Raw genomic sequence first — 72,089 nt, forward strand, 5'->3', positions numbered from 1 at the left:
TGAATCCCAGTGTCTGATTATTTACTTCACTTGCCCCGGCTTGGGTAGCTGGGGTAGTGTTCGTAAAGTTTGTGTACTCGGTATTCCCCCTTATAGCTGGGGTCATAATTACCGGAGTCTCTTGGTTACTCGGTTTTGGGACCGGAGTATCCTTAACCATCTTTCCAGAGGTTTTGAAAAAAAACTGGAGAAAAATAAAGTTCTAGCTTTATGCACGGATGGCGCCAATGAAGAAACACCAGTCGAACCCCGACAGATTACGAGTAACCTGAGGGTTAGATAGACGTTTCCCACGAGGGGTTAATTCCGGCAAGATGGTTCTTCCGATAACCTGCAAAACAGACACCGTGAGCTCGTCACTAAGAAAGGGGGGGGGGGTTCCTCCTTGTGACCACCCTCCGGCGTGAGAATCAGTCTATATTACTCTTTGAATATAAAGTATGTTATTAATACTAGAGCAGTTATCAGGTAAATTATACAAGATATTAGATGATGAAATGATATTACCATTTGATGTCTTTTATAGCCGAAGGTGGGTTTCCAAGGAGGTTTAGCCGGCCTACTACTCTGCCAACTGTGGCCTACGCACGTGCTCTGCTGGTAATTGGTGGATAGGCAGCGGCTGACAGTGACCAGGCGTGCTGTTCACTTTTCCTTTTCCACCAACTACAGGCTAGGCACGTGGTATGGCAGGAGTTGGTGAGCAGGCGGCGGCTTTTGGTCACAGTGCTGTGGCGTGTTGTCTGCCATGCTGCTGTCAGTGAGCTGTCGTATCGTTGGTCAGATCTTTTGTCCATACCTCGTCAGGTATCACATAAAAGATCCTCCATTATTATACGGACTGGCTCATTTAGGCGGGAGTTTTCCCCCTCCCGCCTTTATGCGGGAATGTTCCCGGCTTTGCTCATTCCTTCTTCAGGTGACTACTGAATTATTACGAGTCTGAGCCTTATGCGTGTAGCCATGCTGCGCGGGTGGCCAGTCCCAAATGGCGGGTATCCGCACCTGCGGGAACAGGGGATACTTGGAAACCATAGGGAGGCATTTCCTGCGAGACCAGCTTGCGTACCGCATGTGAGGTCGTCACAACTCTGAGCGTGGTGGGTCCTGCGAGTTTGGTAGGTCGCGGCGCAGACGTCCCTATGGTGAAGTCTGCGGGTTCAACTGCGCAGACGTCCGTTTAAGGAGTCTTGCGTGTTCAACTGCGCAGACGTCTCCTTTTAAGGAAGTCTTGCGGGTCCTAACCACCTCTGCTGGGACCTACCTCTTCAGACAAGAACCGTCACTTTATTCTAGATACGAGAGTCTGACTACTTGTAAGTGAAGCAATGCTCGGTAACAACCGTCACTTTATATGTCCGTCTATGCATATATTATGGATGTATAACGTTTAAAAATAAAGAATGCCACTTCATTTACATATATTTTGTAAATACATTGAGATTAATCAATTATTTATACTATTTGGTGTAACGCTTACAGTAAGTGAATCAACAAACACTATCACAACAAATACAAAACATACCAGATTTGATACAAATTCACATACTTATGACCTTAACTCAATTTACCTTATAATATAACTACATGATGAATGTATAAATGTGTTTATCTTCGTGTTCATATCTTAGACATTAACAAGTTGTTCTACATTCATAGGGAACGTAGTTTGTTGTGGTCCACTATAGATCGAGTCAGCAAAGAGACTAGATGTGTGTTCAGTAGGATGGTAAAGATCCCAAAAAAGATGGTTTTTCCGATTCGAGCAATAAGTTGAAATCGGGGTGCAAGGGAACTCGGCTTTTAGGGTGCCACGTCCGCAACAAGCTTCTTTTATCTCCGTAAATTCTGTAAACCAAAATAAATATGTTTAAACTCTTGTAATTCATGTCACATATGCATGACTGAACTCAAAAATCCATACATTACTATGGAGTAAGATATAAGATAGTAAAGAATTAAGTACCGTAAGTTTCAGGATGTTGGATAAGGTTATTCATAACATCGTACGTCTCACAATAAGAATAATGGATATCAGATGATTCTGTCATAAATTCTTGTAGCAAAGATTTTAGACCATCATTGTACTTCATTGACCAAGTATTTATTTCCTCGTTGCAATCACCGGTGGCACTATGTTTTCTTTGTACTGGACAACAACCAATCACTCCAACTCCACTTATCACAAATTTATGCGCTCCCAACTCGTACAATCTCTGTAGTTAAACTAAATCAATGATCTTTTAATCGCAAATTAATATTTCCAGAAACATACTACGCGCCGGTTAAAAGTTAGGATCTAGGAAGTTAATTACCTTCAAAAGCCCTTTGAGGGTTGAGACCATGAGATCAACAAATTGTTGTGGGGTGTATTCTTTAGAGGCTTTGGAGTTTTTGTTGAAGTAGTTGAATAGATCATTGCTTCCAATGACAACTACAAATAGGGACTTGGATAAATGGGCTTGGGCTTCATCTGAGTCCAATTGTTGAACTAGCTGTTCATGGACTAGAGAGTAGTAGCCCACCTGCTTTGTCAATGGAATTGATTGCCTCTGCATTATAAACAAACAAGAAAAGAAACTAATGTAAGCTTGTTAAATAAAATGCGGGGATGGCTCAGTTGGGAGAGCGTCAGACTGAAGATCTGAAGGTCACGTGTTTGATCCACGTTCACCGCATCTTCGCAAGATTTATTTTTTATTTTTTATTTTCTTTTTTATATTTGGACGTGACTAAGCATAAGCAAGCTTCTTGTTTTTCCTTCTCTTTAACCAAAAAGTTGCTTTCTTCTTTACAAAATACATGCTTCCAGATCTCTAAAAGTTAATCTACAGTTCATATAATTATAGATCTAGCTTTTTTTTTTTATCAAATTTGAATAAAAACATATCTAATAAGAAGAACTTAATTATATGAGAAAAGATAAAAATACCATGCTTGTATAAGTCATTTAAAATCAAATATTTGATTTGAAAAATACCGTATATCTTTTTCAATATTTGAATATTTCAAAATATTTTTAGGGCCTTACTATTGTCAACGCATTGATGTATATTTTGGTTTATGACAAGTTGAATTGATGAACCTAAACATAATCCATATTTGTTTGTATAAGATGTATCAACCTTAAATGATTCTAACATAACTGGATTGATCGGATTCAATAAATAGGTTAAATAGGTCGTTAACGGATTGACAAACACACCCACTTAATCAGGGGAAGCTCGGAGAGTGTGCGAGCCGCACTATCGGCCTGGGCACATAAGGTTTGGGGGCACAAACTTTTTGATGCATATTACATAAGGGTGGCAAACCCAACCCAAATTGATTGTTTTGGGTCAAGATGGATAAACTTTAAAAGTAAAATGGGTTAAGATGGATAATAAAAATTCTTCAAGTGGGTCAGGATGGGTTGGAAATATGCAAGTAAGTTTCATTTATAGGTTAAAATGGGTCAAAACAAAATATCCAAGTTATCCAAAATTTATCTAATTCAAAATACCCAAACTATCACGTGCGAAACAAAACTCATCCGAAACCCAAAAAACGATCAAAATGAACAAAAACCCCGAACTGACTAAAACGAAACAAGAACGAAACTGAACCGAAATAGAAAAACGACCAAAACGAAACAAAAAATCGGGAATGAAACCGAAAAATTGAACAAAACGAAAAAAAAGTGAAATGCAACTGAAAAGCTAACCAAAACTAAACAAAAACACCGAATCGACCAAACTGAATCGAAATAGAAAACGACCAAAACGAAACAAAAAAACCGAAATGAAACCGAAAAGTTGACCAAAACGAAACAAAAAAAAAGCGAAATGCAACTGAAAAGCGGACCAAAACAAAACAAAAACACCGAACCAACCAAAACGAAGCAAAAACACCGAATCGACTGAAACAAAACAAAAAAAAACCAAAACGAAACTGAACCGAAACGAAACAAAAAAAAACGAAATGCAACTGAAACCTGACCAAAACAAAAACACTGAACCGACCAAAGCGAAACAAAAAAACCGAAATAGAAAAACGACCGAAACGAAACAAAAAAACCGAATTGAAACTGAAAAACTGACCAAAAGGAAACATAAAAAAAACTAAATGCAATTTAAAAGCCGGACCAAAACAAAATAAAAACACCGAACCGACCAAACGAAACAAAAAAACTGAAACAAAACTAAACCGAAATAGAAAAACAACCAAAACGATACAAAAAAAACGATATGAAACCGAAAAAGTGACCAAAACGAAACAAAAAAAAGCGAAATGCAATAAAAAAACTTACCAAAACGAAACAAAAAACTGAAACGTAGCCGACCAAAATAAACAAATGTTACGAAACAAAACAAAAAAAAACGAAACGAAACCGAAAAAATTAACTAAAACAAAACAACACTGAAACCGAAAAAACCGAGAATTCGAAATCGAAATCATTTAAACCGAGCAGATACTGAAACTGACCGAAATGAAAAAAAAAAACAAAACTGAACCGAAAAACCCCCGAGAACTCGAACCTAAACCGGTACAAAAAGTTTTTTTTTTATGAACGAGGATGATGGGGGAAACATTTTAGTTATTTTACATTTTGCGTTTTTTATTTATATTTTCAGTTATTATATTTTTAATAGTTTTTTTGAATATTTTTTGAGGGGTTTTTAAAACCCTTTGTATGTCAGCCTTCATTTGGGTCAAGATGGATTAGTTTTACCCATCTTAACCCATATACATCCTAACCTCTATTTTAAAAATCCATCCTGACCCATACCCATCCTGACCCATCACCCAAATCCAACCCAACCCACTCCCATTGCCACCTCTAATATTACATATACATTTTTTTTGTTAAAAAAAGGTTATTTGCAATGGTTTATCATAATGGTTTTTGCTTATATAGACCGGTAGATAAAAGTTTTATCCATGTACACTAGCGAATAAAAAGTTTTCGTTAAGATATACGAGCCTTTTTATTTTTTCTTTGTCGAGATATTTAAATTCTCAGAGGCACTGCTGCCCTTAATTAATTACTTCTTTATTCACGTATATTTGAGTGAATAATGAGTTGATAAACTATTTAATTTAATTTATTATCACTTAAAAAAGAAAAGAATATAATTCCATGCAAAGGTGAATCTCAGTGGTTTGGGCCTTTCTGGACTTCACTAGCTCATGAGGTGCTTGCTTTTCCCTTTTCTTCTTTAAATTTTTATTATTCAACTTATTTACTTATTTTATCATATGAAAGAATTTTATGAGCTTTTTAGATGTATGCATCCTTACATAGAGTTCATCCGTTCCGTCTAATATTCCGGCACCTCCAGATGCAAAACTAACTCCGGTAACCGTCGCATTACTGCTACTCAACTTTTTAAATCTCGAAACCAGAGACAGAAACGGTGGTGCCGATGGTAATCCCACCTTTTCCGCTGTTAAATCATACATAAGTAAATTACAAATCAACACAAAATGAAACTCAAAGATATATAAATGTAAACGACTTTTGTTTTGCTATCTGAAAAGGGCTAGCGGGCATTTATTGTCCGTTTGTAAAAACTACTTTTTAATGAATGAAACATTTATTTTAGCAAAAAAGAATATTGAAAAAATAAAAGAAAAAACTCAATTTTTAAATCAAAACCTCAAAACTATTGAAAAACTATCAAAAGGCATTTGGTCAAATTGTGTTATAAGAATAGTACTAGTGTAGTATTATTAGGAGTATATTAGATTGTCATTAATAAAGACTACATGGGAATAACGTACCTAGAAAATCGGCTGCATTTCTTCCGTTACTGAAGCGGCCGGTGGCTTTTCCTGTAGGAAAGTCGACGCCGTTGTGAGGAAGGTTTGCTTTGGCGAGGGACAGAGGCAAGTAATTGTTGTTTCCGACGTCGACTAAAGAGTCGCCGAATACATACATTCCTGGAACCGGTTCGCACAAACCACGAGCTCCGAACAGTAAAACGCAGAGAAAGGACGACGTAATGAAGCTAAGTGGAGGTATGTTCATGGATGTGGCCATGGCGAGTGTGTGTTGATGGATGAAAAGAGGATGATGGGGTTTATATATATAGTGGTTTAACACCGGGGTGTGAACGAGAGTGTAGAAAAAAACTTAAAGTTAGATTCTGATTCTAGAGTTGTACGGTTAGCGCGTCTTCTTTTTATAGTTGCAAACTAAGATTCGGGTTAACTAGTGTCCGGGTTTTTCCAAGTATAAGAGCATTCCCAGTTCATTCCCTATCATATATTTATACTGGACGAGTGCCCGCGCGATACAGCAGGAAACACTGACATTGATAATCACGTAGATTTATAGGTGTTTGTTGTTTCGTTTGTAACCGTGAAACCATTTATTGTTATAAGTAGATTCATAGTTCTTATTTTAAACTCAATTTAATATCGAAGTACAAACGAAAACGGAACCTAACCATTGTTAATGGTTTGGTTTTGTTGGCTGCAATTTTCAACGATCTAGTTTCAATTTTCGGTGACAAAAAACTGTTGGCTTGACTCATAGTTTAACTATCAAAATCGGACGGCAAATGCCTATACGTAAAATTTTATTTTTTTAACTGAAAAGAAACGATGACAATATCATATTCAAATTAAAAAGAATTAAATGCTCGTTTTTATGATGCAATTTTTTTAAAACAATATTAACGTACGAAAAAGTTATGACCGTTTAAAAATCGTTGAGGTATTTGGGTTAAAAATGAAAATATAAAATATAGATGGTTAAAAGATGAGGACCAAATTTATAACTATTCTTCATATTTACAAAAGTTTATTAAAGTTGAGGGGGAGGTTATAACTATTGAAAAGCACGTGAGATTTAATGCTTCAATTATCATTTTACCATCATTTTAGGTTGTACCTTGTGTTTAAATAATTGTAAATTTCTTAAAATATACCTTTCTAATTTGCCCATCTTTCCCTCATTATATATAGTATAGATATAGATATATATTATATAATTACAATAAAAATCACTCTCTCTCTCTTATTTAATTAAATAATATTTTTTGTATCTTTATTATTATATGTTTTTTCCCTTTACTCACAACCACATTTAGAAAATATTAAAATATTATACAGTATTAATAGTGAAACCTTAAATTTATCTTTCCCATATAACATTTTCTCTCTCCTCTATTTACAACTACTCATAACCATATCATCTAATTTACAAAACCCCTCACACAAATACAAGGAATGGACTGAGAATGCTCTAAGTATAAGTTAGAATGCATACTTTACAATTTGAACTTAACATGATATTCATTTGATTTTAAGTGTCAAATAAAAAAACGGATCCCAATACTGACTGTTTGCCTACTTGGTCGATTATCCCTAACTCGTTTCGGCCGTTGACCCAACCCATTGATTATACATAAGGCTTATGGTCAGTTTTACCCGAACCTCTAATTTTAAATTCACTTTAAATCCGACTTGCAATATTAATTTCAAACTAAGGTGACAAGACCAATGCCATAATCATCAATTAATGACAGTTACCATATATTCCATCAACAACTTTCTATATTCGTTTTTTGTATCATACAAACAAAAGACCAAATTAATCATCAACAAAATTAGCAACGACCACATAGAGTTTTGGTACTTTCGAAAGTTCTTTATCATAGTTAAAGTTGGGTACGAAGGAAATCGACTCCCGAGCTTACATTTCATGACCTAATAAATTAAATACACTCCGTTAATTACTTTAATAGATTTCTCATATGATATGAACTTAACGCTAAATTTAAGGATTTAAGCTTAATAAAAAATGGTGAGGGTTACTTCTGGTTCGAATCCACAAACAACAAGTTTATTAAAACGGGTCAGTCACACTACAAATATATCGGTTTACAGGTTGACCTTTAATAGAAATTCTAACATATAATTTGGTCATATAAGATTTGATTATCAACATACCAACCAAAAAACAAACCATAAATCAATAACGACAACAACCATACCTAATAAAATCGCATTCCAACATGTTTCAAATTATTACCTAATTAACGTGGCCCACTGACAAACTTTTGAAAATACTGATTAAATGAAAACGTTAAACGTGTATTAAAAGTGGTTGGGTAAATCAATTGAAACAAATATTGACCTTGTAATGTGACCGAGTAAACACGATCTAATAATAGTGGAGAGTTTATCTCATAGCAATATTAAGAAATGGTGTAAAGTAACATAACAAATCTTGAGCCACGTGGTTATTTCATTGTTTACTTTTTTCTTTCTTTTTCTTTTTAACTGCGAATTTCTTTCATTTTTTATATCTTTGAAAGCAGAACTTAATATCTTTCAAACCCTTTCGAACCGAAATTTTTAAAGGCATTATTTTTGTTGATGGACCGCCAACCCATTGGTATTTCATTATTAGTTACATTTCGTGTTATTTTCGTTCTTCGATTTATTCGGAAAAGAAAACAAAACAAAAAAACTATTTATTCGGCTAGGCTAATTTGATTGTTGACAGGATCCTTAATCCTATATAAAACAAACACGCGGTGACATAAGTGTAAATACGTTCAACTTGATTTGTGCATTTATAATTATGCAAAAAAATTACATAATGACGCACTTATGTAAATAATCACACAACATATGCTAATAAGCACACAGCTTATATGATAATTGCGCGGTGTCATATTTATCGACGCTTTAAAGATGTGGACGAACTTAAAAAAAAACAATTGTATGCTATATCAAAACATGAGTTCATCGATTTTTTATGCCGAAAATCCTTTGTACTCATAAGAGGACTTTGTATCAAATATTATTTTCCTACTTGCAATTGGGTTGTGTTAAATTAATTAAGACTGGGTTTAAGTTGTGACTGAATTAGAATTAGGGTAAGTGACAATAATAAACACGGCATACACTCAAAACATATTTGTCGATGAAAAATATTTAACTACCTTCTATTATTATTACTTTTTTTAGTATCAATTCATGTTATTATATTAATTTGTAACAACGTAGACAAATCTTACATAGTCCGTAGCTAGGAGAGATTCGTGTTTTATAAGGAACTAAACGGGTTCTTGCGCGATGCAGCGGGGAAGACATAGGTAATTACATTATAGATTTATGGGTGTTCGTCGTTTCGTTTGTAACTGTGAAACCATTTATTGGATATGTAGATTCGTAGTTCTTATTTTAAACTTATTTTAATATCGAAGTACAAACGAAAGGAACCTAATCATTGTCAATGGATTTTGTTGGGTAATTTTCAACGGTTTAGTTTCAGTTTTTGGCAACCAAAAGCTGTTAATAATGGCTTGGCTCATGGTTTAATTTAAGACCATTAAAACCGGACGACAAACGGCTATATGTAAAAAAAAATTTAAACTGAAAGGAAACTATGACAATATCATACTCAAACTAAAGGGAATTAAATGCTCGTTTTTATGGTGCAAATTTTAAAAAATAATATTAACGTATGAAAAAGTTATAACCGTTTAAAAATCGTCGGGGTATTTGGGTTATAAATGAAATTAAGAAGAATAAATAGTTAAAAGATAAAGGACGAAAGTTATAACTATTTCTTAAATTTTCAAAATATGATTATAGTTAAAGGGGAATTCTTGTAACTATTTTGGAGAATAACGAAACACACATGAGATTTAATGTTAGAATGACAAATTTGTCCTCATTTTAGTTTGTACAATATGCTTGAAAGTTTATAAATCCCTTAAAATCCACCGTCTTAATTTGCTCATCTTTCCCTCATTATATATAGTATAGATGTCTCGCCTCAATATCGTCAGCGCTTTTGGATTTAGTTGGTTGTAAAATAGATAAAACTCAATAAGGATGTCCACAAAATGAGACTCACTCCACAATTGTTGAAAATGAGTTCGGTTGGTATCGGGTTACGACACTGAAACTAAAGTAAAAAAGTTAATTCGTCCACACTCATAATACAACAAATTAACGTATTTATATTAAAAAGACCGCAGCGAAAACCAAAAATATATGCATGTTGTGGGCGTGAACTGACGCGAATTCATCCGGACTCGACGGACAAAAAAAGTTGCGCTGAAAAACACCACGTGTTGCGAGCGCAAGCTGACACGAATTCGGTATAAAAAACCCGCGTTTTACAAATTAGAAACAATTAATAAATAAAAATAAAAAACCCGACCAACCACCTGAGGCTACATGGACCAATCATGTGGTTGTGTCGGCAAGCTTCTCAATTATTATTATAAGGCTATCCTCTATGGTGAGGGCTTCGAAGCCCCTCCCCAGTGCCACGTCAACGCCATGTGGGCACTTGTAACAACTCGGGTTTTCGTTTACCTTATTAACCTCAAAATACTCGACCCGTTTTCGTTTGCGGGAAAAAATCTAATCTATAAAATACCACATTTATCGAATTATTATTATTATCTTATTTATTCAATTATCCACAATATCTTTAGTTTATATTCAAAATACACCCTAAACTTATGTTTTAACCGGTAATGTATCCACACTTAAAGACTAAGGACCAAAATGCAAATCTGGCCCATATTATATCATTACATTCAAATCCATAACCCCAAACCCGTATTTGTGATCCAAACCTGTTTTGTTCAACCCGTATACCCGATTTCCTTTCTTGCTCAATAATCTCCGTTGTATATTGGGAATTGATTCGTTTAGATTGTTTATACGCGTAATACGAACCTCACCGACATTCTAATTAAGAAAACTCAATCAATTCGATAGGTGTTAACTTATTTATCAAACCCGTCGCATATCATATCATAATCATACCCTTAACAGTCATGGTAATGCAATTAAACCCTACAGCTCAATCCTTATTATGTCGCCGTGCAGACCCCCATAATCAATTGTGTTAGCTTCGTTGTTTGATGCTCAGTTCGTCAATCTTTAAAGGCGGCCCCTAGTCTTCAAATTAACCCATCGTGTATCGTGTTTAGAGGTAATTGTTTGTTGTATTGTGTTCGTTTATAATCAAAGAACGTTAACCCTAACTTGATTTAATCTATCAATCGTAAGCGGGTTTGGGCAATTGTAGAATCTTGGGTTTATAGCAAATTGGGGAAAATGATTGGCATCTGTGTATAATAAACTGTTTTCGTATATTAATCATTAAAGCAGCTAGCTCAGTTGGTAACGTCTCCGTGTTAGGACCTGGTGGTCGCGGGTTTGAATCCGGCCAACAGAGGTTCTTAGTTTTTATTTCTTTTAGCTATTTTTGTTAATTAATATAACTTATTTTAATTGATGATAATTTAATAAATAACTGTAAATAAATAATAACTTATGAAAAACCGATATCATTAAGTTATGTCTTTTGTCAAAATCTCGTTAAAAGTTCTCGTTTACGTGTGTGTGTATACATATGCGTTATAAGTATATTTTAATAATAATAGTAAATCTAATTCTTTGTATCTAAAACTCGACACTTTGATTCACGTTTCGTCATCTTTGAACGTCTTTATAAACTTGTTTATATAACTTATTTTAATTGATGATAATTTAATAAATAACTGTAAATAAATAATAACTTATAAAAACCGATATCATTAAGTTATGTCTTTTGTCAAAATCTCGTTAAAAGTTCTCGTTTACGTGTGTGTGTATACATATGCGTTATAAGTATATTTTAATAATAATAGTAAATCTAATTCTTTGTATCTAAAACTCGACACTTTGATTCACGTTTCGTCATCTTTGAACGTCTTTATAAACTTGTTTATATATATATATATAATAAGCGTATCAAATAGATTTTCTTTAAAAAATTTAAACAAAATATTTATTTATATCTTAGTACTAATTATATTTAATTATCTACGCATTATTATAATTATCTATTTATATATTAGTAAGTTATTTATTTAAATAATTAAAGGTATATTTCAATTAAATTATTTTATTTAGTTGGTATATTTAATTATTTATTTATATTTTGTTATTACAACCATATTTTATATCTTAATTATCTAAATTATTTAAGTATTTAATTTTATATCATGGGTAATTATTGGGGAATTTATAATTAACAAGACTAATAATAACAATGACCGTAGAGATTAATCGATCAATTAATAAACATCTTAATCCCAATCATAACACAAATCACATCAAAATCTTAATTTATTAAATTATGTTATATCTTTATAATTAATCTTATTATCATTAATAACTAGGAACACTTGTCATCGCATCCCGAGAAGCTCGGACGCATTTAACTTAGTTTCTATCACCGTTTCATTTTCGCTTGTTCTAATTTATCAGGTGAGTAATCACTCCCCTATTTGACTTGTTTTCAAATGCTTTGGGGACACTTGCGTACAATCTATCAAATTATTTATCTTATTATTTCTCAAACGCAAACTGTGATCTTTGTGTTGTGTATCAATTGAATGATTGTTTGTTACTTGCTATTTGTTTACTTGCTTACTTGAATCGCATTCGGAGAGGTCCAACATAATCTCATTATAGTATGATCATACGACCGTCGTAGTGGCCGGAGCCCGATCGCATTGGCAATGGTTTCACCGACACTCATTACTTGCTTAACACTTTCATTTCTTATACTCACATATAACAGTTTTGCTTATATTTACTCTATTATTTATAGCATTATATATTATCATTTTGTTTGTGTCAAATCTGGTGAATCTACTCACTCAACATGTGTTGTTGACAAATATATATATATTGTACGCATTTACAGGTTATAGATTGGATTGCTTATCGAACTGAAGCTCACGTAGAGATGACCTTAGGATGTTAAACATAAACAAGAATAGTTGGTTTTGTATTGTAATTTTCTCTATTTTTGTTGTACTTAAATGTTCGTTGACAATTAATAAATTAATTAGATATTGTCGCTTTAAAATTGTATGATAGTACCTTGCGAGCTGTGACAATCAGTTCACGCCCCGGCATTTCCGCCGTAGGTTGGGGTGTGACAGCACTGGGGGCTTCATAGCCCCACCCTAAATATGCCACTCTATGATGAGGGCGCTTCGAAGCCCCTTAAGTTTTTTTTATTTTTTCTTTTTCATAAATTTAATAAACCAACAAACTTAATATAATTTAACAATAGTATACAAACTAAATTAAACTAAATAATAAAAATTAAACTTAATTAAACTAAAAAACATAAAATAAAACATACAAAAAGAAAAAAATATATACAACTAATTTTCGGCGTCCGAGTCCTCGTTTGCGTATTTTGCCATTATCCTTTCTTTCTTTTTCTTCAAAAACGCCCGCGCGATATCATCTAGATGCGAGAGATCATTTGAGAGGAGTTTGAAGTCCTCTCGTTTCCACTCCAATTTAGCCTTCTTTTTTCTTCATGCATGGCTTTGTATTCCGCATGCATCACTTTTCTTTCTTCGTGTATTATCTTGAGTTTCTCTTTCGAGTGTTTTTTGTCCTCGCGAAACTCTTTAAGTGCAAACTCCAAGTTGTCAAACCGCGCGCTCGCGTCGGAACTCATCGAGGATGTCGTTCTAGACGAAGACCCCCCCCCCCCCGCCTTGGCCCTTTCTCTTCCTACCGGACGTGGCAACTCATCCGGTTAATCAAAAAGAAAATCGGGATCAATCTCGTTTAAGTTAAATTGAGAACGAGCATCCGACCCCGCTTGAGACGGCGATTGATCGGCCGAAGTAGACGTTGTTTTTGACCGTTTGGACGATCACGGTGAAGATGTCGGGATCGGATGCCACTTTGGCGAGCTCGTGCATTTCTTCCAAATTTCAAACATCCCCACGCTGAAGTGGTGACCATGAAGGCCCTTGTATTGTTTCAACATAGCCTTAAGAAGGTCGGCGTCGTTCGTGCCGCTTGGTTTGTTGTTCGTAAGGCGAGTGTGAATTGTGGAGAAGTGGTTCATTTTTAAAGCCATTGCCTTCCATTTGTTGTAGACGGAAACATCCCCGCGGTAGCGACCTCGACCCATTATCTCAAAAAATTTATCACGTATTTCTGCCCAAAATATCACGGTGCGTTTACCGTCACTTAAGACCGAGTCTTCAGATGAGTCGATCCACGCTTGCGCCAACTCCGCTTCCTCATCGTCTTCCCACTTTTTCCTGTCTTGCATTTCGGTTGGTGTTTGATATGCAACAACCTTCTTTTTATGGCTTCGTTTGCGACGAACTTGGGGTTCGGGAACTTCGGTTTCGGGAACTTGGGTTTCGAGAACTTGGGTTTGGGGTGGCGGAGGCATAAACGGCATTGACATTCGATAAAACATATCGTTGGGAAACGATTGTACGTTTGGAGGCATGGCGGGTACATGCTGGTTGGCTAAGAAAGGGTTGGTAGAGTCATTGTTTGCGAGTAAACTAGCCCACCATCTTTGAGCCGAATCCCACGGGTTTGGGTTGGATGGTAATTTGGTATTTGTTTGAGTAAAAAATGATAAAATAAGTTAGTATTTATAAATAAAATAATTAGTTTTTTTTTATAAACTAGCCGTTTATGAACGTTGGAGGGGGGGGGGGACCAAATTTTTAAAACCGCGCCGGCCGTTTGAACCACCAAACCATCCGCGCCCTTGGTTGGACCGCGCCCCACCGCGGTGTTCCGCGCCCACCGCGCCCCAAAAACCGACCCAACCCCGCCCCATAGCGACCAGCCTAATGTGTGTGCTTGCTTTAAAGGCCACTCGGACTTGACAAAACATGTACAATATGTTATAAATCTCTAAAGAGAACTTCCCATGGATGAAAATTTACATGAACAAGTAGTAACAACAGAAGTGTTTCCACTATTGATGTGGAAGTCGCTTTCAATGAAGTGGGCATTCTACCAATAACACTACGATTCAATAGACACTGAATGGGTGTTTGGGATGCTTATTTTCTCTCCTTATAACTATACTTATAACTTATAAGGTATTTGGGAAAGTTTAACTTAAACTTAAACTTTGTGAGTGTATAAGTCATAAGTTACAACTTTGTAATTTATGACTTACATAAGTCATAAAAAACACCCCCTAAGTGACGACAGCTACAACCATGAAGAATTTGATATCTAAAAGTAAAATGCCATCGCAGTTCTCATGGTTTTATAAACGAAATTAGGTTTCGTTAATTCAAAAATATCAAAATAAATAAAAATTTTTACCGAGTTTATATTAGATTCTAGTATTCTATTCAGGTTACTTATTATAACTGGTTTTTCAGTTTACCCAAATTGAATCAGTTTCATAAGTCAGGTTATTACACATGTTAAAACCGGTGGCCTATAACCAAATATTCCCAATTTCACAATATCCTGTTAAACAAGAGTTCCAAAAAAAGATCCAAGACAAAAATCTCTTTTCATTTCGGGCTCAGATTTATCGACACAGTGAATAAAATCTAAAAGCTCGATAACATGGCCTCACACATGCAAGCGACGAGTTGAACTCAATTATCCACCCTCACACACATGCAAGCTAAGATCAGCTATCTATGAACCAAGCTATAGAATCAACTAGTACGGTTTACACTTTACACACTCCTAATCAAACCATACAAATATCAACCAACTTGTTACTTTTGTCAATAAGATACCAAAGTGAAATACATACCGCAAAAACTATAATACGATAAGCAAAGGCAAACTTTAAATTTGCATACTGTCAAAGCGTCACACAAGTACGTGAAACCAAACAAAGTGAGCATCATGATCGATAAAGAATGTACAAATGCATAAACCATATACACGTAATAGATTATCCTGTATTCCAAACAGCTTCAGAGCAATCCAAATGTGTTCTCACCACTGTATGTCATGTATAAGAAACCATCTTCATCTTTGTTTTCCTCGTAAATTGCAGACATCATTGCAGCTGACAACAACATTAAAATGCCAATTAGTTTATCACAAACCCGACCCGCTCCAACCCACCCATTTTGCAACCTCTAATTACCCTAAAAATTTCATTACATACCAGTAGGTGGAAGAATGTTCTTAACAAAGATAAAGATAGCCTTTTCAGCACTGAGCTTAATCCTCTTTCGGACCACATAAACAAACTGTCCAACAGTGAGATCAGCAGGTACCAGATATCTGCAACCACCATTTAAAAAATACAGATGTTACAACTCTAAAATCAATATCATCAACAAGAAAATGGCAAGTACATAAAGAAAGTTACAAACTTTTTCTTGTCAATGTCTGGTACGTCACTTCTTTCAGCTTTCTCAACAATAACCTGTAAAAAAAAATAAAGAAAAACATGATACAATTGTATGAATTAAAATAGGTAAAAACATAAATAATAAAACTTTCAAGTTTAATACCGGAATTCTATCAGGATATTTCTCCCTGATGCGAGCAGCTTCAGCTTGGCGCCTCTCTGAATGATTTAAGTTAAAACAAATATAAGCTGTAACATTGAATCCAATAGTCTAGTGTAGAATACTATCAACATAAATGTATTCAAACTAAAAAAATTTATGTTACCACCATAAAAATACCAAGTCAAATTGAGTAAAAAGAAATGACATAGTGTTTAATAATTAATATTACCCCTACTGTATATTTGTTCAATGATTGTTAGTGCGGCGCACAATATATTTGTTACACAGAGATATTAGAGCAAGTTTAATACAGAAACAATTTTAATAAGCAACCGAAACACCCGAAAGATTTAGATTTGAGCTAAAACAATCACCAATGTGAAGACTGAAACCAAATTTGAATACGAATGCACAAAACAGCATAATAAAAAACTAAAAAGTAAATAAAAACCCCTAATCAAGTAAGTGATGAAAAGCTTATAAGCTGTCACATGATTTAAAAATAGGGTTTACCAAGAGGATGTTCCAGTTTGAAGGAGCTTTTGGCCATGGCGATCCAATCAACTGCAAAACAACTATCGCTTATTAGCAATTTGGATTAGGGTTTTTGATCAAAAACATCAAATCGGAAAAGTAAAGGAAGATCATACCAAATACTTAAGAGAATTGAATTGAAGTGATTGAGACGGTGCGTCTAATTTGTTGTTTATATATATATATATATATATATATATATATATATTGTTGATTAGGGCAAGGGGTGAAAGAGAGAGGAAACTGCATAATATGCCGACGTTTCCTATCTCACTATGTCTGCCTTCATGGGCTCAAACTTGTAGCGTAAGTCATTATTATTCATGGGCTCTTCTGGTCCAATAGGCCTTACATTTGCAACTTGCAGGTACATGTGCACAAATCAGGTTTTTTAAGTACCCGGTTTCGGATATAGAACCGGGTTCGGTATTATCGGGTAATGAAAAATCTGATATTGACAATGCCCGAGTCAGGTTTGGGTCAGGGTATTGTCTCTAACAACCATACCCTAATCATGTTCGGGGTCGGGAATATAACAAGATATTTTAATACCCTATTTTTGAGTATTGAAAAAACCTAATTTTCGGGGGTTTTTTCGGGTATTTTTGGTATAAATTGGATTTTTTTTAAGGGGTAGCATGTTTTAGAGGTATTTTTCGGGTATAGATCGGTTATTGGGAAAACCCTGGTTTGGGGTATGGAACCGGTTCTGGGTTTCAGGTATTACTTGGTATAAATCAAGTCTGGTTCCGGGTACGGTTTTGGTACTGAAATGCATACCCTATCTGTACCATATGGGTAGGATCGGGTACGGGTTCGGATATTAAAAACATGGGTATAAAAAAACCCGGTTTCGGGTTTTTTTTCGGGTTTGGGTTTTTGGTGCACCTCTACTTGCAAGATTTTGAAATTTGGACCGTATAGACAAAATGTTCAAACTAGTTTCATTATTTCAAATGATGTAATGACAACAAAACTTTCATGTCATCTAACAAGAGCTGAGAACACATATACAACTTTTAGGATCTGAGTTTAATTGATGGATCACCTACAAACCAAAATCATTAAATCTCTCTCCAACAAACCATTTACCTCTTTTAAAAATCAAACGTATAGCTTTTCCTCTTCTTTATAATCAACTTTTATTATTGAATACAGGGCCGGCTTCGAAAAGACGAAAAAATTGTTAGGCCAAAGGCGATTTTTTTTGGGCCTTAAGTAAAAGAAATATTTTATTGGGTTTAAACAGTTTAATTATAACTGGGTTTATTTGATTATGATTTAAGTTGTGTAAAAACTTTTGTATAAAAATAAGCTTAATATTGTCTCAAATAAGACTAGAACCACAACATTTTGGTTAGATGTCATACCTTTTACCATTAGACCAAGCTAGTGGTTATGTAATTGTGTTGAAACATTGATTATACACATGTTTTTGATAAAAATACATATAACTTTTTTTTGAAAAAAAAAATATTGGGTCTCGCGGGGTGTTGGGCCTGTGGCCGTCGACTACCCTACCATGCCTCAAAGATGGCCCTGATTGAATACATTATATCTTACTACTCAAATGGGAATTTTGGTTGTTTCATACAAGTTTAGTAAAAAAAAGTTAATAAAGGCAGATTTAAATTCCAAACTTATTACAAAATCTAAAATTGCAACTTTTAGAACTTGGTAGTCAACTAGTCATAATGGCGTGACTTGGGCCAAATCAAAAGACCATTTGTGTAGTTGACTGATGTTTTTTTCTTTTTCGTTCTAAAAATATCCATGAAGAATGAACTAAAATTTATCAGTTAATTTAATTTAATTTATCTTTAATTTAATCAAAATGAATAGGACTTAAAATGCCAAAAAAAAGGTTATTCACTTTTTATTATTTGAGAAATAAAAAAATGTACTTAAAATACTATTTATAGGGTTTTTTATGGAATTTTGGGATTTTGATGTTCCCCTTCTTGAGGTTAGATCCAAAAACAAAAACAAATTAAGACTTTGAATAGAATGGGAATCGAACAATGGTCACTAAGCGAGAGCAAATTACCACTTCACTAGAGTTAGATTTTGTTTAAATAATCAAAGTAAAACATATATATGCTATACATATATAATTTTTTTAAAAGACGGCCTCAAATATTTGGGGGCATAAAGCTAGGGCTTTGGTTTGTTATTCACTTGAGCCGGCCCTGTTCTAACACATTTTAAATCTCTATGCTACAAGAATTAATAACCGCACGTACAATAAGTTTAATTAGCATTAGAAATTATAGTTGTAGTAGTAGTATCTTATATGATTAATATTGGCATGCTCGAACCATGCACACGCCTTTAATTTGTTTTGTTATTACCAGTTTATTTCTCATGAGTATCTTGACTAGTCTTGGGATAGACACCATTTCAAAATGAAAGTTTTAACGTGTTAGGTTCCTAATTAAGGAAGTGAGGCACAAAATGACTTCAATATGCAAACCTTAACTATAGTTTCTAAAATTCAAATTCCTGAAAATGATAATACTAAAATTTTGTGCACGTGGCAGAATTTTTGTTAACTATAAAAAGGAGAATAAAGAAAGTGAGGGACCATATATCGAACTTCCAAATGAATCCGATGTCTCGAAAATAATATAGACACGATATATCTATGGGGCATAGCATATTATTATTTGATATATAAAGATGTAATAAGAATGAATTGATTGATGGAAAAAGTTGTGTTTACATCGAAACAGAAGGTAAACGGATAACAAGTTGCGTCATTATTGTTTTTTGAATTGTAAAAACAAATATTTTAAAACTAAATTGATAGATTTTGGAATCATGACATTATTATGCATGACCCATTTGACTCATCTAAGTAGCTACACAGCTTTAGATGCAAGAAACCAAATATGTCAAATGCAAAAGGTATAAATGCATACTCGTTGTCAAGACACGTCTTCTCATAAGGTTTTGAAGCAGTATGGTTGACCATAAAACCACTACTCCCCAAGCTCACAAGAGGGAAAACCCATATTAAATCCACACACACACATGTTCCATTCCCATCCATCCAAAGACCAAAATGCCAGCCGATCGAAGAGTTAGTCTTGCATTCAACGGGTCAAATTAAAATAGCATATTATTAACTTAATAAATTAATTTCGAATTATTGAAGTTGTAACAGTGGAAGTAACCAAAGAAGGGATTCTAAAAAAGTTTATAGTGAATTTTAGAGAAACTTTACAAGTGAATGAAATGCTGAAAATAAGTAGATAATCAATTAAAACAATGATAAACCAACAAAATAAAAAATAAATAAATAAAGCAAATAAAAAGGGAAAGCGAAAACAATCATTTTGAGCAAAAATTCCAGAAGTGTTATAATATTAGCTCTAATTATAACAAGATTATTGAAGTAATAAATGAACTTAGTAACAAAGAAACAATAAAGTAAAATGAAATGTGAGAATTGCAATTTTACTGGATACATATCTTCTTTACTAACACATGGTATTTATAATACCAAATAACTATTCAAAAACACTATGTAGGGGACAAACATCTATAATTGGTTTGAAAATTTCATCCACCACTTGCAAGTGTCTTACCGACACTCTTATAACACTCCCCCTTGGATGACACATTTTCAAACTTCAGGGTCTTGAAGTACTGCCTCATTAAAAACCTTGCTAAAGAAAAACCCAATGGGAAAAAACTTTAACTAAGGGAAAAAGAGTGCAGCATATAGCTCCCCCTCAAGTTGCAGGTCGTTACATCGTTCGTACATAACGCATGCCAATATCATGGACATGTTTTCTGAATGTTGATGTGGGAAGTGCTTTTGTGAAAAGATCAGCTGAGTTGTTGTTGGATTGGACATATCTCATCTCAACCTGATTGTCTTTAATAAGGTCCCGAGTATACTCAAAGTATCTTGGTGGTATATGCTTTGTTCTGTCACTTTTGATATACCCTTCCTTCATTTGCGAGACACAAGCTGCATTATCTTCATAGATAGGAGTTGGGATTCGATCTTTCTCTACACCACAAGAAATCAATATGTGTCGTGACATAGATCTTAACCATACACATTCTCTTGAAGCTTCATGCAATGCAATGACTTCAGCATGATTTGAAGATGTTGCAATGAGTGTTTGTTTCTGAGAACGCCATGAAATCGCAGTTCCTCCATTCTTAAATACGTATCCAGTTTGAGATTTTGCTTTATGGGGATCAGATAAATAACCTGCATCTGCATAACCAACTAACCCTTCTTTTGAATCGTTAGGATAAAATAAACCTAAATCAACAGTTCCTTTTAAATACCGAAAAATATGTTTAATGCCATTCCAATGTCTTTTAGTAGGGGATGAACTGAATCTTGCCAATAAATTAACTGCAAAAGAAATGTCAGGTCTTGTACAGTTAGTAAGATACATAAGTGCTCCAATTGCACTGAGGTATGGTACTTCGGGACCAAGAATCTCTTCATTATCTTCGCAAGGACGAAATGGATCATTGTCAACATTGAGTGATCTAACAACCATCGGTGTGCTTAAAGGATTTGCTTTGTCCATATTGAAACGTTTTAAGAGTTTCTCAGTATAAGTTGACTGATGCACAAGTATCCCATTATGCATATGCTCAATTTGTAAACCAATACAATATTTGGTTTTTCCAAGATCTTTCATTTCGAATTCTTTCTTTAAAAGAGCAATTGCTTCATTAATTTCTTTTTGTGTCCCAATTAAATTTAGATCGTCAACATACACAGCTATGATCACATATCCTGATGTTGTCTTCTTGATGAAGACACATGGACAAATAAGATTATTTGTGTATCCTTTGCTTATCAAATAATCACTCAAACGATTGTACCACATCCTTCCAGATTGTTTCAGTCCATACAAGGATCTTTGTAATTTGATGGAATACATTTCCTTAGGCTTTGAGCTTATTGCATCGGGGAGTTTAAATCCTTCGGGAATTTTCATATATATGTCACTATCTAGTGATCCATACAAGTAAGCTGTGACAACATCCATAAGACGCATCTCTAATTTTTTAGAAACTGCTAAGCTGATTAAATATCTAAACGTAATAGCATCCATAACAGGAGAATACGTTTCTTCATAGTCAATTCCTGGCCTCTGAGAAAAACCTTGAGCTACAAGTCTTGCTTTATATCTTGTAACTTCATTTTTCTCATTTCGTTTTCTCACAAAAATCCATTTATATCCTACAGGTTTCATTGACTTTGGTGTAATGACAATAGGTCCAAAAACCTTTCGATTGTTTAGTGAGTTTAATTCAGCTTGCATAGCATCTTTCTATTTGTTCCAATCTTGTCGATTTTTACAATCATCTACAGATTTTGGTTCAGGGTCATCATTTTCTTCCATGATATCGCTTGCCACAGAATAAGAAAATATATCATCAATATTTTTCATTTCATCTCGATCCCACATTATATGTGATTTACCATAGTTTATTGACAATTCTTTATTGGAATCATTTATTTCTTCCTGATGAAATGTTATATCATTTATTCTTTCCTGAGTGAAGGTTTTGTCAATCATTCCTTCCTTAGGGTCAGTATCCTTCTCAGAACCCTTTCTTTTTCGAGGATTTTTATCCTTTGAACCGATTGGCCTTCCACGTTTTAAACGTTTTTGAGATTCATGAGGTGCATTATTATGGTTTTGCTTGCTTGGAATCTCAACTCGAGCTGGAGCATTAGCAGCTGGTATATGAGATTTAGTGACCCTGTTTATATCAGTAAATGCATCAGGTAACTGATTTGCAATTTCTTGTAGATGTATTATTTTTTGAACCTCTGTCTCACTTTGTTTTGATCTTGGGTCTAGGTGTAACAATGATGGCACACACCATGATATATCTATTTCTTGCTTTTTCATTTCTCCCCCTAATGTCGGGAACATTGTCTCGTTAAAATGACAATCAGCAAAACGTGCTGTAAATACATCACCTGTTAAATGTTCAAGGTATCTTATGATGGAAGATGTTTCATATCCAACATATATTCCCAACCTTCTTTAGGGGCCCATTTTTGTGCGTTGTGGTGGTGCAATAGGAACATACACAGCACAACCAAAAATTCTAAGATGAGAGATATTTGACTCATTTCCAGAAACAAGTTGTGTGGGAGAGTATTTATGATTTGCACTTGGTCTCACGCGGATTAATGATCCAGCATGCATAATTGCATGACCCCAAATAGAAACAGGGAGTTTTGTCCTCATTATTAATGGTCTAGCTATTAGCTGTAGGCGTTTGATCAACGACTCGGCTAAGCCATTTTGTGTGTGTACATGAGCAACAGGGTGTTCTACAACAATCCCCACAGACATGCAATAATCATCAAAATCATGTGATGTAAATTCTCCCGCATTATCAAGCCTTACTCTTTTAATGGTATAATCCGAAAAATGTGCACGTAATTTGATAAATTGAGCAAGAAATTTTGCAAAAGCAACATTACGAGTCGATAATAAAGAGATATTAGACCATCTGCTGGATGCGTCTATTAAGACCATGAAGTATCTAAATGGTCCACATGGTGGATGAATTGGTCCACATATGTCACCTTGAATTCTTTCAAGAAACATTGGTGTTTCTTTATCGACTTTTAATGGCGAAGGCCTTGTAATCAATTTTCCAAGAGAACAAGATATACATTGAGGCATTTTATCTATTTTGTGGATCTTTTGACCTTTCAGTGGATGCCCATGTGTATTTTCAATGATCCTTTTCATCATTGTGGATCCTGGATGGCCTAATCTGTCATGCCATAAGTTTATGATACCAGAATCGCAACAATTTTCTTTGACTGCCATATGTGCTTGAGGCACATTTATATATGTATAATGCAAACCAGAATGTAGCATTGGCAATTTTTCCAATATTTGATCTTTGCTTATGATATGCAAATATTTTTCATTACTAATAGTCCTTGACTGAGTATCATATCCATTATGATATATGTTTCTGAAACTCAACAAATTTCTTGTTGATTTTGGGGAAAATAAAGCATTTTCTATTTTGAGCTTTGTACCATTTGGTAATGCTAAATTAGCTTTTCCCACTCCTTCTATCAAGTTTGTAGGACCTGATATTGTATTGATGATCCCTTTTGTTGGTTTCAGTTTATAAAAATATTTTTTAGATCTAAGTATAGTATGCGTGGCTCCACTATCCGCTATACATATATCTTCTTCATTTGTTTGATCTTGTGCTCCGGTGATTTTCATTTTAAATCTTGAAAAATATTAAGAAAAAAAAATAAGTGTATAACGAAGACATATGATATTTTAATAAGAACTTTATTTAATTGAAACACAAGTAGTACATGAAAGAGGAACTACATAATTAAAGATAATGATAACACACTTAATAATTGCATCTAATTATAGTAGTCAAGCAACTTTGTTTCAAAGTTCCACCCCAAAGTCTTCAACGCTCAGCTCAGCATTTATATTATTAAAGTTATCAACATGGTTCACTTCTTTCTCTTTTCCTTTTAGAGAGGCTTGGTACAGTTCACACAGATGTGGAGCTGTGCGACAAGCCTTTGCCCAGTGGTTTGTACTTCCACATCTAAAACATGAAGTGCAATTGTTTTCGGACCTACCAGCTTCATTCCATTTATTTTGGTGGTTGGAATTGGTATTGTGTGGGACATGATAATTATTGGCTCTCTGGTTACGACCACGACCACGGCCACGACCACGACCGTAAGAATTATTGTTCCATTTGAATGAAAGCTTACGATCATTAAAATGTCTTTTGTCAAAATGACCACGGCCACGTCCACGGCCTCGTCCTCGACTTTGTTCCCATTTATGACCAGAATTTTTATGAGAACTTTTGTGAGCAACATGTGCTTCTGGTATTGCTAATGAACCCGTGGGACGAGATTGATGATTTTTCATCAATAATTCATTATTTTTCTCTGCTACAAGGAGCAATGCATTTAGATCAGAGTATCTCCTAAAATTCTGCAAACGATAATGTGTTTGCAAGTTTATGTTTGATGCATGAAACGTGGAGAAAGTTTTCTCTAACTTTTCTTCCTCTGTTACGGGATACCCACAAAATTCTAGCTTTGAGCAAATTCGGTATAAAGCAGAGGTGTAATCATTTACCCTCTTAAAATCTTGGAACCTAAGACTGTTCCATTCATCTCTAGAAGTAGGAAGTAAAACTTCCCTTAGATGACCGAATCTGCTTTTCAAATCTTCCCATATCATATATGGGTTATCATAATTAAAATACTCATACTGTAGTAATTCATCAATATGTTTATGGATGAAAACATCAGCTCTTGCTTTATCCTGGTCAGAGCAATCATTGTATTCTTGGATTGTTTCTAACACATCCATAGATTTTAAATGTCTTTTGACATTTGCTGTCCAAGACATATAATTTTCTCCAGAAATGTTGAGTGCAGGGAATTCGAGTTTTGCTATATTTGACATTTTGTTGCTAAAAATAATAGAGCAAATAATAAGATAAATATTAGAATCCATATATATCAATCAACAATAAGATACAATACATTGGTAGAGCTATAAACATATAAAAGAAAAAGAAAATGCCGAAATCTTCAGATGGGAGATTAAAAATTAGAATGAGAAGTAGTATAAGCATTATAGTGACCAACAGCAAAACCGGGTGAATCATTTTGAGAACTTTATCTTGGATAAATTTAATAAGAAGAATGTTTGTTGTAAATGAAATGGGGTTAATGATTGATTATTTATAGTGAAAATTTATAACCTTTTTACAACGGTTACATTACCGTTTATAACGGTAACATTACCGTTTGTATGTGTGTGTGTGTGTGTATATATATAATATTAATTATTTTAAAGTAAGATAATAAATAAGATATTAAATACAGTTTATTTTATAAAATATATAATTAGTATGCACAATAATAAGAATAGAATTGTTGGTGTATATAAATCTAACTTCTAAATGAGATATTAGTGTGCATATATAAATAAAAGTTAGAATAGTTATCAAATTTTAATAACAATGTTTATACACATTATTGCTATTACTTAGTATATTAGTTAGTATATGTATATGCATAGATATATATCTAATGTACATAATTAAAGAAGTGTTTATGATGCTTATGTAGATACCTTTGTGTCTATTACCTTTCTTGGTTAGGATATAAGCGGCTCGTGCTGATAACGTGTTATAATATTAGCTCTAATTATAACAAGATTATTGAAGTAATAATTGAACTTAGTAACAAAGAAACAATAAAGTAAAATGAAATGTGAGAATTGCAATTTTACTGGATACATATCTTCTTTACTAACACATGGTATTTATAATACCAAATAACTATTCAAAAACACTATGTAGGAGACAAACATCTATAATTGGTTTGAAAATTTCATCCACCACTTGCAAGTGTCTTACCGACACTCTTATAACAAGAAGATATTTATATTACATTTAACTTAATAATGACGACAAAAAACTCATATATATAATCAGAAATTTCATTGAAATTATTTACATATAACAAAATTTAAAAGAAATTCGTCAGAAATTCGCCGTTAAAGAATCTAAATTACTTACGATTTACGAAAACATATGATTCCATAAAATTTAATTTATTTCTGTAAACGGATAAGGAATATTATGGGGAGTTTGAAGACACCTAACATAAGACTAGATACCATTTTGGTTGGTGTTCATTTAATGTTGGAGCATAATTTGGGCAACTTTTGGGAAAGGTAAAGCGTACACATTGACCAAATTCTATGTATAATAATTAAACGAGCTAATTAAACACATATATAGAATTTCAGGTGCGGGTGGGACGTCACGGGCTTTGATTCGATTGAACAGCTTGTTGCTGTGGAAAGTCAACCGAGGTTAAGATCGGAAAGGAGGCTTTAGAAGGCTATCATTTTCGCTTCGATTTGGTTCATATGGAAGCAAAGGAATGAGGGTAGATTTAAACACGGATGCTTGTCAACAGACTTAGTAGTTGAAAATATTAAGTCTGATCTCTTTAGTTGGATTAAGAATCAGTCTTCACTCAAGGAGTTTACTTAGATTGGATTAGGACTCCTCCATCTATTGTTTTGAGTTACTGATGGTTTGAGCTACTATTGCTTGTATTCTTGTTTGTTTTATTGGGCTCTCTCCAGCTTCTTGCTGGAGATCTTTTTATTTTCTAATATAATTGTTGTTGTTCTAAAAAAATTAAACACAATTTTAATAATAGTAAGTACGATTCTAGGCGTGGGAGAAAAACAAATTTTATAAAAGAGTACAAGAAAAAGAAAGTGATGAAATATGCTATGTTATTTGATTATGTTATTAATTAAGTTTTGTAATTTAATAATTATAAATAAATATACTTTTTGAGACAACATAATACAACGGCCGTCTCTCAATCTATTGGTTCATGTTGTCTCATTAACAATGTTCGATTACGTTAAGAAGACGAGAACTAAAGATCTTGAAGAAGTATCTAGGTTTTCAAATCATGGCATTTCGAATCAAATTATACGAATCAAAGTATTTTGGACAAAGGTAATTTAAATCAGGTTCTATGAGTCCAGTATCTTGTAAATCAAGGTGTTTCATGTCAAGGTTATCTAGACCAAGATCACTCGTATCAATGCAGAAATGAAGGAGTCTAACATTATTTATAGTTACAAAGGAGACGTCAGACAACAAAATGTCCCGAGACACAACAACCTCCAATAAATATCATTGATGTTGTTCAACACAACATGACACGTTGGAACTCTTGGACATCAAAACTATACGAGTAACGAGACATGCCTCATGTAGTGTAACGTTTAATGAGTACGTGTATGCTATCATATCCTTATGAAGAAACACTAACTGGACCCCGGGCAGATTACGGGTAACCTGGGGGTTAGATAGATGTTTCCCACGAGGGGTTAGACCCGGCAAAGATGGTTCTTCTGATAACCTGCAAAACAGACACCGTGAGCTCGTCACTGAGAAGGGGGGGATTCCTCCTTGTGACCACCCTCCAGCGTGAGAATCAGACTAGATTGCTCTTTAAATATAAATGTATATTAAGAGATTGCTAGAGCAGATATCAGGTATAATATGATGATAATGTGGTAAGATGAGATGATCATACCATTTGGGGTATTTATAGCCGAAGGTAGGTTTCCAAGGAGGTGTGGCCGGCTGAATAGTATTCCTGTTCTACCAACTGTGGCCTACGCACGTGCCCTGCTGGTAGTTGGTGGGTAGGCAGCGGCTGACAGTGACCAGGCCTGCTGTGTACTATTCCTTTTCCACCAACTGCCGGCTTTGCACGTGGTATGACAGGAATTGGTGAGTAGGTAGCGGCTAATAGTGACATACAGTACAAGAGCATGCTGCTCGCCATACTGTTGTCAATAAGCTGTCGTATCTTTAGTCAGATCTTTTGCCCATACCTCGTCAGGTACAGTACAAAAGATCTTCCCGTATCGTACGGACTGGCTTTTGGGCGGGAGTATTCCCCCTCCCGCCTTTGTGAGGGATTGTTCCCGGCTTTGCTCATTCCTTCAGGTGACACTGAATGATTGAGAGCTAAGTGCCTTGTGCGTGTAGCCTTGCTGCGCGGGTGGCCTTCCCTGATGGCTTGTATCCGCAGCTGCGGGAACAGGCAGAGTACTTCACCATTGGGAGGCATTTCCTGCGGGAACAGCTTGCATACTGCGCGTAAGGACGTCACGTCTCTGAGCATGGTGGGTCCTGCGTATCCAGTTGGTTTCTGCGCAGACGTCTCTTTTGAAGGTGAGTCTTGCGGGTCCAACTGGGCTCTGCTGGGACCTACCTCTTCAAGTCCCCCCAGTCCAATGTTCTTCTCATGAATGTTTAATAAAGTGAGGTGAACTTTTGGACTTAAGAAAAGGGTTTTTTTAAGGTTTTCCATGGGGATTCTTCCCGCGGAAGTCCTTGTCACTTGCAGAAATTCCCGACTTTCCTGCTTGATCTTTGGGTATGATGCGGGTAGGTCTGTAACCTCCTCGCAAGTCAGGAGCGTTGAGTCCCACTTGTGTGGATTCTCCATGAGGTTTTGGTAGTTTTGAACATAGTGATCAATTATGTTAAAACCACCAATTCCATCCTGGAGCTTCAAACAACGTAGTTCTCGACGTTCCCACTATGCGGGGATGTTATTTCCGTTTCCGCAAGCATTGCCCAGAAGATCCTTCTTGGTTTCAATTCCCTGCGGAGCGCTAGGTATGTGAAGGGTTTTACCTTGACACTGTACCCGCGCTCGTCTTACGGTTACTTTACTTCCAAGGTATTCCTGGCGTCAATTCCCTGCGGGTGCTAGGTATGTGAAGGGTTTTGCCTTAACACTGTACCCGCACCCGACTTATAGTTACTTGATTGCCAAGGTATTCCTGGCGTCAATTCCCTGCGGGTGCTAGGTATGTGAAGGGTTTTGCCTTAACACTGTACCCGCACCCGTCTTATAGTTACTTGGTTGCCGAGGTATTCTTGGCTTCAATTCCCTGCAGGTGCTAAGTATGTGAAGGGTTTTGCCTTAACACTGTACCCGCACCCGTCTTATGGTTACTTGGTTGCCAAGGTAAGGGGTATTTTCCCGCTTACTTTTGAATCTTTTTGAATTTTGAAATTCGAAGAGTTGGTGAAAGGATAAGAACAGTCCAAACCTCTGAAACGTCGTGCGACGGTTTCTTCTGACTGTGTCAGGACGTGCAGGAAGTTATGGTGACGTGACAGTACATGGTCATTCCAGACGCTTTTTCAGGCGCGTGGGCGCGATTTCTCGGGCGCGTGGCCGCGAAATTAATGGTACGCGTCCTTTCAATAGCTGTTGCCAGCTTGCTTTTTGCCACGTGTCATAGTTTCATTGCACCTTCGATTTTTCTCTCTTCCGCATTAAATTCATCGCATTAATTGCGATTAGTATATAAAGGGGGAGAGGGTTCTTTGTAATCCATACTTTCACTTTTCTCTTCATCTTTAACGATTTCCGGCGAATACTCACCTTTTCAGACGAGCATTCTCTTGAAATCGTTTTCTTCTTCCATCTGCAAGATGTCTTCTCACGATGTCGAAGCTACAGCCCAGGAGGCTGGGGTGTACGCCGATGACAAGAGTACTGCTGGCGAGTGCCAGTGTGCTCTGCCTGTCGATCTATATCAGTACATCGTCAGGAAGTTCATGCTCGAGTCTCTCGAGCCTGAGTTTCCTGAACCCCATCAGACGGTGTATGATGCCCCCAGAGGCAAGATCGGGGTATATGCTGCATTCTTTGTTTATGGGAATCTTAGGTTCCCATTGACAAAGTTTGTGTACCGTGTCCTGGAGAGGCACGGTGTGCACCTGACCGAGGTGCACCCGATGGCGATCGCCAAGATTCGCCACTTCGAGTGGGTGTGCCGGATTCTGGGCATTGAGCCCTTCGTTGACCGCCTGATGACCTTCTACTCTTGGAGGTGCATCCAGGGGTGGTATACGTTGATAACCCGGATCAAGGGTTTGAAGATTTGCGCAACCGAGCGCAGTCTTCGCTCGTGGAAGCGGGAGTTCTTCTACATCTCCGCTCGCGCCATCCCCCCTTGCCATGAAATTCAAGAATGGGCAAGCACTTCCCAGCCTTCACGCCTCCAACTACCAGGAGGCGGAATGGTTCTCGAAGATATCCCGAGTCCAATCTCTGGTTTACCGGTTTGCGGAGTCCGGGATGGTGATGCTCGGGATGAGCCGGGTGTGGAAGGATGCGGATGCGCAAAAGATCCCAATCGTCCTTGAATACGGTTCGAACTCTGTTCCTTACGGTATGCTCTGTTTACTTTGTTTATATAGGTTTGTCTTCTAACTGCTTTTCTTTTATTTCAGAGGGGAACGACTTGCAGTCGCTCCTGTACCAGCGGGAGGCTGACAGTCCCGCTCGGATGGGTACTCGTGCTCTAGATGAGAACGAGTTGCCCATCCTAGAACAAACGGCGGATCGGTTCGTGGAGGTCTACCCGCTGGGCCACGAGATCCTGAGCGCCAGGCGGCCAGGTAAGGCGTTATTCAACCCTCGACCCCTCAATGCTGAAACCTCTGCTGGAATTCCTTTAATCTTATGTTCTGATGAGGAATCCGCAGATGGTCCTCCGTTGGTGCGGAAGAAGAAGGCTGCCGGCGGGAAGGGAAAGGAGAAGGTGGCCTCCACTGCCGATCCGGTGCCTCGGTCTGACTCAGAGGCCGAGAGCGAGGAGGTGGCGGGGAACCCGGGTGGTGATAGGACCACTGCTCCGGAGGCTGCGACTGTCACCTCCGGAGAGCCCCAGATGACGACGGTGAGCGGCGCAAAAAGGCCGGCTCCATCGGGTTCGTCCCCGCCTGTCCGCACTTTCAGGCTCAAGAAAACCCGTAAGTACAAACTTTATTTTTAACTTCATAGCTTATCATTAACACTTATCTTCTTTGTGCAGGCGTGGATGTTGACGCATTCCAGGGTGGAGCGGGGAGTACCTCCCTGCCCATGACGGTAGGTTTGGTCAGCCTACCTGAGGTGACGACCCAGGCGGCTGCGCCTACGCCTGCTTCCGCTGGTTCAGTTGCTCACTCCATTGAGCCAACTGTTCCAGCTGTGATGACATCACCGCCGGCTGTCAGTGCCATTTTTACCACATCTTTCACTGAGCCGGCGGTTACTTTTGCTGCGGATTCCGCAGCGGCGACCGCGGCGGCTTTTACCATGCCTCCTCCGTCATCGGCAACGACGGCCGATCCTTCAGGTATGCATGGGGCTTCTCGCCAACCTCTGCCTCCTTCCCATCCATCTGACCTTTTAGACGGATTTCCCTTGGGTTCAGGTGATGGGTTTGGCGGCTATCGGCCTGTTATTGACCCTACAGGTGCGTAGGGTTCTTTTGGCCTTTTTATATTTTTATCATCTTTTCCTAACTGCTTTTTGTTTTTTGCAGTGTCGGATTCCAATGAAGTGTATGTTCCACGATGGAACATCCGCCGAGGAACAACCCTTCGCACGCCTGTGGAGTGCGTGGACTGGGCTCGTCACGCAGCTCCCAGTGGTGCGTTGGGGGAAGCCATGGCTAGCTACCAGGAGGGTAGGCTAACCAATGAGCTTCGGGTTCTCCTGGCCCGGATGCAGCCGCGCGTCGAGCTGCTTTGTCGTGAAAACGACAAGTTAAAAGCAGCTCGCATCCAAGAAGTAGCTCAGGCGCGGGCTGTCCGGGAGGAGAACTTAAGGCTTACCGCAGTGGCTGCGGAAAAGGAGAAGGCCTTCAAGGCCCTCGAGGTTGAAGTTCAGGCCCGGCTCGAGGCCCGTTCCAAGGCTGCCCAAGCTGTTAATGAACAGCTTCGGCTGGCTAAGGAAACTGCACGGAACGCAACCGAGAGGGCCACCAAGGCTGAAGCTGTTGCTGAGCCTCTACGCGTGGAGAATGAGGAGCTTAAGGCCAAATTAGAGGCTCTCCAGCAGGCCCATGATGCCTTGGCGATGGAAGACGCCAAAAAGCTCCAGGAGATCTTGGACCAGAGGGGGGTGCTTGACCATACTGAGCGGAAGCTAAAGGGCGTCGAAGAGGCTGCTGCAAAGGAAGTGTTGCTTGCCAACCTCAATAAAAGTGAAGCCGAACGCGCCCGTAACGAAGCTCAAGTTGCCCTCCAGGAGGCTCTAGTTGCCAAGGAATGGCTTCTTCGAGAAGCATTGTCTCAGGTATGTTTAGCTTTATAAAGTCTTCGCGCTTTTCTTTGTAAATATAAAAGGTTTTGATACTTGTATTTTTTCTTGTAGGTTGTGCATCGGGTCTTTGCTGATACGTCTTATGACGATGCTATGAGCGCAGCCCTCAACGCTTCTCACGAGGATGGGGAAAAGGCCGGCTTCCTGCTTGGTCTAGGGTTCGTTGAGAAAGGCATCCCGCCTTCCAACTTCCCTTTGTATAATGTTGATACTGAAGCTGTTTATGACTAAGCAGTGAATCAGTATGCCGCCTTCCCGCATCTGGTGGTGGAGAAGGTGAACCAAGTTGCTACTGCTGATGATGGGCTAGCTATCCTTAAAGCTTTCCTTGAACCGTCACGTTCTACTGATGGTGCGGGTCCAAGTGGAAGTGGCCCTGAAGCTTGATCCTGAAGATCCCTTCCCACTGTTAGGATAGGTTTAGCTTGTATAGATTTATATTCTTTTAGGCGGGTAGTTACCCGGCCATTCTTGTAATGAATATTATGAAATATAAATATTTGTGCGGGTAAGACCGCTACTTTCACTGGATTCCTTGCTTTATAAACGTTATATGACTTGCATACTTTAGTTTAAATTAGCAATTTTCCAAGTGTTTAGAATAAGTTAATCTTTGAACTTGGTAGATAATAGGTTGAAGTTTTGCTTCCTCTTTCGTGATTGTGCGGGTAGGACCGTCACTTGCAGTTAGTAGGATGGCTAAACTTTACCTACATCTGACCTGCGTGGAGTTTTTTCTCATCTTTTTTGAAATTTCTAAGTGTTTAGGATAAGTTAACCTTTGAACGTGGTAGATAATAGGTTGAAGTTTTGCTTCCTCTTTCGTGATTGTGCGGGTAGGACCTTCACTTGCACTTAGTAGGATGGCTAAACTTTACCTACATCTAACCTGCGTGTAGGTTTTCCTCATCCTTTTGTTAGAAATTCTCTGTTTTGAATAAGTTATCCGTTCGACGCGCGGTTGTCAATAGGTTCGGTTTCCTCATGATTTGTGCGGTTAGGACCGGCACTTTCATTTAGTTGGATGACCAAAGTTTACCTATGACTGACCTGCGTGAAGGTTTGCCGTTTTTTGGGTTTATGCGGGTTTTGCCGCCTTCCCCACGCAACGACTTTCCACGTGATTATGCGGTGAAAACCGGCATATCCGTGTTGAATAAATTAACCGTTCGACGCGCGGTTGTTAATAGGTTAGTGTTCAGTTTCCTCTATCATGATTCATGCGGATAGACCGGCACTTTCATTTAGTGGGATGACTGAACTTTACCCTTCAACTGACCTGCGTGAAGGTTTGCCGTTTATTGGGTTTATGCGGGTTTTGCCGCCTTCCCCACGCAACGACCTTCCACGTAATTATGCGGTGAAAACCGGCATATCCTTGTTTAATAAATTAACCGTTCGACGCGCGGTTGTTAATAGGTTAGTGTTCAGTTTCCTCTATCATGACTCATGCGGATAGACCGGCACTTTCATTTAGTGGGATGACTGAACTTTACCCTTCAACTGACATGCGTGAAGGTTTGCCGTTTTTTGGGTTTATGCGGGTTTTGCCGCCTTCCCCACGCAACGACTTTCCACGTAATTATGCGGTGAAAACCGGCATATCCGTGTTGAATAAATTAACCGTTCGACGCGCGGTTGTTAATAGGTTAGTGTTCAGTTTCCTCTATCATGATTCATGCGGATAGACCGGCACTTTCATTTAGTGGGATGGCTGAACTTTACCCTTCAACTGACCTGCGTGAAGGTTTGCCGTTTTTTGGGTTTATGCGGGTTTTGCCGCCTTCCCCACGCAACGACTTTCACACTTATGTATGCGGTGAAGACCGGCATATCCGTGTGGAAAGTTCATAAAGTATAAATGTAAAATCATCAGCGTCGATGTTCTAAGGAGAATCATTTCCATTAGAAGTGGCTCTGGGCCTTTTCTTTACAAATTTGGAATTGATCTACATGCAAACTGTGTAATTGAGCTCCCTTCCATGTTGTTGGGATGGGAGTGCCATCGAGCCGATATGCACCTGGTTCGGGATCTCGTTGTTTGCGCAGTATGTAGTCTCCAACATTGAAGCTGCAATTTTATTCGTGTTTTCCCAACTGGGGTTCTACACGCATCAGCCTGCTCACCGTTCACTGCGCCACGAGGTGCGCGAGCGTCCCATCTCTGACGAATGCTTCGACCATGTCCTTTACGTCTGTGCATTCTTCAGTGTTGTGGCCTTTTGTCCTGTGAAAGTCACAGTATTTGCTCCGATCAGCATTGTGACGATGTCGGATTATTGGAGCCTTTGGCCATGGGAGCTCCTCAGTGGCGAATATCTCGGTGACGCTTTTGGTGAGTGGCGTCCATCTGGAGTTCTGGTTTGACTGTACGTTATCCCTTCCGCCTAACCGATGTTGCAAGCCGGATGAGGTGTCAAAGTTTACCCTTGACTGCCAAATGCCTAGCTTCCGCTTTTTGTTTAGTCGGGCGGTAAGGACGTTGTCTTCTCTTGTTTTCTGGGTGTAGAGGTTTGTGCTCTGTGGGAGATCTCTACCCAGTTGCCTCTCAGTTTCCGCAAAGCGTTTAGCTGCTGTCATGATGGCATCCCATGTGGATGGCATGCCATCTTTACCCGTTAAGGTGCGGATGAGCTCTGGGTCGTTCGCGCCCTGAATGAAAGCAGCGCGAACAAGATCTTCGCTGATATTACCCAGACTTAGCTTCTTTGAGTTGAAGCGAGTGATGAAGTTTGGCAAAGATTCATCTTCCTCTCGAATGCATTTGAGGATTGTCCATTGCTCTTCGGTATACTTTCTTTGTTGGCTGAAGTGTTGGCTAAACTTCTGTTGGAAGTCTGCCCAGTCGTAGATGTGGTTGACCGGTAGACGATCGAACCACGCTCTAGCTGCCCCAACAAGCGTCATTTGGAACATGTAACACCACGTAGGTTCCGTCCAACTACTGACGGTTGCCCCCGCTATGAACCTGTTCAAATGATCGTCCGGATCAGATATACCATCGTAAGGGCCGATGTTGGACATCTGTTTGGCACTTTTCGGGACGATTGCTTCCGCAATGTCCCTTGCAAATTTGGACGTTCCCGCCTTTGCAGCAGTTGGTGTAAATGTTTTGGAGAAGTCACGTGGGCTTCCACCTGGGTTTTTTGGTTTGAAGGCTTCCCCAAAACGCCTTCTCGGTTGGGAGTCCGTTTCCTTACGCTTCCCTTTTGCCCTATGGCGAGGGTTCGCGTCGGTATCGGATTCCTCCGAATCATCGTCCAAGTATTCTTCGAATTCGTCAGCCTGTTGGACAGAACGCAAGCGTTCGTCCAACTCAGCTTGGAATTCCTTCTGACGTGCCTCCGCCCATGCCTTAACTTCATCGAGTGTTTGGCGGGGGAGCCTTGTTCGTTTCTCTAACTGGGTATCGGTGAATCCCAGTGAGCGATTATTTACTGCACTTGCCCCAGCTTGGGTAACTGGGGTAGTGTTCGTAAAATTTACTTCACTTGCCCCGGCTTGGTTAACCGGGGTAGTGTTTGTAAAGACTGTGTAGCCGGTATTCCCCCCAGTAGCTGGGGTTGTGGTTACCGGAGTTTCTTTATCCATCTTTCCAGAAGTTTGAAAAAACTGAAAAGAAATGAAGTTCTAGCTTTTATGCACGGATGGCGCCAATGAAGAAACACTAACTGGACCCCGGGCAGATTACGGGTAACCTGGGGGTTAGATAGATGTTTCCCACGAGGGGTTAGACCCGGCAAAGATGGTTCTTCTGATAACCTGCAAAACAGACACCGTGAGCTCGTCACTGAGAAGGGGGGGATTCCTCCTTGTGACCACCCTCCGGCGTGAGAATCAGACTAGATTGCTCTTTAAATATAAATGTATATTAAGAGATTGCTAGAGCAGATATCAGGTATAATATGATGATAATGTGATAAGATGAGATGATCATACTATTTGGGGTATTTATAGCCGAAGGTAGGTTTCCAAGGAGGTGTGGCCGGCTGAATAGTATTCCTGTTCTACCAACTGTGGCCTACGCACGTGCCCTGCTGGTAGTTGGTGTGTAGGCAGCGGCTGACAGTGACCAGGCCTGCTGTGTACTATTCCTTTTCCACCAACTGCCGGCTTTGCACGTGGTATGACAGGAGTTGGTGAGTAGGCAGCGGCTAATAGTGACATACAGTACAAGAGCATGCTGCTCGCCATACTGTTGTCAATAAGCTGTCGTATCTTTAGTCAGATCTTTTGCCCATACCTCGTCAGGTACAGTACAAAAGATCTTCCTGTATCGTACGGACTGGCTTTTGGGCGGGAGTATTCCCCCTCCAGCCTTTGTGCGGGATTGTTCCCGGCTTTGCTCATTCCTTCAGGTGACACTGAATGATTGAGAGCTAAGTGCCTTGTGCGTGTAGCCTTGCTGCGCGGGTGGCCTTCCATGATGGCTTGTATCCGCAGCTGCGGGAACAGGCAGAGTACTTCACCATTGGGAGGAATTTCCTGCGGGAACAGCTTGCGTACTGCGCGTAAGGACGTCACGTCTCTGAGCATGGTGGGTCCTGCGTATCCAGTTGGTTTCTACGCAGACGTCTCTTTTGAAGGTGAGTCTTGCGGGTCCAACTGGGCTCTGCTGGGACCTACCTCTTCACCTTAATTCCTTAAACTATCAATATGACTCATATAAGTAAGCCATTAATTTACTATGATAATTTGTACCAACTACACAGACATCCTCTAAATTTTATTCCTAAAACTACAAGTATTTAATTATGAGACTTGAACTTTTAACCTCAACCTCACAAGAAGAGACACGCTTCCTTAACACCTTCGGCATCTCCAGGCTACAAGCCCTCTGGTGCCGCATTTACTATTACAACTACTACCTTTCTTTTTCAAAATCATACTTAATACTCACATAGTCGTAACATTATACAAACCCATGATTTGGTTAACAATGTCTTTTGTCTACAATATCAATTATTCCAAATACGCTGCCACATGACTACATTCCCTGGGATTTCTCAACTTATTATTTCTATCAGTTGAAACCAACTTTTAGTTGATATCTGAAGAAACGTGGATCGACTCACTGGTAGACGATCAACTTTCCTCGGGTATGAGTATGCTATTTCACCGATGGTTCTCCGGAGTATGAGTTCTTCCACCTACAAAACGAGCAGCACCGTGAACTTACCCCTCAGAAAGGGACAGAGGGGTCCTCTTTGGGGTAACCCTCCGGTGTGAGAATAAGAGATTGTAGGAGAAGATCTTAATCTGAGAGTAAGGAATTGGAATGCATTTTCTTGCTTACCGTTCCCTTGTGGAGGTGGTGTGGTATTTATAGTGCTAGGGTTTCCAATGATTGGGCTCAGATCCCATTAGGGCCTTTTTGGCCTCCTCCTGTTGCTTTGCGCCACGTGTCCTTAGGACACCTGGTGCTTTTTTATTGATTATTCTCTGACCCAGGTACTTTACCTGACCCATGTGCAATCACGTGGTGGCACATGGGTTTTGCTGAGTTGTCCACCTTTCATTGGCAGCTGTCAACATCAGCATATTCTTATTCCTTAAAGGATACCTTCTGGAAGGTTGTCTGACGTGCACAATCAAGGTTGTCCTTATCCTGATTTGGATAAGGACGAGGTTGATTATGTGCATGTGTGATATGCGACTATCCTGAGGGTGCGCGAGGTCTTCTCTTTATTCTCACTCGCAGATGTTTCATGCGCAGATGTGATATGCACAAGCATATGTAATATGCGTCACGCGCGGATGCGCCACGCGCAGATGTGATATGCGTGAGCATGTATGATGCGTGAGCATGTGATATGCGCCATGCGCGGATGCGCCACGCGCAGATGTGATATGCGTGAGCATATATGGTGCGTGAGCATGTGATGCGTGAGCATATGTGATGCATGAGCATATGTGATATGCGTGAGCATATGTGATATGTGAGCATATGTGATGCATGAGCATATGTGATATGCGTGAGCATATGTGATATGCGCCATGCGCATAGGTTTTGGCTTTGTGCCTTCATAATATCTTGATTTCAAGCCTCTTGTCTATATCTTGTGGGTTGACCCGCCTCGCTCGATGTTGAGGCGGGTACATACCTCTTCAAGCCCCCCAGTCTAATGTGTGTCTTATCTCGCGCGAGCGAGGTAAGATAGATATTAGACTTAATAGTTTGCTCTTTTAATAGGGTTTGTCTTTTCTTTTTATTTCTCATCGTTGCGCGAAATTTTATCCTTTTGGTTGAAACGAATCGTCCATGTACGTGGTTGGTTGGTGCTGACATGCGTTAGAGATGGAGGCATGTGTCAGACTTTTCGTGTGCTCGAGGTGCTACAGTTGCCTTTCATGTCCCCTCACACAGTGTCAGGAACACGTGTCGCGCTCGTGTTGGCCTGCACCTGCGAGTGGGGGCGCGTGAACTCTGATCAGTGCCTGTTTCGTTCCTTTTCATGTCCCCTCACACAGTGTCAGGGACATTTGTCGCGCTCGCGTTGGTCTACACCTGCGAGTGGGGGCGCGTGGACTCTGATCAGTACCTGTTTCTCTCTCTCCTGGGCCTATAAAAGCAAGCCCTTTGAGTTATTATTCTTCATCTTCCTTGTTATTTCAGAGCTTTTCTTTCCTTCCATTTTTATTCCGATTAGGGCCTGTCTTCTGCTTTCAGATTTCCATTGTTGAAGTAACCTCTGTCTGATTCTCAGTTGTATGTCTGATAGCCCAGACACCACAATCTCCCCCAGCAAACGCCGTGTAAAGTCATTGGTGATGTCTACTTTGAAGAAGACCGGCAAGGGGAAACGGGCTGCCGAGGCCTCATCGGAGGAGGTGGGGAAGGTCAAGGCAGTGAAGAGGTGGGATGAGATCCCCTGCAAATTGAGGCAGTCCGATTTTGACAGTCTCATCGCCTCTCAGGGTTTTCTCCCTGAGTATGGCTGCATGCTCCCGGCGGCCGGGCAAACGGCGACGGATCCGCCTACCGGCTACATCTCCCTGTACTGCCACTTTTTCACCCACTGCAACCTTCGTCTCCCGATGACAAGGTTTGTGGGTGCGCTGCTTCGATTTTATGGGATTCACATATCCCAAGTCCATCCGTTTGGACTTGTGCGCATGACTCATTTTGAGTTCATGTGCAAATCTCAGCGCGAGGAGCCCACCCCTCGGCGCGTTCAATATTTTTATAAGCCGAAATCCAAGATTCTTGGTTCTCATTCGTTCCTCGCAGTCAGAAGGTCAAGTGCTGCACTGTTTCCTTCAAGAGCCTTCATGACTGGTCTGAGAAATTTTTCTATATTAAGGCTGGTGTGATTCCCATCCGCATGACCATGCGCGCGATCACTTCTGCGCCCGCGGATGTGAATGTCCTCAAGAACCCAACTGGCGCTTGGGTTAATAAGTTGACTGCTGAACCATCCCCCGCCAAGAACATTTGCGAGGAGGCGCTGGTGGGGGTTGGTATGAGCAGGAGGTGGGCCGACAGCGCGACTGAGCCTGTTATCCAAGTTGACGGCTTGTGTAAGTTATTAACTCATTGCATTACTTCTGCGCGAATATAATTCGTTTTGCTGATATCATTTGTCTTGTTTTGTGCAGTAAGCAAGGAGTATGTCCACGCCGCCTATGATGAGCATATGGAGGGTGGCTCTGTCGCGCTGGGCGCTGGGGAAGTTGGCTTCCCCGATCGCTTCGATGACATGTTCATCCCTGTTGATCTGGGATTTTGCTTTGACAGCGACGCGCCTGGTAAGCCCTTGTACTTATGCTTATGCCTTTAGAATACCAAATTTGGTTAACATTTCTGTTGCACGTATTGTAGATGCGCTCGAGAACTACGAGCTGGAGCTCGCGGAAGAGGAGGAGGAGGAGGAAGCTGAGGTGCCACAGCTCAAGCGTAAAGCTAAAGGGAAAACTGGCGCAGGGGCCAGTAAAAAACAGAAGAAAAATGATGCCCCTGTTGCTCCGGATCCTCCTACTCATGCGAAGGGACTTAAGAAAACCAAGGGGTTTACCTCCAAGGTTTCCTTGTCTTCTTTGCCTCAAGGTGTGGGCAGTCCTCCTGTCCACACGAGGTATGGTACCGCCACCTCCTCTCTTCGCGCGGCGGAAAAGGGAAGCGGCGCTGCGCCTGTTGTTTCCTCTTCAACAGGTATACTTTGTTTATACTTTATGGTTTATGAGCGTGATTCCGATAGTTATTAATGAATCTTTGCTCACTCAAATGTTTGTAGAGCCGGCGACCTTGGTGGATCAACCGCAGGCGCAACAAGGTACCGAGGCTGCGCCGAAGGTTGCTTTGAAGTCCCTTGTTTTGCCCTCAAAAAGGGGGAAAATGAACTTCATGGCGATGTTTAACTCGCGGACGGCGGTGCGCCAAGGTATATATTGCGCTTTTACTTTCTGACTTTTTTCTTTTTAGATAAAGTCTTGAATCATTTCTCTTTGTTGGTTTTTTCATAGGCATTATAGCTGGCACACAAGCTGCTGGCGCCAGCGCCAGCGCCGTTGGTTCTGCTCCTGCTCCTGCAAGCACTGAATCTCCCCTCATTGGGATTACTAAGGAGCAGGAGGCTGTTTTACGCGCTGATCTGGCGGCGTCGAGACCTCCCTCACCTCCTCCTGCGCGCAGCCCTCCTCGCGAGACTGGTTTTGATTCTTCCAGGTCGCAGGAGAAAAGGCCTGTTTCAGAGGAAGATGAGGAGGTTCAACTTGAAGACACCGACGGCGGCCGCGCAAGCCCTGTAGCGCCACGAGATTTCGCGGCGCAGTCTTCTCGTGGGGCTGGCGCTGACTTTTCTGCTTGCTCCCCGCAGGTATAAGTTCGTTTTGTTCCGCTGCGCGGACTTCCATATTAGTGTTTAGATGACTTAGAACATTACTTTGTGTTTGTAGGAAGCCGATCACATTTATCGCCCGAGATGGAATATTACTGAGGATAGCTCATTTCAGTCCATGGGTGTGTGTGAAGACTTTTGGGCTCATTCTGTGCCTCCAGCTGAAAAAGACCAAGGAAACTGTTGAGTTGTTAAACTCTCAGATTCCTGCTCTTGAGACGTCTGTTTCTTCCCTCGCGCAGGATCGCCAATGGCTAGTCTCACAGGGTATGACTCGTTGCGCTTATGCGATGAAATACTCAGGCGAGTTTCAGACCCTTGTGATGGATTGCAACGCTGCCTCGCGCTTGGTGGGTCGAGCTGAAGGGTTTAAGGATGGCTGTGAATATAGCATGCTGAAGAAGAACCCATCCGACTACCCTTATCAGCTCGATGTTGTCTGCGCGGACATGGCCGAGGTGGGGGAGAAGTATTTGAATACTCTCATTCCCATCCTTGAGCAGGTATTTTAACCTTAATGAGTTTACCTTGACTTATTTTCTTAGTCTTTTTGTACTCACACTTTTCCTTATGCTTTGCAGATAGCCTTGCTTGCTGATCAGCCCGATCTCGGCGCTCTAAAGAAATTACTTGACGAGTGTGAAGGGGCTGGTGGCGGCGATGATGGCGCGGGCAATGCTGCCTCTGCTAGCGGCTCTGGCGTGGCCAAAGGACCCGCTCCTGACACTATTGTGATAGAAGACGACTCCATTCAAGACGAACAGCTTGACTATGGCAAGTTTGGAGATGAGGAGCGGGCTGCGCCAGATGCTGAGGGAGGTAATGATGAGGGCGATGAAGAGGCTGACGTCGACATAGAGACTTGAGAAGCCCTTCATGTTTTTTTTTATTTGCAGTTTGTATCTCATCATTTTGTAAATTTGTAACCTTCTATGTTTTGGAATGAAATTTTGTTTTTCCCCTATTCGCATCTTGCGCATTCCCCATTCATCTCTTTATATTGCATGTTTGCTTGTTGAATATAAGATATGCTTGCACGTTGAAATAAGAACAAGGTTGTAAAGAAATTATTTTACTTAATCCTTGTCATATTTTAAGTGATTTTGCAATATCCTGACTATGTTGACACGTGCCTTGGCGTTTCATTATTCCTCTTTTGCGCGACGTTATCGCGCATTTATTATAGGGAATTATGAGTTTTTTAGCCTTTACGTGTCAGTATGTGTTACTCTGATATCCATTACAATTCCATGCGCGACCTCGACCTGAGACCTTAGCAACTATGTTTTGGCATGTGCTTTGCCTTAGTTGTGCTTAGGTATTTTTATGGTCTAGCTGCGCAGCATGTAGGATGGATCTTGTGAGTGATTTGAGCTAAGGCTCGTATTATTGGGCTAAGGCCCTGACGTTTTAGAGTTAAAACTCGTTAACGCGTTTGAGCTTGAAGCTCGCGCATGTATGTTTTACTTCGTTTTATTTTTGTTTTGATGTCAATACAATGTTGTCATATTGCTCAAAATTAATAAAGGGAAGTGTGAAACATGTATGCAAAAAGTAATATAACACACATTAAGAGAAGATAGCGCGTATCATTATTCATAATGGCTTAAAAAGCCTTGATTACAAACTTGACAATTTTTACATGAAACATTTTCTAAGCTGCGCTGCGTTCCATGCGCGCGGGATCTTCTTTCCATTCAAATCTTTTAAAGTGTATGCGCCTTTTCCCAATTCTTCCGAGACTTGATAAGGTCCCTCCCAATTGGGGGACATCTTTCCCGGGGGTATCGCGCGGCTAGCTTCATTGTTTCGAAGGACAAAATCATTCTTCTTGAAGTGGCATTCTTTCACGCGCTGATTGTAATATTTTTCCAGTTTTTTCTTGTATTTGGCTTCACTGATGATAGCCGCCTCTATGCGCCCTTCAAGCAAGTTGAGATCCAACCTCCTTTCGCGCTCGTTATCAATCTTGTTCATCATGAGCACTCTATGGGATGGGCATCCAATTTCTGCTGGAATCATAGCCTCCGTTCCATAGGTTAGGCTGAACGGGGATTCGCCATTGCTGGTTTTGCTTAATGTCCTGTGCGCCCACATGACATTAGGTAGCTCGTCGACCCAAGAATGGGATTCTCCCTCCAACCTTTTCTTCAGCCCATTTAGCAAGCTTTGGTTCGCGCGCTCCACTTGGCCATTCCCCTGAGGGTGGTATACTGAAGTGAAAATTTGGTTGATGCGCAATTCCTTGAGCCAGCTGGATATCTTCCTGTCAGTGAATTGTTTGCCATTGTCGCTCACAATTTCCATGGGAAGGCCAAAACGGCATATGATGTGGCTCCAAATAAACTGCTTCATCGCCTCGGCTGTGATTTTTGCTAGTGGCTTGGCTTCAACCCATTTTGTGAAATAGTCTACTGCCACTACCAAAAATTTTACTCGCCCTTGCGCTTGCGGTAGGGGACCCACAATATCGATTGCCCATTTGTGGAAAGGCCATGCGGAGTTCACCGGAATCAAGTTGTTCTTTGGCCGCATGGTGTTTGGCGCATAGCTCTGACACGCTTTGCATTTTTGGATCTCTTTTAACGCGTCCAAGTACATGCCTGGCCAATAGTAACCTGCGCTCATTGCCTTGGCAACCACCATGCGCGGGCCAGCATTTATTCCACAGATTCCTTCGTGTATCTCTCTGATCACATAGCTTGCTTCCTCAGCATCTAGGCATTTCATGAGTGGTCCAAGATAAGAGCGTCGATATAATGTACCATCAAGCAGTTCATAGTTCTGCGACTTGTGTCTTATCTTCCTCGCCTGTGCGCGATCGTCTGGTACCTTTCCCTCCTTCAAGAATTCCATTATTGGAGTTATCCATGATGAAGGTGTTGTATGAATTACAAGGACAGACTTCGCTCCCACCGACGGGTTGCTCATTACTTCTACCCTGACATCTTTGCCAAAATGATCGAAGCTGGTTGATGCCATCTTGCTCAGCGCGTCGGCAGATTTGTTTTCACTGCGCGGAATATGTATGATTCTGAAGCAGTCAAATTGCTCGATGAGCTTTTTCGCCTGCTCTAGATACAGAGGCATGGTGTTCTCCTTGGCATCATAAAGGCCATTGACCTGTGCTGCTACCAAGTATGAATCAACATGGGCCTCTAGCTTTTTAACTCCGAATTTGTGCGCGATGCGCAGGCCAGCCAGCAGGGCTTCATACTCAGCTTCATTGTTGGTGCTCTTGAAATCCAACCTGATTGCATAAGTATACTCATGATTTTCTGGATCCACCAGTTTGAGGCCTGCGCCGGACCCTTCGTTGTTTGAAGCTCCATCAGTGAATAATCTCCAAACATTCTCTTCATCATTGGCTCGCGGAGTATCTACCTCGCGCTGAGCCTCTTCAATTTTTCCTTCAGGGATTTCTGCGATGAAATCAGCTAAGACTTGTCCCTTTATTGCTGGACGAGGCTTATAGGCGATCGTGTGCTCTCCTAATTCCAGCGCCCATTTTGTCAGCCTTCCTGAGAGCGCGGGACGCCGCAAGACTTGCTGGATGTTGTAACCAGTCAGAACTTCAATAGGATGACCATTGAAATATCTATGAAGCTTGCGCGACACGTGTGTTAGTGACAACACTAACTTTTCCATGATGGAGTAGCGCGTCTCAGGATCTGTCAGCACCCGACTCACATAATATATCGGTGTTTGGATTCCCTTGCGATCCACCAACAACACTGCGCCGATGGCGCGTTCTCCTGCTGACAGGTACAATGTTAGAGTTTCGCCAGGAAGTGGAGCTGTGAGCGCGGTCAGATTTATCAGACATTCTTTTATCTCACTGAAAGCTTGCTCGGCCTCAGGCGTCCACTTGAATTGGCTTTTCTTTAGGCAATTTCTCAATGTGTTAACGAATGGGGTAGATTTGCTTGCATGGTTCGCTAGGAACCTGTTGATTGATACCAATCTACCATTCAACTTTTGAACTTCTTTCATGGTGGATGGCGAGGGCATGTCAAGGATGGCCTCCACCTTCTCTGGGTTCACCTTGAAACCATCCTTGGTGACCATTACACCGAGAAATTTCCCTTCTTCTACGCTAAATGTGCATTTGCTCGGGTTGAGCTTCATGTTTACTTCCTTTAGGCGCGAAAGGGTTTCTTTGATGTCTTTGAGCATTTGTTTTTCCTCCCTGCTTTTTATCACCAAATCATCCACGTAGACTTCTAGGTTTCTTCCAATTTGCTCATTGAAAACAGCATCCATAAGTCTTTGGTAGGTGGCTCCTGCATTCTTCAAACCAAAGGGCATTTTTGTGTAACAAAAAACACCCTTGTCGGTTCTGAAGGCAGTCTTGTCCTCATCTTGTGGTGCCATTTGAATTTGGTGATAGCCCTTGTAGGCATCCAGGAAACATTTGAACTTGAATGGCGCCACCGAGTCCACCTTTGCGTCGATGTTTGGGAGGGGGTAACAATCTTTTGGACATGCTTTGTTGAGGTCCTTGAAGTCAATGTACATCCTCCATGACCCGTTGCTCTTCTTTACCATCACAGGATTGGCTACCCATGTCTGGTATCGTATCGGGCGGATGATGTTTGCGCGCAGTAGATCCTCAACTTGCTCATTCATGGCCTTCGCCTTCTCATCCCCCATGACTCTCTTCTTTTGAGCAATTGGCTCTACAGACTTGAACGTGTTGAGAGAATGTTGCGCCAGGTCTCGCGGAACCCCAGTCATATCAGAGTGTTGCCACGCGAAGACCGACATATATGTTGTGAGCAATCTTTTCATTCTCAACCTCGTGTCGTCTGATATCGTAGCTCCAATTGTGATTGTTTGCTCTGGGAATTTTGGGTTGAGAATCCATTCCTCTGGCGCGTTGTCTGCCATTGGAAGTTTCATTCTCCCTTCCCGCGGTGTACTTGTCACTACGCACAAATGATCTCGGTATACGAACGTTACACCTGTTGGTGTTGGGAACCCCAACGCGCCGTGCGCTGGCGACGGTATGGCGTTGAATTGGGCAATCGTTCCTCTACCCAAGATCATATTGTGGCATGAAGTGGTGGGCAAGACCAAGAAGTTGACAATTTCGGCTCGCTTGTGTTTCTCATCCCCCATAGTTAGTTCAAATTGTATTTGACCTAGGGGGTGAATGATTTCGTTTGAAACACCAGAGATTGGTGCATTCACAATTTCGAGCCTTGCTTGGTCTGCTGGATCCAACTTCCTGAAACATTGCTCATACATGATGTCTGATTCACTGCCAGTGTCCACCAGGACTTTTGACACTTCATAATGAGCAATGTGTGTAGTGATGACTAGAGGACTGCTGATAGAAGGGCCTCCCCTGATTCTTGGGAAGATTACTTGTTACTCGCGCCAATCTCCTTGGACTTGCGCGCTTCTCTTTCTCGATCGTTGCCCTTGCCTTCCTCCCTCGGCTACACAGATTCTTTTGAACTTTTTGTTGGCTGGGGCTCCTTCTGGTTGTTCATTTTCTGGTCTTGGGTTTTTCACCAGGTGAGCCAACTTGCCTGATTTCACATCTTTTTCAATTGCATCCTTCAAATGGTGGCATGCATCGGTGTTGTGCCCTGTGGACTTGTGAAACTCACAATACTTGCCACTGTTTGATGGTCCCTTATAGTGTAGTGGCTTGGGGCTTTTGAACTGGACATTCTCAGTGCTTAACACTTGTGAAGGCGTTTTAGTGAGGGGGGTCCATATTCTTGGTAGAGGTCTGTTAGGATCTCTGCCACCTTCCCTCTTGTCACCCTCTCCGCGATTACGAATGTCTTTTTGGGGCTGGGGTGAGCTTGGTTGCGCCTGCTTTTCTGCGGGAGAAAAACTGGTTTGTTGCAACCTGGACCATACAGAGTTTTGTTTGCCCCTTCTTTCGTTGTTGCGCGGTGCCTCTGCTTGATGCCCTCTTTCTCTTGCTCTATCTTGGGCAATTTGTTTTTCATTTCGCGCGAAGACTCGCGATGCTTCCATTAGCTTAGCCCAAGTGGTTGGCATGCCATCTCTGCTCACGAGAGCTCTGCGGAGTTGATCACTGCGCGCACCTTGTATAAAGGCCACGCGCAAGAGTTGCTCAGTGATACCTCCAATGGCAAGAGATTCCTGATTGAAACGAGTTATGTAGTCTTCAATCGTTTCATCATTCCTGCGCACGCAGTGCATGATGTCATCAGGGTCGCGCGTGTGTCTGCGCTGCTGTACGAAGTGAGCTTGGAACTTCTCCAATAGCTCTTCGAACCCATCGATTTGCCCAGTCGGCAAGCTTTCGAACCAGACACGCGCCGCGCCCGTGAGGCAGCGAGCAAACATGTGACACCATGTTGGCATCGTCCAGCTTTCTAGGTTTCCAGTGTTATAAAAACCTTGTAAGAAATCGTCTGGATCAGTTGTGCCGTCGTACTTGCCCAAACCACTTGGCATCTTGGTTTTGTGCTGAATGGGAGCCTTCGCGATGCGCTCAGTGAATTTTGAATGCTTCACCAAGATGGCTGGCCTGTACGGTGTGGTTACGTCCACTTGCCCTCTCACTGGTGGGCTGTACGGTGTGTACAGATCCAGATCGGATTTGGCTCCAGGCGCCATGTTCATGTGCGCGCGGAGCTGTGAGCCTCCTGCATGAGTATCTCGCGTCTTCCTCATGCTGTGCACTTCTTCATCACTAAACTCAGCGTGTTCAGTGTGAACAGAGTGACCATCTTCCGGCGCGCGTGCCCTTTTTGTTGTTCCTTGAATGGTTTGCTTATCAAACGCTAGCCTTTGTGTTAAGTCGGCTAACTTTTTGTGTTTAACCAGCTCATTGTACTTGTCCATTAGACGTCGTTGCTCATTTATGAGCCATTCTTTAGGGTCATTGGTTTCATCTTCTGGACCCATTGGTCCTTTTTGTTTCGCGCCGGTAAGATTTTGGAACGTGAGATCGTCTGGAGGAGTTTCAGTCTGGCTATGAGGAGTTGTGATGAAGGGATGGTTACTGGTGGTGCGCGCAGAATCACGCGGCACCCTCAGAAACTGCTGTCCCTCATTAACATCCTCACGCTCAATATCCTCCAGAACTTGATCGCTGTTTCGAACACCAGAAACCATGGTGAATTTTTTCAGAGAGAACTGATGAGATTTTGTTGCCGTTGTAACAGGTGATGGCGCCAATGAAGAAACGTGGATCGACTCACTGGTAGACGATCAACTTTCCTCGGGTATGAGTATGCTATTTCACCGATGGTTCTCCGGAGTATGAGTTCTTCCACCTACAAAACGAGCAGCACCGTGAACTTACCCCTCAGAAAGGGACAGAGGGGTCCTCTTTGGGGTAACCCTCCGGTGTGAGAATAAGAGATTGTAGGAGAAGATCTTAATCTGAGAGTAAGGAATTGGAATGTATTTTCTTGCTTACCGTTCCCTTGTGGAGGTGGTGTGGTATTTATAGTGTTAGGGTTTCCAATGATTGGGCTCAGATCCCATTAGGGCCTTTTTGGCCTCCTCCTGTTGCTTTGCGCCACGTGTCCTTAGGACACCTGGTGCTTTTTTATTGATTATTCTCTGACCCAGGTATTTTACCTGACCCATGTGCAATCACGTGGTGGCACATGGGTTTTGCTGAGTTGTCCACCTTTCATTGGCAGCTGTCAACATCAGCATATTCTTATTCCTTAAAGGATACCTTCTGGAAGGTTGTCTGACGTGCACAATCAAGGTTGTCCTTATCCTGATTTGGATAAGGACGAGGTTGATTATGTGCATGTGTGATATGCGACTATCCTGAGGGTGCGCGAGGTCTTCTCTTTATTCTCACTCGCAGATGTTTCATGCGCAGATGTGATATGCACAAGCATATGTAATATGCGTCACGCGCGGATGCGCCACGCGCAGATGTGATATGCGTGAGCATGTATGATGCGTGAGCATGTGATATGCGCCATGCGCGGATGCGCCACGCGCAGATGTGATATGCGTGAGCATATATGGTGCGTGAGCATGTGATGCGTGAGCATATGTGATGCATGAGCATATGTGATATGCGTGAGCATATGTGATATGTGAGCATATGTGATGCATGAACATATGTGATATGCGCCATGCGCATAGGTTTTGGCTTTGTGCCTTCATAATATCTTGATTTCAAGCCTCTTGTCTATATCTTGTGGGTTGACCCGCCTCGCTCGATGTTGAGGCGGGTACATACCTCTTCAATATCAGCTTTAAGGTCCAAATTATTTATATTGGATAGTTAAGGTGATCTCATCACATGTGTCACGCAATTTTAATATCAAACAGTTATTTTTATTTTTATTTGTAGTTGGTTTGACATTCCATCAACAATTTTTTTGTGTATCATCAATTGCGATGTCCCCGTCGCCACATCTACTTCAATTTATCATTCGGTTTACTATATATTTTACATCATCTTATTGCAGTAGACGGTACACCCATGGACCATGGTTTAGGCTTAAATAAATAAACCGTTGCCATTAGGATTAAACCAAGTTTACCTTTTTTAACGGATAACACACACTAATCAATCCTACTCCTAAACTTACACTATTGCATATATGTACACTACAGGACTCGAATCCTCAACCGCACCAGCAAAAACGAATCATTTTACACACTTTGATACCACTCGACCACCATCCCTTTGGTTAAACCAAAGTTCACCTACGGCATCTTTTAATTTTAATAAACTTTCTAGACAAACTAGATATCAATAACCAAAACTATTACTAATTAACCGATAATAATCTTTACTTGCAATTTGACCAATTTCACTTTCTTTATTATGGATAAGCAACCCGACATAATATTATCGGTTAATTGATAATAGTTTTGTTTCAAAACAATTTACAACATCCTGATCTTAACAATACTCACTTTAGTTCTTCGTCAGACATGCAAGATTACTTTTTTGTGGAGTAAGATCGTTCTTAATGACTAAAATAAAAGTCAGAAGTGTTATTTATAATTCAAACCAAAAATCCAATTTAAAATTCAGAGATGAAAGATCCTTATCTCAACCGGCAATGGACATGAATAAAAGATTTGAACTGGAGGGTCTCAAGTTCTAATCCATCAATCTCCATCGGATTTTATCGTAACTGATATTCAGGAGACAAGTTTTTCCCAAAACACGAAATGATGGGCTCCGACTAGCCAATAGATTAAATTTAAGGGAGCTGCTATTCATACACACGCACTAGTTTTAGAGAGGGTCTATGAAAAAGAGAAATTGTATATAAAAATGATGTAAGAATAACAATAGGGGTCTATGAATAGACAATACCAAATTTAATCCATTTTGGGTAATAGAGCTATAAACCACTTTTCATGAATCATGTGTTTTTAGCCCTCGTGTTACGCGGGTTATTGCGAATATGTGTTTTTCATGTAAGATATGTTTAGATATTAAAATTAAAAGTTATATCAATCAATAAAGTATATTATATTTGTAGTTGGAATCGAGGTTGGTTTGTTTGTTTTTAATTATTTGTTTTATTATTTATCCGAGTTTTGTTTTTATTTAATACGTATACATTGGTTTGTTATGTTAATTATATTTTTTTATGTTAAAACTCTTTCAATTGAGATAAATAGGGTTTATGGTTGGTTGGAGTTGAAGTTTATAGTTGTGTTCTTTGGATTGAGATGGGTATGTTAATAATTGGGAGTTTAAGTTTAGATTTAATACTTACATAATTGTCATCATTCATGTAACGATTTTTTTCTTTGTATGAAAATATTTGTCTATTTCTTATTTCAGTTGATTATAATTTATTATTTGTACGAAAGTATTTTTAACTAAATTAAATTAAAAATTATTTTGTTGTGTATTACACGGGTAGTTCGTGTTCGTTCCATTCGTTTAAAAAAACATTTGATCCTCATGTACTACACTTTACTCTTACATAATGTTATTATATATGTTAATACAGTGTATGTTAAGGTAAAGATGGTATCAAACACAAACAAAATGGAGAGCTTTCATTGATTTAGTCCGTTTTTGAACTGTTCGACCCTTACACAGGTCATAAAATCTCAAAAGGATATCTGATGGTTACCGTCCTTTTATCTCCTTCCTCCAATACTGGACCCCTAACCCATCTAATACAATCGTCGCCTACCATCACTCCGACCCTAAATTTTAAATCACTGATCGTAACCCTATACCCCTGCTCCCTTTTGATTTCGTTTAATCCAGTGAAAACAAAGGCTTCTATTCTTCGATTCAAGGTTAGTACAGCCCTATTGATTCGTTTTTGGCATTCAAGGTTAGTACAGTCCTATTGATGATTTTTAACAAATGAACACAAACATGTTCACTTTTAAATGAACACACATTAACACAAATATTTGGTTCATTTACTATTCGTTTTTGTTTAAAGTTAAATGAATGAACACAAACATGCATTTGTTCAAGTTCATTCGGTTCATTTAGAGTGTCCTAAAACCATATATAGATCTAAAAATCATGACTCATCTGATAACAAAGGAAGCAATACAAACATGTAAAAAAATATAATATTATCATTTAGTTTCATATACTAAGTGAAAACAATATAAGAAGCTAATAATTAAAAATTAATATTAAATGAATTTTTGTACCAGTGCTTTGCAGCACGTGGTGACAAGGATGATTTTACATGATGTTTTAAAGCTGACTCTCAAAGTGCAACACAATTACAGTTAAAAGCATACACTAAAAGCTAATTGCAAATTAAAAGAAGCCAAACTGTTTATCAGTTCACCTTTAGACCTACCATGTTCAGCCAACCTTGAAGCTCCTGGATACCACCTCTGATCCTCTTGATACTTTTAACTACTCTCGAAGTTCTGCATATTCTCCATACTACAAACTCAAGGTTATACAATGAATAGGAAAAGAAAGAAATGTTCATCTAGACATCTAGTCAAAATAGTATTTGATATATTATGGAGTATAACCAATTGTAAAATGACTAATTTTAACCCGATTCCGTTTTCACCAAAACCCGTCTTGACCCAAACCGAATGACGCTTCTATAAAATGGCTCGGATTGAAATTAAATCAACATGGCCCAGATTAAAATGAAATCATTTTGCATAGACCCATTTTGACCCGAACTAATTTTGCTTAGGACCCGTTTTGACCCAAAATAAATTTGCTAAAACCCGTTCTGACACTAACCCATTCTAACACCCATTTTTCGACTTCCGGTTGTCTCTGGGCTTGTGTCAGCCACGCTTCCTAGAGTTACACATGTACTTACATAAATACCTAACTTACATTACTTAAACACATTAAAGAAAAATAAGTAAAGTAAAAAACCAAATTAAAAACATGAAACCACGTGAACTATACACGACTTAAAGCAAAATTTTTAGAAATTAAAAATCACCCAAATGAAAAATTTTTCAACCACATTAATTAGTAAGTTATACATATATATATATATACTAATTTACACTTTATTGATGTTTAATATAAAAAATCTATAAGTTTATTGCTCTATTTAGCATAAACCATCACATGTGTTTTACATAAAAAAAAAGTATTCACTGTAACACCGCGACTTTTACCCTCCTTAATTTTAAGCCCAAATGTACTAACTTAGAAAGTATAGGGACTGATTTGCAATTTCTGAAAATCTTGTCCCGTCGCGATACGCGACGGGGGTAACATGTAACCCATCGCGTAGCGCGATGGGGTTGCTGAGTCAGTGGACACGTGTTGAACACCGTGTCGACACGTGGCGCAAAATGACAGGCCACGTGTCACCACCGCATAAGGCGGTGTAAAAAGGCGGCGTCGCGATACGCGACGGGCCACAAGGGACCCATCGCGTACCGCGATGGGGTCCAAAAACGGCTATAAAAGGGGGGTGATGGGCTTGAGCTCATTTGATCCCAAAACACACCTTCCTTTACACACACTTAACCTCGTAAGGCGTGCCCCTTTTGCCGTAACAAGCCGACGTGTTGTTTTCTCGTATTTCGTGCAAGAAACGAAGTTATAATCAAGTAGCAATCACTTAAGCGAGTAGATCAAGATTCTGCCTTTTTCTTATTATCAATCTAAGCATCAGAATTAAGGTAAGAGTTATGTTTAAGTTATTTGAATTATAGCCTAGACTATCAATCAAGGCTATGGCCTTTAACCTTGATCGTATTTTATAAATCATTCACAATCATGTTTTCATAAACGTTACTTCATAAAGAAGTAATGTCAAATAAAAAGATATATTTTGACGGGCATGTAGTAACTGGAAGGGGGTATCACTAGTAGTAAGTTTCTTGCCTAAGGAAAAGTAATTCGCATAAATCCCAATCAACCGAGGGAGCCGTTTACTTACCTGGAGAAACTTACCAACGTGTTAGAACCTATTAGGCCAAAGCATGCTATATCAAACGTCACATAAAACCAAGTGTTTTCAATCACAGTCAAGGATAAACGATTTCAAGGTTAAGCTTACAATCATAGCTTAATCATCATTCAAAACATTCATACGAACCTATTGTGTATAGGATAAGTATCATTCACAATCAATCAATCAGTCAAGGTTTTCCAACACCGACAGTACAGGTGAATACGTTAACCTTTTCAATCAGTCAAAACTTATTTATACTCAATGAGACGAACGGGTGTTTGTTTTAACGAGTCAATCAATGTCTACATGAGATCGTGTAATCTCTAAAACGTTACAATACAAAGTAGAGAATAAAATCAACTCAGACCGAATACGCATGTGTATGGATCCAAACATAACTGTTAAAGCTCAATCAATCAATCAAAGGCAATGAAGCCATGAGCTTAAACGGTCATGACCAGTTCTCAGTTCAGGGTCGTTTGGCTCGGGGAATACCGTTGTGTGTATAGGGCAGTGGTACATATACCGGAAGTAGAAATGCTTCCGCTGAGATTGTCAAGAAAACAACATTTGTATTGTAATCGTCACTCAAAATGTTTTATTGAGTCATACGTGTTCACCAGCATATAGCTGATAAGTGTTAATAGCATTAACAAGGATTGGAGTCTTAAATATAGAAGCACGTACAAGATGGCTCCGTTTTTGATATATAATCCTTGTATAATGAAAATATATCTTGTGTAAACTAACACTCGGGTATTTAATTCCCGAGTAAAATTTTTAATGTAAATTAATATTATATTCAACCTAAAAGTCTTCCGCTAAAATTAAACTCTTATATATTTACAAAACAGGTACCAACTTGTGGTCACACGCCTATGCCCTAAGTGTGGGTGTGACATTCACCAACTCAAATGTCATGTCCTTATATAACTCTCTTTGCTCATCCCTACATTCAATTCAAGTGAAAATAAAAACTCAGTAATGGGCTCATAGCATAACATTATAAAGTCTATAAAAGTCTATTTCTTCAACAAAAAACCATTTTTTAAATAAGCGTATAAACCTGAAGTGAGACCCTGGATGAAACCCGATCCAAGTATGGTGTTTCAAAGGGGTTACCAAGTTGTCTACATATAAGAACACCAGATCAGGGTTCCGCCAACTACCTCTATTTTTTTCCAATCGAACATCTTGTAATCATTGGAGATGTTTTTCATAAGACTCATTGTAATCGGAGGCCTCCACCACTGACGTCGAGGAAAGGGTGGAGTTTGATAGGATTCGAGAAGAGAAAATTCCAATGTGAAGAGGATGGACAACGTGAAGAGATAATCAGTTTGACCAGATTAAACCCATCAGACCTATGACGTGAATTTTAAAGCATAAACGGGTTAAATCCAATGAGAGCTCACCATTTACAAATAAAGTAATCTGGTGACTCGATAGGGGGTGGGGCACCACGACACCGATTCCCCGACAAAACCCCCGATTTCCCGAGAGTTAGATAGCCGATAGTAGTAGAAGCTCTAAGGCCGCTTTTCCTGACAAGGAATAGAGTAAGGCCTTTACCGATCCTGAGTTAAGGAGTTTTTTTATAAACAACTTATCTGAAAGAAGGCTTTGCAATAAACGAATTCTTTGATTTGAAAAGCTCCTTTCCTAATCGACCTTTCGCCTTCCGTTATTTGATCTTTTTTTGGATCTTCTTATCTTATTAAGTAGCTAAATGAAGTATCATCAATTGAGAAATGACAATAAGTGATGTGAGTTAAAGACCCAGAACGGGCTACAGATCTATACTAATGAAGTTTTTATGTAAGAAAGTCAAGCCAATGATTTTTTAGTAGACAATTGTATAGATATTTAGATTAAAAAATAATATACAACTTTTTCTAAAACAATTAACATTATCTTAATTGAATATGAAACCGCACATGAGCTGTCGTCACACGCATAACCCGACCCGTCAACCCGTAGACACACCGCCGTAGAAAGGACCCGGTTGGTTTCTATATAAACCCACAACCATTGATCTTCGTCAATCGTCAACACACACTTCCATCATCTTTATTGTTCGTGTTGACCCCAATCACAGGCTTTCGGTAAGATCTTTCTTTAATCATTTATTATTATGATTTTGTATTCGATTGATTCGAATTACACATGATCCATTGAACTGTGTTGATTTGATTGTTGAATCTGTGATCGATTGTATGTGTTAATACGTGTTGTTGTTGATCTGATCGGTTCTGTTGGTTTAATTTTGACGGTGATTAATAAAGTTTGTTGTTTTAATAATCTGTTATTAGGATCTAGGGTTTATTTTGGTTGTGGTTGGTGGTTGGTGGAATCGATTAATTAAAGTTATTAGGATCTAGGGTTTCCATGAATTCAAAAGGATAATTAATCGATTGTGATCGTTGAGTTGCGATTGATCATTCTCTTGATCGAATTCGATTCGATTAACTTTGATCTGATTTGATTATTTGTGCTTCGGTTAATTAATTTCTCTGAACAAAATAGGCTGATCTGATAATAAAAAATATAAAATTTTTCGATTTTAGAGGTGATTTGTGCTTAGGTTAATTTTTTGATTGGATCAAAATATGTTGATCTGTTTATAAAGCATAAAAAATCTTGGTATTTATAGATATTTGGAGATGATTTGTGCTTTGCTTAGGTTAATTTCTTGATGTAAATTATTTAAAAAAAAATATGCTGATCCAGTTATGAAACATATAATTTTTGAGTTTTTGAGGTGATTTGTGCTTAGGTTGATTAATTTTTTGATGCAAAAAATATGCTGATCTGATTGTAAAACATAGAAAATTCTACATATTGATTGATTTGTAAGGTGATTTGTGCTTAGGTTGATTAGTTTCTTGATGTAATTTATTCTTAACAAAATATGCTCATCTGATTGTAAAACATACAATGTTCTTGAAATTGATTGTTTTGTAAGGTGATTTGTGCTTAGGTTGATTAGTTTCTTGATGTAAATTATTATGAACAAAATATGCTGATCTGATTATACAACTTAGAAAATTTCTTGAAGTTTATCGATTTTTGGAGGTTGTTTTTTGAATTTAACAACTTGAAGTGGAAATTTATGTACTTGAATTTGAAACTGATGTTTGTTCTTTATGTTTGTTTATGAAACAGTAAGTACACAATCATCATTCAAACAAAGTTCATGGTTGATATAGAAGTTCAGATCCCATCTGCTTTTGATCCATTTGCTGACGTTGACCACGATTCAGGAGGCGGTGCCGGAGTCAAAGAGTATGTTCATATCCGCATACAACAAAGAAATGGTAGAAAAAGCTTGACAACAGTTCAGGGTCTGAAAAAAGAGCTCAGTTACGAGAAGATTCTCAAAGATTTGAAGAAAGAATTCTGCTGCAATGGCACCGTCGTGCAGGATGGGGATCAACGCAAGAACGTGTCTGCGTTCTTGACCCGTGCGGGTATTGTGAAGAAGGATCAGATCAAGATTCATGGTTTTTGAAAACAAAGTGGTTTGATTTTTCGTTTGGTTGTGTTTGCTTATTGATGCCTACTACTACTGTTTCTTGACTTCTGTTTATGTGTTTTTGTGGTTTGCTGTAATGGATGTTATGTGTAAGTGGACAATGATGTTCACCTCTTTGGTTGGTCATAATAAAATAAAAGCCTTTAGTGTGTTCATTGTTTTCTTGAAACTTCTTTTCCAAATTCTTAATTTTTCCAGTATAATGCTGTTGCGTCTTGAGATCATAATTGACAGCTCTAGTCGGTGTTGTTGCGTCTTGAGATCTTAATTGCCATACTTCCGTGTTTCCATGTTGAGACCTTCGATAAACTTTTGCCATAATTCCGCGTTCCACTCTCCTTTGCGACCTGAAAAATGGACAAATTCCTTCTCAAGGACTACATACATAATTCTAGATAATATCTTTGATATATGTTTATGCAATACCTACACTCTACCAAAAAGCTCACAAGTCATGAAGCTTTTCACTTCTATTGGTTGTGATGTTGATGTTTTTGCCGTAGAGGTGCACAAATCGGGTTTTTCAAATACCCGGGTTCGGGTATGACCGGGTATTGGAAAATCGGGTATTAGTAAAAACCGGGTCGGGTTTGGGTTCGGGTCCGGGTATTGCCTCTAAAAACCATACCCTATGCATCGGGTTCGGGTAGGGTATAGAATCGGGTATTTGAATACCCTATTTTCGGGTATTGAAAAAACCCTATTTGTGGGTTTTTTGGGGCTTTTTTTCGGGTATTTTTCGGGTATAGGTTGGATTTTTTAAAAGGTTGCACTTTTTAGGGGTATTTTTTGGATATTTTTAAGGTATTTTTCGGGTATTTGAAATACCCAATTTCGGGTATTGGAAAAACCCTGTTTCGGTTATGGAACTGGTTCGGGTTTTCAGGTATTACCGGGTACAAATCGGGTCCGGTTCGGGTTCGGGTTCGGGTTCGGGTTTTAGTACCGAAATGCATACCCTATCCGTACCCTACGGGTAGGGTTGGGTACGGGTTCGGGTATTAAAAACCCGGATATTAAAAAAACCGGTTTCGGGTTTTTGTTTCGGGTCCGGTTTCGGGTTTAGGTTTTTTGTGTACCTCTAGTTTTTGGTGTTTTACACTCCCTAGCAAGTTTTTTAGGCTTTTTACAGTAATGGCATTTTGGTCTTGTGATTGATCGAGGTCAACCCGTTTGGTATTATGTTTTTTGCTTTTTAGAAACCGAATTTCAGGTTTAGTTTTGATTTTGCGTGTACCCATTCATGAAAATATAAACCTCTAAAAATGCTGAAAAAATAACTGTAATTTTTATCATCCCCTAACACACACACACACACACTATCTCTCTCCATTCTATGATAAAACACTTACACATCCAAGATTTTGAATCGATTACTGAGTTGAGCATCGGAAGGTGGTCTAGAGACCTCGGTCTCTGACCCCTTCTAACGGGTTCGTTTATTTTGCCGATATGAGCCGAGTTAGAGAAGTTGTTGTCTTCATTTTCATCATCGGAGAGCATTTACTCATATCAATCTATGTTTCTTCAATTAAACTCTTCAATTTTCTTTGGATCTTACAATTTGTTCTTCATCATCGAGATTCTCTAAATACACCACTACTTTCTTTAACTCATCATCATCATCATCATCATCGTACTCAGTATATCCCACCAATAGCAAAGCTATGGTAGGGTCTAAGGAGGGTAAGATGTAGACAGCCTTACCTCTACCCCATGGGGATAGAGAGGCTGCTTCCGGTGAGACCCCCGGCTCGATAGTAGTTTTGCATCAAGCCTTGGACATAAGACACATAGCACTCAATCATCGGGGCACCGGCTGACCGGTGCATGTACCCTTGTCTTTCGGCTATCAACGCCACCACATGATGCCTGATTAACCTTTCGCCACTTTTAAACCTTATTTTCATGAGATTAGCAAAATAACATCAAAATTAGTGCAATTTCACTTTTGCCACCCGAGGGTTCACACATATATACATTATATGCGAGCACCGCAAGCAGGGCGTTCTGAAATTGTATTACAAGAATTGTATTACAAGAATTCAAGTCGAGAGAAACAAACAACACTTCGAAGGAAGGTTTGAAATCGACAACGGTGACGGGACACGATCAGGCCCGGCTCCTGGGTGAGCCTACTATGCCTTGGGCCTCCTATTTGTAAAGGCCTCATAATTTTAGCCCTCTAGTTTCATTTTTGTCGACGTACTAGTCTGTTTGTTGTCTCTTTTGAATTATTATACCTATGAATAAAATATGTTTACGTTTTCCAACTTAAATGTATATTATATTATTTTGTTATCTATAAACATATTTGATTTTGAGAATAGTGCAACCAAGTGAGTTAGAATTATTGAGTCAAACACACAGCTGTTGATATAAGGTATACTATAGATTTATTTACTTACACTATCTAGTCGAAATCCATATAATTAAAGTGTTTATCTTCTTGCCAACTGTAAATAATATTTTTGAGCATGCCAATATTAACTTAGATTTTTCTCCTAACTAAATATTTTAGTTGATTGTTAGTTCTAAATCCAAATTCCAACAAAGAGGGATTACAATATTGAAATTTTATAAAGACCTCAATTTTAAGTTTCGCTTTAGGCCTCCACTACGGTTGAGCCGGCCCTGGACACGATCAATTGATGAACTACATATGGAATTCCAATGTCGACATATTCGAGATCATAGGGAAGGCATTCCAATTCGTGTGTGTGTGTGTCTGCGACTAAAGCGAAAGTATGATGAGCGTTTGATGGTTAAAAATTAGGGTTTAAATAATAATAATAATTTGTTTATGCAATGGCTCTAATGCGAACTTTAACAGCACTTGCATCATTAAATCCTGTATTTGAAAAAAAAAATGCCAAAGATCTTCCTCAACAATTTTGCTATCATCACCTTCATAATCTTTTGTAACTATCTTTAATGGAATCTCAGTTTCATGAACTCTACTGAGATGGCAACCATTCATGTGACTATCTTTATCAGATTTCCATGATTCTTGCAATTGGAATTTTAGACTGCTAACGGGTTCCTTTTTTTATCTATGCAACATCATCAACAAAACAGTTTTGAAACTCACCTCCATGCCCGTTAAGCATTTCACCAAACACTTTGTGTATTGAAAGTTAATCTTGAAACGGTTCATCAACAAAGTTAAGAATAAACTAGTTATTAAGTTTATTTTGGTACGTTTATTTTGTAGGTATTTCCAGTTATTCATTTACATCAACATCCTGTTCACTTAATTTTAAAATTCTAATTTCACCATGCTTAACAATAGTATAAGACTTGTTTATGTAGGACATGGGTTCACATTTTATTAAAAATATTAATAAAATAAACGCTAACAACATATTTTATTAAAAAATATTAATAAAATTCTAACTCACCTGATTTTAAGAACTAGACCTTCCTACACTAATCCGAAATTGTTCATCATTAGCTTCACAAATTTGCTACCATAGCCTTTATAAGTTCTATACACGATCAATTGATTCGATCTTTTATCTACACCAGCCTTTTCATGTAAGATTTTAAGAAATATCTACCATAACCTTTTCCTACCCAAATTAAGCCACTCAAAAGGCAAATTAGAAGAATATTGTGGATTATTAATTGGTTTTAATTTACAATTTTTTATGTAATAAAAAATGATTCAAGTATTATACTAGTCTTGTTAATGTCTAATTTGGTCTCTCTAATTCTCCATGACTTTTGTTTTCCCATTTGAAACCTTGACATATGTTTTCTTGTTTATTTACAAAAGAGTTAATGGCCATTTTCGTCCCTGTGGTTTGCTGCTTTAGCCACTTCAGTCCAAAGTTTGAAATTTTGTCAATTTAGTCCTTATAGTTTTAAACATTAGCCAATTACGTCCTCCCGTCTAACGGCATCCAACTAGGCCGCTAGTTTAAGGGGTATTTTTGTCTTTCTCCTGTTTATTTTTAGTTAATGGTCATTTTCGTCCCTATGGTTTGATACTTTTGTTATTTCAGTCCAAAGTTTGAAATTTTTTCAATTTTATGTTTAGTTGAATTCAGTTTTTTTTTTTTTGCTACTTTTTCTACTAAGTCCATGATGGAATTCATTGGTAAAGTGGTCAGGGTAATTCCCTAAAATCGAACTATACCGAAAAAGCTAAAATCGTTTCTTTGATTAATGCATAATAGTCAGGGTTTAGAGTTAACATATCGCAGCAAACATCTGGGTCGACATCAACATCAAGAGGTCGAATATCCCGCATTTCCATGTTTGCTCAAAAAATCGATGCACTAAATCACATGTGTGTTTTTCAAATCGTGGTATTGTTCTTGAATTCGTCGAATTCAATCCCAGAGTTGTTGATTTAAACAATTCAAGAACAACGCTACGATTTTGAAGAACAAACATGCGATCTAGTGTATCGATTTCTTGAGCAAACAAGAAAATGCGGGATATTCGACCTCCTAATGTTGATTTCATCCAAGATGTTTGCTACGATATGTTAATCTCCAAACCCTAACTATTATGCATTAACCAAATAAACGATTTTAGTTTTATCGGTATAGTGCGGTTTCAGTTAATTACCTTGACCACGGGGGGGGGGGGGGGGGGTGATTTTGTTTTGGTCTATAACTCCTAAGAGCATAATCCAAGCCCAAAATCATCGAGCATCGACCAAAACAGGTCTACATTTACTCTGTCGACAACAATAATCACCCCCCTCTTATTTAGTTTCTAGCCATTTCATAAACTCCCCCCCCCCCCCCAATGGTGAAATCGATACACTAGATTGCATGTGTGTTCTTCAAATCGTGGTGTTGTTCTTGAATTCTTCAAATTGACAACAACTCTAGGGTTGAATTTGACGAATTCAAGAACAATACCACGATTTGAAGAACACACATGCGATTTAGTGCATCAATTTCTTGAGCAAACATAGAAATGCGGGATATTCGACCTCTTGATGTTGATTTCGACCCAGATGTTTGCTATGATATGTTAACTCTAAACCCTAACTATTATGCATTAATCAAAGAAACGATTTTAGCTTTTTCGGTATAGTTCAATTTTAGGGAATTACTCTGACCACTTTACCAATGAATTCCATCATGGACTTAAAAGTAGCAAAAAAAAAAAACAAAAACTGAATTCAATTAAACATAAAATTGAAAAATTTTCAAACTTTGGACTGAAATAGCAAAAGTATCAAACCACATGGACGAAAATAACCATTAACTAAAAATAAACAGGAGAAAGACAAAAATACCCCTTAAACTAACGGCCTAGTTGGATGCCGTTAGACAGGAGGACGTAATTGGCTAATGTTTAAAACTATAAGGACTAAATTGACAAAATTTCAAACTTTGGACTGAAGTGACGAAAGCAGCAAACCACAGGGACGAAAATGGCTATTAACTCTTTACAAAAATCAATACATCAAATAGTATAATATAACTTAAGTCTTACCATGTCCAAAAAATTGAACTTTCAAAATAAAAAAAAAGTGAGACATGTTCAAACTTTAGATAAGACACCCATGTTTAAGTCAACTAGATAGCATTCAAACTTTAAAATTTTGGCCAAACACTCGAAACTAGAAATATGATTACAGAACATTTGTGCATATTTTTACAGAATTCCACAAGAAAATACAAGCCCAAACCCTAACAACAACCGAACAAACGCATAACTGGTTCGAACCACGTTCATGGACTTCGATTGAATCGAGCTCAAGGTTCATAACATCTCATTAAGTTAAAGTAACTCGGGTCTTTTTTAATCACAGCGAAACTGTCTTAGAACAGCTTTGCTCCTCCCTGTGTTCCACTTCTCATCATGTTGCAGAATTCTTCATAATTTATCTTTCCATCCTGCAAAAATGATTTCATTTAGATTGAAAGTTAAATAAATAAAAACAATTAAAAAAGAAAACAACGAAGAAGAGCTCACATTATCGGTATCCACTTCTGATATAATCTCTTTGATGGTTGCCTCATCACCCATTCCATATTCTTTCATTGCTGTTTCTAGTTCATCTCTTGTAATAAACCTGAACATAGACCAAATTTTTATTTAAGTTCACGGTGTGAACATCTAACACGACACAGTTCTAACACGAAGAGGGTCTCAGTCGTTTTAGGTCAACTTCATAGGTTCAAGTGTTGACCCGTTATCCCGTGTATTTTTATAATTTTTTTAAGAATATTTTTTATGTAATAATTGGGTATTTTATGCCAAAACTTAAAAGATAAAAAAGAAACGTGTATCAAGTTTCTAAAATGCAACTATTTTACATAGATTTGTATCTTTGGTTGTAAAATTTTGTTATTTTGAGACTATTAATATCAAAAACATAAAACAATATAATTTTGTGTGGTTAAACAGCCCGTGTTTGTGTCATCCCATGTCGTGTTCAGGTTCATGTGTCAGACACAATTTTTGGGTTCGTGTCAATTTTTCAGCTTCAACCCACCAATACGTGAACACGACCCATTTAACACCATATTACCCATTTAGGGGTAGGAGTCATCAAAAGTCAAATTTCAATAATACTGTTTTAATATTTAACATATTAAATTACATACCCGCTGCCATCTGTATCAAAATGCTGAAACGCTTTATACAAATCTTCTTCACGTTCTAGTTTGTGTCGATGCATTGTTGCTGTGATGAACTCAATGTAGTCAATCGACCCGTTTCCATCTACATCCGCCTGTAAATGAAATCGTTAAATCTTGAAAATTTAACTTCTTTTAATGTTTGAGAAATGTTATTTTAACAGAAAAATCTTTAAATCTTGAATATTCAAAGTTCATTTTTTATGTTTGAAAAATGTTTTTAACCAATAATTTTTAAATCTTGAAAATTCAAGTTCATGTTTTATTTTCGAGAAATGTTACTTTGATAGAGAGAATTCTTTAAATCATGAATATTCAAGTTCATTCTTTTATGTTTGAAAAATGTTTTTAACAGAGACTTCTTTATATCTTGAAGATTCATTTTCATTTTTTATGTTTGAATAATGTTCTTAACAGAAATTTAAATCTTAAAAACTCAAGTTCATTTTTCATGTTTCAAAAATATTATTTTCAATTGAGAACTCTTAAAATCTTGAAAATCCGGTTGTACTTTTTGATGTTAGAAAAGAAAAGGTTTTTAACAAAGAAAGAATCTTAAGAAAAATTCAAACCAACTTACAGCATCCATAAGTTGTCTAACTTCTGACTCAGTGAGTTTTGACCTCAGTCTAGCCAACCCGGTTTTAAGTTCTTATCGTGCCACTTTTATCCGTATCCATATTCATAAACATCGATTTCAGTCCTTGGATTTCCTCTGTTGATAGATTTTCAGCAATTACCTGAATTTCAAAAGGCATAAAAAATTAAATCATCATTTACATAATATAGTTCCCATAATCAAATTTCACAGACCAACCATTCAAAAAATAAATAAATAAAAGGAAAACAATTGCTTCAGGCCAAACAAACCGATATATTTAGCCCGTTAACCAACCCGTCCCTTTTGTTGCCTTACCCATATGCCTAAAGTGTAAGTCTATTTATCGATTTGTAAGTGTTAGTTCGTTTATTTTAATCGAACACTTAAACAAACAAATTTCTTGTTCGTGTTTGTTCATTAATAATACGAACATGTTCGGGTTCATTTATGCTCATCAAACGGCTCACGAACACAAAAGAACATAAATATCAAAAATGAAAAATAAAAGAACAAATATAAATGAATACCAATTAAAAGTAAATGTAAATATCCAAATTAAAGACTAAAATACTGTCATCATTACAACCAAGAGTTCAAAAGTGAACAAAGATATCAAACCAAAGACTTTAAAATATAATAAAAAGTATATCTAAATAAATATTTAAACAAACAATCGTAATGAGCAAGCATAAATGAACGTTCACAAACGGGACATGCATGTTCGTTCGTTTATTTAAGTGATCAAAAAACTTATTTTCATGTTCGTTCATTAAATAAATGAACGAACTTCTCGTCGAACGGTTCACTGGACGTTCGGTTTGTTTACATGCCTATCTATTTGGCTAGCATTTTAGTCAGCTCAAATTGGAAAAAAGTTTAAAAAACTTAAAATGCGGGTAAACCCAACCCAACCCGCCATTTTAGCCAATATAATATAGAAAAACCTTGAGAGCAAGTTTCTTGAGTTTATTCATAGCTCGGAATTGCTTCATCCTTGAAAGAACTGCACTATCGATTGGCTTATCGGATGCTTCACCATCTTCTCTAATCCATGGATGCTCTATAATAAAAAAAGGCAAAAAATATATTTATTAAAATCATTTTTATGACATGTAAAAGATTTTCACAAATTAAATTAAGATTCAAAATTTAATCATACCAAGAACTTGAGCAGAAGTTATACGCTTTTTCGGGTCAAGTGTGAGCATTCTTTGCACAAGGTTTTTGGCACTAGCCGAAATCGATGGCCAAGGATCAGTTTCAAAATCAATCTCTCCTTTCAAAATCTCATCAAATATTCCTTTCTCGGTCTCTGCAATTTGGTAGGTTTTTTAAGGTTTATGATGAAATGAAATACAGATAAAAATAATCAACCCGTTAGCTTATGATCGTGTAGAATCGAGTTGTGTTTCTAACTATTTAGTGTCATATAGAAATAGCTAAAGAACCGGTCAAATGGGTCAATGGGTCAAAGGGTCAAACAGGATGAAAGTTGCTCAAAGTCAACTTTTAGTGTGATATGATTCGTATAGAGCTTTTCTTTAGTACTTTATACACAGCTATATATGTTTGGACACAGTTAACCTTTATCCAATGTTATTAATTTTTTTAACCACTTACATAGTGTGAGGGTAATACTGTAAAAACATATGACTATTGTGCATGAAATGAGAAAAAGTTTTGTATAAATTACATCCCATTTTTATGTATGCAACCTCCTAATCATTTTTATTCAAACAATTAGATTATTAATGTATTAACATTGTTTAAGTAATCATAAGTTACACAAATTATTAATAAAAAATGGATGAAAGATTAAAGGCCCGTAGTAAACAATGACATCTTCCAACTTGGACTAGTTCTGACCCTTTAATTGACCGGTGAAATCTTCATGTTTTATGTTTGTAAGCAAATAAGTTAGAAGTAGTAGTTTTGATCTGTTTACTTATGAATGGGTCAATTAGAAAGAGCTAAAAGAACCCTAATGGGTCAAACATGCTAAAAGTCATCCACATATTATATTTCAAAGATTTAGGTCATCAGTTTTGAATACCTGTTGTCTTTTTGTAACCATAATAAATTAAATGTAGTAGTTTTGACCAGTTTTCTTATTAAAGGGTCAATTCAGGTTGTTTTATCTCAACCAGGTCAAATAGAAATAGCTAAAAGAAGAACCCTAATGGGTCAAACATGTTGAAAGTCACCAAACACTCAATTTATACAACCTCGTTAGTATTTTTATCCAAAGAGTTATACCATCAATTTTGAATGCTATTGTTTTTTTTTTGTAACCATTGAATGCATTAACTATTTATAAAGAATGGTCAAAAAGATGGCTATGGGTCACACAACAAACCAGTTTTGACCGACCCAAACAAGTTTGGTGAGATTTGCAACTTACCAGCCCAAAATGGAGGTACACCACTGAGTAAAATGTACAACATTACTCCTGCACTCCATATATCTATTTCTTTTCCGTATTTACGCTTTTAATACCTCTGGTGCAACGTAATACGCGCTTCCAACAATATCTCGATATGATTTTCCTGAAATATTTTGTTCCATTATCACAAGATTAGCATAAATCATCATGTACATTTAATATACGCCCTGCTTGCGGTGCGCGCATATAATGTATATATGTGTGAACCCTCGGGTGGGCAAAAGTAAAATTGCACTAATTTTGACGTTATTTTACTAATCTCGTGAAAATAACGTTAAAAGTGGCGGAAGGTTAATCAGGCATCATGTGGTGGCGTTGATAGCCGAAAGACAAGGGCACATGCACCGATCAGCCGGTGTCCCGATGATTGAGTGCTATGTGCCTTATGTCCAAGGCTTGATGCAAAACTACTATCGAGCCGGGGGTCTCACCGGAAGCAGCCTCTCTATCCCTATGGGATAGAGTAAGGCTGTCTACATCTTACCCTCCTCAGACCCTACCATAGAATTGCTATTGGTGGGATATACTGAGTACGATGATGATGATCATGTACATTTAAAATGCGTATTGCGTAACCAAAACAAGAAATAAAAATTTTATTTAAAATTTGGGTCTTGATAGACTGAAGGGTTCTTTTGCTGGAAATCTACTTCAAGATTCATGGATAAATACTGAATTAACAAATACGAAACCATATCAGGTTTGTCTGCTAAAAAATACACTTTAAATCCATGGATAAAAGTGACTTATCAAATAATAAAAAGACACAATCTTGCAGGCACTAATAAAAATACAATATTGCATGATTAAATTGGTCGGATTGCCATAACTATACTTGAACGTCCATATAAAAAAACAGATAACTCAAAGGCGAAAAAGGGTAAGGACTCGTTAAAAGATCCATGGATAAAGACTGATTTAACCAATTGTTGTAAGATTCATTCTTGCATGATTCAAGGGTCATTTTGATAAATTCTACTCGAATATCCATGAACAGATTGATTCAGCCGCGTATTATAACTCAAAATTTTAAAAGCGTATATATTTATTGTGCTAGAATTCTACTTCAAGATCCATATATAAAGACTAATTTGACATTCTTCTTAAGGTAAAACACAAATTTGTAGGTTAACATGGCTCAATTACCAAAACTTTACTTGTAGATCCATATATAAAAATATGATTAACCGTAACTTAACACACAATCTAGCAGGACTAACGGATTCATTGGCTAGAATTCTACTTCAAGATCCATCATCGAAGACTAATTTCATAATCTTTTTCAAGTACACAATTTTTCAGGATCAAATGACATAATTGCCATAATTCTTCTTAAAGATCCAAAAATCAACACAGATAAAATCCAAAGCATCGAAAGGGGAACAATCCAAATCATGTGACCATGATTTAACACAAAACCAGCTGAAATCAAGCAATTTAAAGATCCAAAAACAAAACAAACAAAATCAAGAAAATACCTTCTTGAATGAATACCGACAACCCGAAATCAGTTGCCTTTAGCAAAGCCTTCTCACTCTTATCAGACAGCAAGAAATTTTCAGGCTTCAAATCCCTATGCATGACTCCCATAAAATGACACACATGAACCACATTCACAATTGATCTACAAATACCAGCTGCAGCTCTTTCACTATAATGTCCTTTAGCAATAATCCTATCAAACAACTCACCACCTTCACAAACCTCCATAACCAAATGCACAGACTGCTTATCCTCATAGCACCCTTAAACTCCACAATATTAGCCTGACCACTCAAATGCTGCATAATCTAAATCTCCCTTCTCATATCCTCTTTATCACCTTTAGTAATCAACTTCTTTTTACTTATTGACTTACAAGCATACTTTTGACCAGTTGAAATTTGTATACAAGAATATGTAACACCAAACTGACCCCTGCCCAATTCTTTACCCATGGTGTAGTGTTCTTTGACATCTTCAAATGGTTTGCCGAGAATTGAGTCTGATTTGAATACCCTTTTGGGACTAGGTGCCGGCGGTGTTTCTTGGCCGGAATTTGGTCTGCCGGAGCTGGAGATTTGGTGTAAACGATGTTTGCTCGTCGGATCTGTGATTGTAAGGAATACCCAGGTCAGGTCTTGAAGGGTTCTTGGTTTTGCTGATGCAAACGCCCATTTTTGGATCGAAATTGAGATACCCAGATGGGGTTTTGGTGGGATTGAGTCCATGAAAATGAAACCCAGTTTGTTTAAAGGTGGGATTTTTATGGAGTATAATATATGGAGATGGAAGAAGAGAAGAAAGAACGTGGTTGATTGAATCTTGAGAATTGAATAATGTAAGAAGAATGAATATATCCAGACGCGTTTGTTTATTGGTTTGAATGGATTTGACTTGTGGAAGAGGAGGATTATTGTCTACATGTGAAAGTGCCACCACCAGAAAGTGATAGCAACCCAATTAAAAACAACTAATATCTTATCATCTCAATTTCTGATATTTATTTCTCAAATATTAAATATATTATTTCATTAAATAACTCGTTTTTATATGATTTTATAATGTATTATTTATTTTTTAACGGTCATTTGAATTAGTGAAAGAATAGTGACTCACACGATCATCTCCTTCTCCGGTATGGAACCATGAGGTGTAGGCAGGCACGCTCTCGAAAGGGCTCGTACATCATATGTCTTATCAGTCCCGACCAAAAGGCCACCCTCATGGAGAAAACCCATCAGCATTCCTAACAATGCTAGCCACAACAGTATACTCCGACAAAGCGGGTTACCAATTCGCGGAATCGAATGCCCTAAGAGGAAGATTTCATTTGTTTTATGTTTCGTTGAACGAAGTTGATCCATGGTCATCGAGATGTCTATGTTAAAAGAGAACCTAACCTGAAGAGTCATTGTTTTCCAAGCTGGAAAAATAAAGTAAACAACTCATCGTAGGTAAAAAAACACTCCGAGACAACCAAAATCTCCTATTTATTGTCACAAGAGAGACTTAATCGAATACCTCATTTTGTATCGTATAATAATACTTACGGTATAATTTCTTATTATATTATTTTATATTATATTAATATTATTATACTAATATAAGTAATGAGTTCATAAGATAAAAGTTTGATATACATAGCTTTATAGTAATCAACTTGACGCATCAAAATCTTAACAAGTTTAAAGGTTAAATGAGTGAAGCTTTGTTAGGTCAAAACTCTACTTTACTTCCACTCTTATTTATAACGATGTCTAGTTTTTTGCTAGAAGTTTTATTTAATTAATACATCTTTCTAGTTAAAAGAAAAGGTGTAACGAGTAAATATAGAGATGGTGTATTTATTTATAAGAATATTTGATGATGCTATACAGATTTTTCCATTTCATTGTCGTTGCTAATTATCAATCATTAATCATTTATTATAAACAAATCAATTAGTTATTTACAACGTGCCCTCGTCTTGTAGTCTTAGTTAAATGGTTGGTAAGAGGTGGCTAGACGACTTTGACATTTCTTATAAGCATGTGCACCCCAAAGTGGGCTTTTCGTTTTTAAAACAACCTAATTGGTTTTATGTGACACGTTTAAATTATATACAGTTTAATTAAATCATTAGTTATCAAAGCATCCATACAAAAAGACTTTATACATACCCAATTCTAAGTAAAACATGTAAAAACTAGTTTTATACCCGTCCGGTGGACGGGTTGTTTAATGTTATAATATAATAACCATCTTTTTTTTTTACATTTTAACAAACACAATATTTGCTTATCCACTTCAAAGATTCTCCAATGATTTCATTTGATGATTGCTTAGTATTCTCTTCATCCTTTTTCCCACAAAATTACATTATTTCTTCACCACCGTAGCTCAATCTTCATGCCGCCAACGCCTATCATTGAGTGGATTACTGAGTTGTAATACAATAATCTTCTTATTTGATGTTACCTAAGTCATAAAGAAAAGAGGAAAAAGTAAATTTTCAACTCAAAGATGATCATCCTTAATCACTATATCAACTTCATAATACACCAGAATTAAAATTGTAAAATTTCGTGTTCAAAATTTGTCACATTTAATCATTTATTAAAATTACAACTTTTGACCCATTTACTAAAAAAATTGTTTTTTTATATGTTCACTAAAATTAATTAGTTTTGACCAATCACTAAAAACGATGTACCAAACCTGAGCAGCAGCCTCTTCATAATATTACTATTGTGCCATTTATTTGATCAGCGAAAAAAAAAACTTTTTGGTCATGAGAGACCTGGAGCACTAATGGTCGGTAAGTAATCATACTCTGTATCATTTGTGTAGGGGTATGGTACTAAACCCGGTTTACGACCCTAATTTATTATGTTTGGCTTATTTTATTATATGGACTAATACGATGTTATTGGGCTGAGGGGGTTTTGTGGAGGTAACCCTAACTGGGCTAGGCCCATTAGGGTACCATGATGGTGGCCATGAGGCTCTCTATATAAGGAGATCTCCACCTCCTTATTAAAGGGTCATGCTCAATAAGAGCCACCACCACTTTTTTGTGTCTGTAAACAAAGAGATCTTTGAGATTTCTTAGCAGTCACCTCCACACCCCCGAAAAACCATTGCAGGTCTCAAGCAACCGGAGAAGAAGATCAAGACGTGGTTCGTTCATCTCGAAAATCCGTGGAAACATCGTCATGGATCAGGTCAGATTCATTTCATGCTTCGACATTGGCGCCATCCGTGGGACGGCAACGAACTACCCTTCGATCTTCCTCTCGGCTGTCAGATCTCTCCCAGGAAAAACCCAGATCGGAAGTTTACAGAAAAAGGCTTCAAGGCTTGTTCTATTAAAGCTCAAAAAGATCCATAGATCTAAAGGAGGCTTCCAGATCTGTGCAAAAAGAAACTGTCTGATTCGAATGATCAAGTCTCCAGATCTGTGATGGTTTTAAATCCGCTCCGTAGCCTCAGATCTATCTAGATCTGATTTACAGATCTAGATCTAGATTACAGACCTGGATTTTAGGTTTAAAATTGCAGATCTAACTCTTAAATTACTGATCCAAAAATTACCAGACTTCCACCGCCATGTACGCGCGCCCGCGGATTCTCACTCCGCAGCCATGCATGTGCCGCCGCGGGAACCACCA

At 38.5% G+C, this 72,089-nt stretch overlaps 3 protein-coding genes, 1 non-coding gene and 2 pseudogenes across 5 annotated transcripts; 2 read left to right on the forward strand and 4 right to left on the reverse strand.

The window, feature by feature from the left end:
* Positions 1-1,479: 1,479 nt before the first annotated feature.
* Positions 1,480-6,202, reverse strand: LOC143548142 (GDSL esterase/lipase At5g55050-like). Its single transcript, XM_077039384.1, has 5 exons — positions 5,764-6,202; positions 5,281-5,426; positions 2,316-2,552; positions 1,967-2,216; positions 1,480-1,848 (listed from the first exon to the last, which is right to left on the reverse strand). The coding sequence occupies exons 1-5, from the start codon at positions 6,020-6,022 to the stop codon at positions 1,628-1,630; spliced, it is 1,113 nt and encodes a 370-aa protein (XP_076895499.1). The 5' UTR covers positions 6,023-6,202; the 3' UTR covers positions 1,480-1,627.
* Positions 2,606-2,678, forward strand: TRNAF-GAA (transfer RNA phenylalanine (anticodon GAA)). The gene has a single exon. It is a non-coding gene; the product is annotated as a tRNA-Phe (tRNA).
* Positions 6,203-13,693: 7,491 nt separating the features above from the next.
* Positions 13,694-14,236, reverse strand: LOC143548124 (uncharacterized). Its single transcript, XM_077039372.1, has one exon. It carries the CDS (start codon positions 14,234-14,236, stop codon positions 13,694-13,696), a length of 543 nt encoding a protein of 180 aa, XP_076895487.1.
* A 1,372-nt stretch (positions 14,237-15,608) lies between these two features.
* LOC143548143 (autophagy-related protein 8C-like) lies at positions 15,609-16,861 on the reverse strand. Its single transcript, XM_077039385.1, has 5 exons — positions 16,806-16,861; positions 16,293-16,348; positions 16,152-16,204; positions 15,941-16,059; positions 15,609-15,838 (listed from the first exon to the last, which is right to left on the reverse strand). Exons 1-5 carry the CDS (start codon positions 16,840-16,842, stop codon positions 15,744-15,746), a joined length of 360 nt encoding a protein of 119 aa, XP_076895500.1. The 5' UTR covers positions 16,843-16,861; the 3' UTR covers positions 15,609-15,743.
* Positions 16,862-55,756: 38,895 nt separating this feature from the next.
* Positions 55,757-57,455, forward strand: LOC143548159 (protein translation factor SUI1 homolog 2 pseudogene; annotated as a pseudogene). The gene is made up of 2 exons (XR_013137897.1): positions 55,757-55,872; positions 56,933-57,455. The product of XR_013137897.1 is annotated as a protein translation factor SUI1 homolog 2 pseudogene (transcript).
* Positions 57,456-62,835: 5,380 nt separating this feature from the next.
* Positions 62,836-69,171, reverse strand: LOC143548160 (calcium-dependent protein kinase 9-like; annotated as a pseudogene).
* Positions 69,172-72,089: the final 2,918 nt, after the last annotated feature.

Source organism: Bidens hawaiensis, unplaced genomic scaffold (genome assembly GCF_021521415.1).
Source record: "Bidens hawaiensis isolate Kalapana, Puna unplaced genomic scaffold, B.hawaiensis_p1.1 tig00014913_1, whole genome shotgun sequence".
Lineage (NCBI taxonomy): Eukaryota > Viridiplantae > Streptophyta > Magnoliopsida > Asterales > Asteraceae > Bidens > Bidens hawaiensis.

Coding starts and splice junctions, on each gene's coding strand:
- LOC143548143 (XM_077039385.1), bottom strand. CDS start 16,842: ATGGCCAAAAGCTCCTTCAAACTGGAACATCCTCTTG. Junction 16,349..16,805: donor CAAACTGGAACATCCTCTTG/GTAAACCCTATT, acceptor TAAATCATTCAG/AGAGGCGCCAAGCTGAAGCT. Junction 16,060..16,151: donor CCAGACATTGACAAGAAAAA/GTTTGTAACTTT, acceptor TGGTGGTTGCAG/ATATCTGGTACCTGCTGATC.
- LOC143548124 (XM_077039372.1), bottom strand. CDS start 14,236: ATGCCGTTTATGCCTCCGCCACCCCAAACCCAAGTTCTCGAAACCCAA.
- LOC143548142 (XM_077039384.1), bottom strand. CDS start 6,022: ATGGCCACATCCATGAACATACCTCCACTTAGCTTCATTACGTCGTCC. Junction 2,553..5,280: donor ACGGAACGGATGAACTCTAT/GTAAGGATGCAT, acceptor TTTATAATGCAG/AGGCAATCAATTCCATTGAC. Junction 1,849..1,966: donor CCAACATCCTGAAACTTACG/GTACTTAATTCT, acceptor TTTGGTTTACAG/AATTTACGGAGATAAAAGAA.